Source organism: Silene latifolia, chromosome 3 (assembly GCF_048544455.1).
Source record: "Silene latifolia isolate original U9 population chromosome 3, ASM4854445v1, whole genome shotgun sequence".
Classification (NCBI taxonomy): domain Eukaryota; kingdom Viridiplantae; phylum Streptophyta; class Magnoliopsida; order Caryophyllales; family Caryophyllaceae; genus Silene; species Silene latifolia.
The window spans coordinates 32,853,141-32,925,229 of NC_133528.1; the positions used below are offsets into that span (position 1 = coordinate 32,853,141).

Genomic DNA, 72,089 nt, shown 5'->3' on the forward strand with positions numbered 1-72,089 from the left:
TTCTCGTCTTTCCTCTTTATTTCATTTCTTATTTGTAACCGGTTTTTACCGTTTCAAATGTTTTTTTGGTGAAATATGTAATTATATTAAAACCAAACAATCAGTACATATTAGCCATCCAAGAACACAGTTAGGACATGAAACCCCTAACTAGTTCAGGATACTTGCTTTTCAGTTTCATACTCACATTATATTCAATTCTAGCACTTAGTACATACTTAAGCTGCTCTAAAATCCTCTTGGGTGCTCTCAGGAGCCTATCATGAAGACAAGAATTACGTTCACGCCAAATCAAGTACATAAGAATTCCAATTGCTGCACCAATAATCTTTTTTTTCAGGAGGGGATGAATTCTGCACCTGAGCCACCATTGAACTGGAGTCTGCCATGGAATGGACACACCAGTCCAATCAGAAAGCAACTGCAAGCACAACCTGCAATAAGGACACCTAAAAAATAGGTGCTCATGGCTCTCAGCAGCCTGTTCACAAAGCAAGCAGCCACTGTCCACACTCATGCCTCTTCTCAATAATCTATCACGGGTCATTAATCTCTGTTGCACAATCAACCAATTCACAACACAATGCTTACTCATCACCAACCTGTTCCAGACAAATGCATGCCACACAGCTCTGACCTGTGTATCCAGTAGCCATTGGTAACCTGCCTGAATAGAGTACTCCTTACCATCAAGTCCCCAATTATGAATATGAAAACCAGCCTGCATACGATCCTTAACCCAGCAGATCCTCCGCCAAGCCCAACTAGATCCTGCAGGAGGATGATAAGATCACCAATCCTGGCCTTTAATGTAAACCCCATTGACCCATCTCACCCAAAGGTGATCTTTTTTGCTAGCAAGCCGCCATACATATTTACTGACAGCAGCAATATTCCATAAAGCAGAATTAATAAGGCCTAATCCCCCTGCTTTCTTAGGACAACACACCTTTGCCCAAGATACGGGGGGAGCTTTTTCATAATGAATATCTCCCTGCAAAAGGAAATTTCTACACACCTCATCAATTTTCTTAATAACACTCTTAGGTAAAAGGAAAATTCTGGCCCAATAGTTGTGTAGACAACTCAAGACAGATTGAACAAGAGTAAGTCTAACCCCATAAGACAACTTCCTTGCCCCAAGAGCCCTAATCCTTAGAACCACCTTCTCAACCAAGACAGCACAATCCAAAACACTCAACTTTTTCACTGCTATGGGGACACCTAAGTATTTAAAAGGTAAACCAGCAAGCTTCATACCAGTACACCTAATGATAGCCTCTTTCACCTCAGGCGCCACCCCATTCATGTAGACATTAGACTTCCCCTGATTCATTTTTAGACCAAATGCAGCAGAAAAGAGACCAAAAGAGCTCAACAAAATATTAACAGATTGAACATTTACATAACAGAAGAGCAAGAGATCATCCGCAAAGCAAAGGTGAGAGAGTTCAGCTCTTTTGCACAAAGAATGGTATTTAAAGCCAGGAATTTTCTGAGCCACTTGCAAAATTCTACTCAAATATTCCATGGACAGAGTGAATAACAAGGGAGAAATAGGGTCCCCTTGTCTTAAACCCCTCTGTCCATGAAAAAAACCAAATTTATCTCCATTTAAAGCAATTGAGTAAGCAGGCGTAGTAATACACTCCATAACCTTCTCAATAAAAGGAGTAGGGAACCTAAGAGCCTGCATCATACTTCTTACAAAAGGCCACTCTATTGAATCATAAGCCTTTTGTAAGTCAATTTTCATCATCACACGAGGAGAACAGGACTTCCTATGGTATAACTTAACCAAATCCTGACACACAAGTATATTTTCAACAATGTCCCTCTCTTTAACAAAAGCACTTTGATTATCACTTATCAAATCAGGCAACACACATCCCAATCTATTGCAAAGCACCTTAGTAATGCATTTATAGAGTACATTACAACAGGCAATATGACGAAATTGACTCACCAAAGTAGGAAGTTCAACCTTAGGAATCAAAGTCAGAATGGTGTGGTTTAACTGTTTAAGCAACCTGCCATTCTCAAAGAAGTCCATTACAGCTGCCACAACAGAGTCTCCAACAATCCCCCATGCATCTTTGAAGAACTGGCTAGAATAACCATCCAGTCCAGCAGCTTTAGATCCAGGCATAGAGAAAATAACATCTTTTATTTCCTTAGCTGAGACAGACTGCAGGAGAATTTCAACATGTTTGGGGGTAACCATTCTCCCTTGCTGCACCAAAGGAAAATGAACCTGCTGCACACTAGTAGCAGACCCCAAAAGATCTTTATAAAATTCTTCAAAAGCAGAATTAACAGCTCCAGGTTCCTCTACCAACTCACCACGCATATTGGTAATTTGAAACACTTTATTTACAACTCTTCTTTTTTTAATCACAGCATGAAAATAAGCTTTATTATCATCCCCCTCCATAGCCCATTGCAGATTAGCTTTCTGACTTAGAAACAGTTGCTTAGCTTTAATCAGTCTTCCCACCTCCTGGGCAGTAATGGATTCACTCTCCTGAAGCATCTGATCCATAGGATTCTTATGCAACTCCTCCTGGATACATCTGAGAGCCTTCTCAGCAATATTACAGGTGGTCTCAATATTCTGGAAGTTCTCCTTATTAATGCCTTTCAAAGGTTTTTTCAGCATTTTCAATTTAACCACCAGCTGATACATCAGGTTACCATGAATTCGGGCATCCCAAACTTCCTGAACAAGTTGGCTAAAATGCTCATCTAAGGACCACATATTAAAATACATAAAAGATTTACTCCTCAACACAGGCTGCACTTTCATACTCAGAATACAAGGGGAATGATCATAAAGTCCTTCAGGCAGAAAAGAGGCAACACTATCAGGATGTTCCAGTAGCCACTCCTCATTAATGAGCACTCTGTCAATCCTACTAAACACTCTAGACCCCACCTCATGCTTATTATTCCAAGTAAAGAAAGCCCCAAACCGTTTTAAATGTTTCAAATCATTTTTATGACAAACTCTTTTAACCATAAATCATAATCACCCTTGGTTCCATATACCATGACGGTTAAATCCGTGACTCGGTGATATTAATTGGTTAATTACATTTTAAAGGAAATTCTTTTCTTTTATTAACCATTTTAATTCATTTTTATGATAAACATATTTTGGCCATTATAAAGATCATCCTTGGTTCCTTATACCATGACGGTTTATTCCGTGACTCGATGATATTATTGGTTAATTATATTTTAATGGGTATTTTAACACCCTTTTCTTTTATTTACCATTTTTATCATTTGTTTACATTTGTAAATAGATTAGTCATAATTCATAATCATCCTTGGTTATTTATACCATGTCGGTTTAATCCGAGTACGATGACAAACATGACTAATTACAAATAATTGAACTTAACATAATTAGTTCAAATCAAACATTTTACATTTTTATTTGTAAACTATGCTTTTCAAACATGCAAATCCGACAACGAGTATTACTAACATAATAGTAATTATTCCGAGTCATGCAAATCATACTTGCAAATCATTAATCACAAAAAACGGTTTTAAATAACCTTTTCAAGAACCAGGAGACACCCCTTGGGTCGGCTTATAGCTCGCGCCCCAAGTGGCCAAACCTGGGCAGAACCCTTTCTCTCGCCAATAGGCTCGCGCCCCAATGGGGCTGCCTGGCACTGTTCTGTCTCATTTTTAGCATTTGTCTAGGACGATCCCGATTACGGTTAATCTGAATACATGACGGATCAGATTGACAAGCTTACGTTTTTACACTTTGTCATTTGACATCCTTTTTCAAATAAATGGATCGTGTTAAGCATCATAACCCGAATTTGATAAATGGATGTTTCATTTCTTTTTTCACATGCAAAACAATTTAAATCCAACTTGACATCTTATGCTTGATATTTGGATTAACAAATCGACTTAGAAAGCTCACATGTTAGGTTAAACTTTTGGATGCGCATACATGCATTTTAACCATTCTATCAACTTTTGCACTTAAACAACCACGATCGATCAGTAGAGGCCGCTAACGCGGGCGGGATTGGGTGTTCGATTAAAGAGATTCCCAATACGTACCCTCACCCCTTACTCAGAACCTTTGGATAGTGGATGGCCTTATCCAGGGCGTACGAGAGTCATTTTAGGCATAGAATTCTAAAAGGGGGACGAGCCCTTATCTTTAGTACCTATGTCAAACACTGATTTTTGCTTCGTTTGACCGAGGTATAAAGTGGATTCGAACGGGTTCCAAGCATCCCACAAATGCTTGGTGGCGACTCCGAACATCTCTGCATCGTTTCAAGACCTTTACCGAGACGAAACCGACCGATCTAAAACGATCCGGTCGAAAGCATTTTACGCCGCCGAACGTGGCTTTCAAAAAGACCTCTACATGTCTATAGATTGGCTTGGCGTCCAGGTGGCCCGTGACTACGGACCGGTAGGCGGCCTAAATCCGCAGACCGAGACGTGGCCCATGTCCACACTGAGGCGCAACTAAAAGTTGAGGAGTTGGTCTATGTGAAATTACAACCATACAGAAAATATTTAGTAATGCATAGGTCCTGTAATAAATTGGCACCCAGATACTTTGGACCCTTTGAGATTACTGCCAAGATAGAAGATGTGGCTTATAAATTGAACCTTCTTGACCAAGAAAGAGTGAACCATGTGTTTCATATATCACAGTTGAAGAAACATTATGGACCAGCTCCTATGGTGTCATCTCTGTGTGTTGTAATGAAAACTTACAACTAATCCGAGGGTTGAATCAGTAGCAATACTTGAGAGGAAGATGTCCAAGAAAGGGATGGGTTATGAAGTATACTTGCTGGTGCATTGGTTTAATGGTACAAAAGAGGATGCTAAATGGGACCTGTTTGATGACTTTGTTAAGCGGTTTCCTGATTTTAATGTGAACTCATTAACTTGAGGATAAGTTTTCTGTTAAGGGGGTTGGACTTCAACAAACATAATAACAAACTTGCCACGTCAGAAAAGCTAGCTATTAATGAGGTGTTTCTAAGTTAGTTAGACAGCTGTGCAGTTAGTTATGAGTGATAGGATTGTCGCAACCTAATCAAAGATATACCCTAGACACAAATAAATGTAGTAATTGGAGTCGAACACAAGGAGACGGGAGTTTTTAATTAATTGTTATGGGGTGAATTCTATCAAGGTCGGTTATCGTATGATTGCTTGGTTTGGTTTGTAAACTTGTGATAAAACAATAATAAAGGAATAATCTAGGAGGGGTCGGGTCACACTTGCAAATTATGTAAATGCTCAAGTTAAACATAGGAATTGATAAAATTGTTAATTGTTTAAGCTTAAAGCTAGACAAGCACCTTTCTACCTTATTGTCAACCATAGGTCGGGTCCTAGAGAACTCTCGTTATGACTAGGTCGTCCTACTAACACATGTTTAGTCTAATTTAATATTGTGCCTCTCGACTTATAAAAGTGAATTAACAAATTTAATCTAAGATAGTAATCATTTATCAAAGATTAACGATACAATGCAAACATGTGAAAGAAACAATGAAACGATATTATAACATCCTAATTCAACAATTGCAAAAACTATTTATGCATGGCTTCCCTTATCCCCTAGACAAATTAAACTACTCTTGCATAATGTAAACTAAACTAATGACAAATGATAAAGTAAACATGATAATTAGTAAATGGAAATGATAAAGGAATAACAAAGTAGTACTAGAAATGAGATTATCTTTATAATGGAAATAGAAATTGAATATAGAAGAACAAATAGTTGAAATGGAAATTGCAAATGAACTTGAAATGTTTAAAGAAATTACAATAAGGAAATGCTTTAAGGGAAATCTAATCTAACCTAAACTAAAAACTGAAATGGGAGTATAAAATTGGTGTAGAAGGTGTGTATGAAGTGTGTTTTAGGTCCCGGATCAACACCCTTTATATAGAACCCAAGGGAGTGATGGAAACGAGCTAGAAGAGGCTAACCCGACCGGGGTCATGTGTTTTTTGGTTATTTCTCTTAATTCCTCATTAATCAACTCCAAGTATCCTACGCTCTGTCATTAAGCTCCTTTAATCACCCGAGTTAAGAGCATCATTTGGTATCCTAAGAGCATCTCCAAGCTTGACTCTTGGTCTTGCTTGACTTGGACTTTTCTTTTGGGCCAATTCCATTTCTTCACTTGTTCATCAACCTAAGCTCCATACTTCTTACTCGGGTTTGGAAATTACCAAAACACCCTTCCGCGGTCATGCTTAGTCTTTTAGCCTCGTGAACTTGTGTGCTTGCTACTTCGGCGAGAAGAAGCTACTAAAAGCTTAATTTCCTACAAAACACAATGAAAACAAGCAAACACAACTAGAACACGGTTTTAGCTCACAAACACATTAATTGAAATGCAATAATCAACTAAACCGACCTAAAATAAGGGGTTAAAGTATATATAATATGGACTTATCAATGAGCTATAAATAGCCTAGATGTCATTGTGTATAATTCATTCAGAATTTTATTTACATTTCTCTTAGTAAAAATCTCTATACACTCTCTGTGACATTTAGCTATTTGGAATCTTTACATTTGTAATCATTATTCAAGATAATAAAAATGCTTCGATCTCCATTTGAACTATTTTCTTAAATTCGTGGAGTTCCTTTGATTGATCTTGCCTTGTGTTGCCTTCTTTCCGAATTTATTCCCTGAAGATCGTTACACCTATGTGCAATAGCTACTCGAATTATGCCGATTTTATATAAGTTTAATGTTGAAAACTCACAAAAAGGTGTAGAATCCCCAACTAGCTCGAGCGTACAAAAGCGATCTTGATCGAGTCGAGCAGCCACTTATATCGGTCAAGCCTGTAATACTACGCATTTCTGGACCTGGTGTACTCGGTCGAGTGGGCTGTACTCGACCGAGTGAATGACTTGTACGTTTTGGCAGGCTATTACCTAGTGGTCACTCGACCGAGTTAGCGAGACACTCGGTCGAGTAGTGCGTACTCGGTTGAGTGCCTCTGGTACTCAACCGAGTGGCCGGTTATTTTCCGCGGTTTGATTAATAAGGTGATTAGAATAAATTTATAATTCAATTCATCAGTTTATAAACATCATTTTAGCCCTAAATGTAACACCCCCTCAAACCTAGGGTCGGGAGCGGTCACTCATGGTAGCTTGCCAGGCTATGTACATGGCACACATATCAACATGGGTCCTTTCCAGCGCATTTGCCCTCACTCGTGCGCATCCCAAGAACCTTCCCATGAGGTCACCCATCCTAAGACTACTCCCAGCTAAGCACACTTAACTGTGGAATTCTTTCGGAAGGATAACCAGAAAAGAAAGTGCACTTTGTTGATATGAGTAGTACTTTCAATCCCTTTAAGCACTAGTCAGATTTTAAGCCTATCAATGAACCTCTTTAAGGGGATACCCCACCTAAATAACGTCTTCGGTTCAGTAGAATATTACACTAAACACATTGTCAAACACATCAACACTTTTTCTCATCCCTCTTTAATCATCCTTGTGAGAGATTCGTGGCGATTGTCGGATTAGGGTTTCGATTTTCATCTTCATTTACACATCTTTACGTAAGTTTTTAAATCGAAGATGTTTAATCAGTTTTCTTTTGAGACTAACCCTAGATCTTGGGTTTGGGGGAAATTGTTATGATACGGGTATTAAATGGAGTTTATAATGATTATATGCGATTACTGTATGTAGGTAACAGTTTCATAGAAGATTGATATTGAATTACTATCGATTGCTTGTGACTGGAGAATCGCTAAAAGGTAGGGTTTCCTTACTCAATTCTTTTATATGGTTAATCGTGAGCTGGTGTGGTGTTCCTATGATTATCGTTGATATAGTATCGTTGTGGTATTTTGGTATTTGTTGGTATTGCTAGTATTGTTTGTGAAGCCATTGTCGGGAGATGGTTTTCAGCCCCATGTTCGCCCCTTGTGGCTCCTGTTACAAGGGGGATGTGCACATTAATGATCGGGATTCGCTCGTTGCGATGAGCGGGGCTTTAGGGGGCGTGGCTGTGGTCTACCACTGGCGGACTGGGTTACCTGTTGTGATGGGTAACCTGGAAGGGCTACTCATTGCGGGGTGTAGTCGTGCCCGAGCTGCGGTTCTGGCACTTGTTCTTGGAATTGGAGATTAATAATTGTTACAGAATTTGCTTGTTTTGGATTGGTTGTTTACTGTAGGCTTGTTATTTGTTGTAAGTCGAATGACCATGTGTGTGTCTTGCGTTTCTTTTTGTTGTGTGTCTACGGTGATCCATTTGATATTGCCGGCAAATGGTGAGTAGATAGTCTTATCATGTGTGTTGATAGCTAGGAGCTTAGATGGTATCCATAGAGGGAGTGTCGGCGTTGAGATCGCTTAGTCCAGGTAGTCTCACTTTAGTTTTTTTGTACTTTCCGATGTAGCTAGTGTATGGTTTGGACTTTGTATGAGTTTAACGAGTTTACATTAATAAGGCTTTAATTGTTCTTTTATTACCAATTTGATATACTTTACCTCGGGTAACCGAGATGGTGATGCCCTTACTTACTAGGGAAAGTCTTGTTAACCTCCTTGGTAAGTGAGTGTGTTACAAAGCCACTCCCTTCTCGGTCGAGATCTGAACAGCAGAACCACCTTTCACCATTTCTACTCCAAATTCGGCTGAGCCCTTTGTAATTCCGTCAAGCCAGCCCAACTCGACTAAGCTTAGTCAAGTTAGGTTGATGTTGTTTTCTTTGCTTCGTTCTTGTTAAGCTTTGCCTATAATACTTCATGTTCATCTTAAATATGATTCCTCTTGTTGTATACTTCAATTATATCACATGTTCAATGTCATGCTCATGTTTAGAATCAATCATTCATCCGCTGCAATGTTATACATGTTATATGTCGGCGTCATCACATTCGAGCTTTATTGCTTGAGTCAGCGTGAGTATGACGATGTTGTTGGGAGTTGGGCGTTTGCGTCTTCCGACCCTGCTGTCAAATCTTGTACTTATGCATTGGGTATCCATTTGCTTATGCTATGCTTACCAAGACTTGTATACCCGTCTCATTTTGGACCTTTGGTTTGGTTGTGTGGACCATGTTTCTAATTTGAGGTTACTCGGCCTTTGGTGAGGTTCTCTGTCACAAATGAGAATTTGTGTATTGATTATATCCTATAAAATGGGTCCACACTCATCTCTTAGTCATACATTTGTATGCATATACTCCATATAATTCATGATACATTCTAAAAATCTGGATGACTCATGAATGACACGAAACCACAAATTCGTTTATCTAAAATGTATGGCGTTTGATGATAACATGAATTTCATGAACAATTAGTGCAAGAGACTTTACATAAGTTGTGGTCCTTAGAAGACCTTGATAATACAATCATGGCAAAATTAATGTGCTCCAGGAATAACAATGTCACCAATGTTGTTGTGCCATGGATCAGCCAAGTGAGTTGCCAAGTTTTCTAGTGGACCGGTTCCCGGATATGCTGATTGTTGAACGCAGAAACCCACAAAAGCCAATAGAGCAAGACGACCTATCAACAAACATTTATGACATATTAGAATTGGTATTATGAATTGCCATACACTCTGTATTAGCCGAGTATGGATTCTCTCTATTTACTGATACAAGAAATGGAGACTCATTTTATGATCGAAGGATCGTGTTTGATTTTAATCGTTGTCCACAGGATACATGTAACCTAACAAAATATTACAGACCCCTTTTACAAGGTCTTAGGCACGACATCCGATGACTTTCCCTAGCAATTTCGGTGTTCAATTTGTTTATAGTTGTAGGAAAGAAACAATAAGAAAAATGAAGGAGTTATGTCCAATGTTCTACACGAATTAACCCGCTTATAAGGTGATATATACAAGTTTAGACGTATGCAGTCGAGGTTCCATTTTTCCAAAGTGATACGAATATTAGTGTTAAAAGTGAAGACGAAGGAGAAGAGGTAATTACCATTCTTGATCTCCTTGACCTTCAATTCCTGGAGTTTCTTAGGGTCTTTAGAGTAACCCAAGGGGTCAAAAGCACCACCAGGGTACTTCTTCTTTTCAGGGTCTTTCTCCATGCTACGTTGGTGCTCGACAAAGGCGATGGCCAGGAATTCAATAGCCAAAATGGTAGGCAGATTTCCCCATGGAACAGGGTTGCCTAGGTAAGTAGCTTGACCTCCCGGTAATGCTGCCCATTCTTGTGCTTTCACCCAGTTTCCTAACCCTAAGGCTTCCGGTACTAGAATTCCGGGCTGCATTTTCGTATGGTATACAATCAGGCCTTGTATTATCAAACTTACTTTGATTATCTTACACTTATTTTTCATGAAACTTAAGAGTGAATAATAAAAAACAAGTTTTGGTAGTCATTTGATTTTGAACTTACAACAGCAAGCATTGCCCATCTGCAGTGGATGAGCTCTGATTCCTTAAACCTTTCTAGATTTTCCGGCACAGACCCAAGTCCAAGAGGGTCAAATCCAAAGTCACTGTACAAGGCTATTTTAGGTTAAAAATGAACAAAAAAAATTACTGTCTCAGTCATTTGTTTACCTTTTATATATTCAAGTGAGAAGTTTTCTAATCAAAGGTAAACAGAGGGATAATTGGGACAGAGGGAATACTTGAGTAAAGTCGTCTTACATTAGCATCAAGGTAAAACCATACAAAATTCCATTTTTTAGTCAATATCAACGAATAATTGGGACAGAGGGAGTACTATTAGTTTGAATGGTGAGAGTAGTATTAGTTTGAATGGTGAGAGTAATGTATAGAGTGGATATAACAGAAATTTTCCACCAGGGTCTTTCTCCATGCTACGAGAGAGATTTTGAATTACGTAGTCAATTAGTTTGAATGGTGAGAGTAGTATTAGCTACCAGCCTACGATGAAGAATCTTTTATTCTTATGAATGAGTAGTCCTATACTAGTAACATAAAACTGTCCTAAGAAATAAGGAAATATAAGAATTTTTTGGTTAATGAGGGTTAATTAGCAAAATAATTAGATAATAAGGGTTCACTTGAAACTATTTGGGTCTATAGTGTCCACGTCATCACTTTTTATTTTTTTTCAATTTTTATATGAAACCGCTAAGAAACTTAGCGGCTTTACAAAATGTCATCGTCCGAACATTTGTATCTGTTTTATTTAAAAAAAAAAAAAAAAATTGAAGATCAAGGCCGCTGAGAATTTCAGCGGCTTACTATAAGTTTCCAACAAATTTCAACAACTTCCATCAACTACCCTATAAAATGACCGTACTGATATGATAAGCCGCTAAGATTCCTAGCGGTTTTGCCTTTTATATATAAAAAAAAAACTAAGTGAAGCCGCTAGGTTTCTTAGCGGTTTCATATAAAAATTGGAAAAAAATAAAAAGTGATGACGTGGACACTATGGACCCAAATAGTTTCAAATGAACACTTGTTATCTAATTATTTTACTCATTAACGCTAATTAACCAAAAAATTCGAAATATAACTTCAGTAAATCTATTATGTTTTTCAAAATTCTCCTAACAATACGAGGACATAAGTGCATGGAAGAAAATTACCCGGGAGCAGAGCCGTCGAGGTATGGTGGGCGAGGCTCACCAGGCATCCACTCGGCGGACATAGTGAACCGCGAAGTAGCTTTACATGAAACATTAGCCAACGGAACTGAGGCCGCAAACTTAGACTTGGAAGATGAAAGTGACGAGGGAAACACAGCCGCTATACCGCAGCTCATTAAAGCGTTAGAGGCCATTTTGGAAAGTATAACTCGATGCTTGAGCTCAAGGCAAAGAGCAAGAAGCAAGGAAGTTGTGGTGAATTGTGAGATGTTAGAATTAGCAAGGGAGGTAGTGTTCAAGTAATGTATAGAGTGGATATAACAGAAATCTAATTGTTGATACTCATTGGCTAGTATTGTTTCTCTCTTATCGGTAATTGGGCCACGTGGTCCACGTCATTTATGTTTTTATCTATTTTTGAAATAAATTGATGGGAAAATACAAGAGAATCGAAGTGGATGGGTTTGATATCTTCTTGCATGGTTGAGGTTCATCCTATAAATCACATAACCATGATAACAGATTGTTTTTCGTCAAACACGAATCTACTCAACTAGCAAATCTGGTTATTCTGTTCTTCCGGTAGGTCTTCTTTGAAACGAATTCAAGACTCTCTTGTATTTTCCCATCAATTTATTGTTATTTACATTTTATTGTTAATTGGTAGTAATATTTTAGCCTATTTTATTTCAGACGGAAAAGGTTCGTCTAATACAAGAATTTGAGTATTTGACTTCTTCTTGTACGTAGTTTGTATTTCATTTAGCAATAAGTCTTGCTTGTGACGGAGCGCTCCGTCACAAGCTTGTGACGGAGCGCTCCGTCACAAGCTTGTGACGGGTCGAATAATAGCATTTATAGCAAAACGGGCAGGGACTTGACATGGCACTGGTACTGTTGGCGAGATTAAATAAATGAGATTTGGATTAAAAAACAATAAAAATGTTTGTTTTTCCCATGCGGGCTTTTTACCACATATTTCAAAAGCATCTTTTAACCTACTTCTCTAAAGCTTACCGTCACATTTTCATCTCCCCTCCTTCTCTCGAAAATCTCCTCTCTCTCAATCTCTCCTTTTCTCTCGTCTCCAAAATCTTCATACAAACAAACGAAATCGAAAGACAATATCAGAAAATAGTGGGAACATGGTAGGGAAAAAAACTATAAGAAGGCAACCGGTTAAGAAGAATACTAGATCGACAAAGGCAGTAGATGACCTCGGGAATGGAGGAGGTTATCTCATTTTCATAGATTTTTTTTCCAGTTTATTTGTTTATGGATTTGTTTGTGGTTTTTTAATGCTGACTTGCAAGTGATCCATGTGGACATATAATGAATCAGTTGTTGTTTTTCAGTCTTTTTGTATATGGTTTAAAACTGGATAATGAAACTGATAATGTTGGTTTTTTCGACTTTATTGTTTATTGTTTATTGTTTATTGTTTTGATTTTTAGTTTATTAATTGTATATTTAACAGTTTATTCTTTGGATTTTGAATGGTTTTTCGACACAAAATGGTTTATGACCATTTGATTGTTTATTTTTTTTTTGGTTTCAGTATAATGGTACGTGCAATTGATAATGATTTTCTTTTCGATTTTATTGTATTTTTTTTATTATTGGTTTAATAATTGTATATTTATTCTTGTATAATTGAAATGGTCACAAGTTTTGTTAAAATAAGTACTACTTATGTATTAGACAAATGTGTTATTTGTAACCAGTTTAGGATTCAAAGTTGTTCACAGATTAGTCGGTAATGTTTATGACTTAAGTAAATATGTGAGCATCTGATTTAACATACTGCTATTTTGTATAGATCCGGGTCCGAAATTGGATAACAACAAGAAGGAACCTTTCGGTGGTTGCCCATATGCACAGGAGCCTGACACTGGAGTTAGAAGGCCAGCAAGAGGGTTCTATTGAGCCTCTGTCTTGTGAGATGACAAGTGTTGTGGATTAATTAATTGGGCTTATTGGGAATTTACTTTTGGATAATTGTTCCCAATATTTGCCATTATGTATCCTTTTATGGAATGGTGACATTTTGTTGAAGAATGTGAACTAATATGGCATTCATATTAGTATTCGAATTTTTATGAATGATGACGTATTGAAAACCGATTGTATATGGTAACATATTTTTCAAGAATGGCAACATGACTTATAAATATCAATGTCATAAGAAATGGAAAGAATGTAAGTTGTTTTGGGAATGTCACAAGAAATGGAAAGAATGACTTATAAAGTTCAACATGACTGATTTGCTTACATAAAATGGAAACATGTCAGTTGTTTACATATTGATCTATTATGTTACCTGTTTTGAAATTAACACATATTAAGCAAAAATGAAGACATTAGAATTAGATATGAAAACATGTTAACCAAATTGTATATGCTATCATATTGTGCAAGAATGAACATTACTTAAACTTATATAATGCAACATGTAATTCCCCTTTGTGTAATAGAAAACTGCAATACGAGTTGACATGTTTATCCATTATGTTACCATTTAAGATATGCTAACAAATTGTACACTAATGGTTGTTTACATTTCTAAATATGGTAACATATTATTCAAAAATGTGAACATAGTGGACATTTATATTGGTAATTACAAATATAGTGTTACCATGTTTGAAAAAAATTACATATTCATTTAATATGTTAGTAGAAATGTTGTTCACATTTTTATCAATAATGTTTACGCGTTTGAAAAGACTTTACATGTTTGAAAAAAGTTGTTCACATTTTTATTAATAATAATGTTACCAAATTGTAAATGCTAACATATTATTCAAGAACGACAACTATGATGTTTTTCAATCCCACATGGAACAGGCTTTCCTAATACAAAAGGCTACTGCCCGTGAGTGTTTTTTATACATCTTCGATATGAGTTTCCACTTCTTCGTGGTCGATCCAACAAGGGATCCTAAGTAGTTTGTACCTGTGGAGGTTGACATGACGACAAAAGAATAAAAAAAAGTAGACATTCAGAAGACAATTAAATTCAAAATAGGAACATATAAATAAAAAAGATCAGAAACACAATAAAAAATCATAAGAGATGAACTAGACAACAAAGGCAATGAAGGCAAGTTGACAGGGCAACAAAAAGTTCAAAACTACGTACATATTGATTCATCACAAAACACTGACTAAGCAATACCTGTCACGGTTGTCAGAGTAACAAAAGAATAAATATACACACATTATCATGATATATAGTTACATATTAACCGGTTACAATAAACATCTTCAGAACTTTCAATATGTCACCATTTTTGCTTTACATGCTACCATTTCATTTAAGCATAACAAAGTAATATGTAAATTAATATGTAGTCACTTCAATCTAATATGTTTACTTCTGAGTACTACATTTTACCACATGAATACATTTTTGACAAAAGAAACATATTTAATATCATTTAATTTGTGAGTATATCAGTGTATGATGTTACCACATAAATACAATATTGTAGAAATCAACATTTTTCATACTTTGTTATATCTAAACTATTTCAATTCACTATGTTATCATTTTAGTATATGATGTCGCTATTATAGAGGTATATACTATCATATTTCAATCACTAATCATCAACGTAAAATAATGTTATAAATATATTACCATTCAACCAAAACAGTGTTACCTACCATTCATAAAACAAATAAGAAATCAAACTTAATGAAACGAAGACAACCACAAAAACAAATGTTTTCATACCTTCAACAAGAGTTTTTCAATTTTTTTTCATACTTTCAACAAATGTAATACTTTTATGTATGGATCTGAATAATAATGAATGAATCTCTATCAAATTTGATGGACCAAATAAATTAAGATTTTTTTTGTATTCATTTTTTCTTACCTTCAACAAATGTAAAATAAATTATGGTTCTTCTTTTGTATTGATTTTTTCATACATTCAATAAATGTAATATTTTGATGTACAAATTTTAATAATAATGTTAACAATAAAAATAAGAATACCTTTTGGATGGGAGTAAACTATCCATCGTCTTTCTTGCCATCGAAATGTCAATTTTTGACTGAAAAATAGATGAAGATGAAAAGGAAGTTATTTGTGTTTTTAGAAAAAAAAAGTTAAAACGAGGAATTAGGGAGAATGATGAACTTTGATTGAGGAAGAGTAGCAAATAATGGATATGAAAATTAGCCGATGAACAAAGGTTTAGAAATTATGGAGAGAAATTGACGGAAATGAAAAATTGATAAAATAATGAACGAGTGGGTGTCAATCAACGAAATCAGCCGCCTAGAATCTACTCATCATACCCCACTTGCCTATTTTATATTATAACAAGTACATGCTACTCGGTACTTGTTTCATACAATATGGTATGTATTTGACCCATTCGCAAGCTTGCGGTGGGTATTGCCGTCACAAATAAGAACTTGTGTTCATTTAGAGCAATTTCTTGTTACAATCCAATATATCACATTATTGTACATTTGAACTAATGAGATAAATGAAATTGAATTATTTTCTTCATTAATTCATTAATAATAAAGCAAGATTAAACCCTAACATGTAAAAGCAACGACCTCTACTAATGTCAAACAATGGCCAATATTAATCGAACTAGTATTTGTCGTATGCATCCATTCGGGTTTTTTTCCGGTGCGGGGCCCGGGCCGAATTTTTAAGCACAAATGAGGTGCGGGTGCGGGTCAATAAAACCAAACTGGAGACCACTTTTAAAACCGGATTGGCATTTTTTCTGAAAAACATAATTTTATCTATGAATTAAACACACCGAAGCCAACATTTAGGCCCAAAACATCAAAACCCTATTTCTCTCGTTCATCTCCTGCCCTTCAATCTCTCACCCCCTCTCTATCATCTCTAAAAAAAAAAAAAAAATTCTTTATGAGGTAATTTTAGATATATGCGACTCTTTAATTGTAGTTTTGAACATCATTTACATGTCTATGACTCTTTGAACTTTAATATGTATGAATTTTTTATGAAGTAGTTTTAACATTTGACAACCAAGGTCTTCAAATATTCAAAATGGCAGAATGGTTATTGTGTCAATCAGGAGCATTCAACAAAAAAATCGGGTTCGAAAACCGGTTCAGGTAACCGATTTTCAGATCCGGTTTGAAAATTCCTGAAAACCGGTTACCCTGATTAAAAGAGGTGCGGGTGAGGTTTAAGAAATTTAAGGTTTTTTAAACCGGGGACCGGACCGATTTACAAAATCGGGTCGGGTACCCGGTTTTGCTCAACCTTAGTTTAAATGCACATAACTTCGTCAAGTGATTTAAACATATGAGTCCATTAAGCTATTCTAGCATTAATAAACACACAAAGAGGAGAGAAAGAAACATCTTACTTAAGCGGCAGTGCAAACAACATGGGTTAGATTACAATAACAATTGCAATAAAAACCAATAAGCAAGCACGAATAAACATGTGATTTAATACAAACGTAAACAATTCAATGTAACTACATAAGAATTGAACTTAAAATAAATTACACATTTAGAAATTAATTGCATAATTTTTAGAATCGAAATTGCAATTAAAACAATTGAATTACAACAAATAAGAAACAATAAATACTAAACAAACAGACCCATGCAATGCACGGACCAGTTGTCCTATTCTGACCAGAACGGACCCGTGCACTGTACGGGTTTTGCGTATATTTCACAATTTAATTCCAATTGTCATTCAAACGATTCAAATTAATTGCAAAAAATACCAAATAAAATCCACGAATTCAAAAACATGAAAATATAGCATTCAACCAATTTTTCAAGTTAAGAATTAATTACACACAAATTGAATCAAATTATTTCATAATTAATCCAACTAAAAAAACATGCAATTCTAATTAATTAAACCTAATTAATTAAACTAACATGTGAATAAGCAACAAAATTAAATCATACAAACATGCATAATATAATTTAAGCAAGTAAGTCTCATGTTCATGCATACATCTCATAAATCATGCTAAAATACGAATTAAAATTAAACAATTTCATTATTTAATTCAATTAATCATAAATTAACCAAACAAAAGAAAGATGCAAACTTTATTTATAAACATACTAATTAAACATAAAAAGCATGTTATAATTTCCGATTTAAGACATGGACATTAAATTAAATATAGGTTTAAACATACGAGAATAAATCTAGCATACTTAACCATAATCATGTGAAAACAATTCATATAACAATATAAATCGTCTAATTCCTAACAGAAATTAATCCACACAATTAAAAAGCCATCCTTCGGTATTCAACAACAATAATAATCCTGTTCTCCTCCATAATTATCAACAATATAATAAATATCGCATAAATAACTTAATAAATACGATAAATAATACGGTAATTGATAAAGCAATACAAGGAAAATTAAAAAGGAAAAAGAGAGAGGATTTGGCACCCTTGGCTTACATGTATCTCGGATGCAAGCTTCTTGGTACGTCTACGATGGTTTTTAAATCAATAATCGAAATCAAACTTTGAACCACACAAACACGTTTCACGCGTTTGGCACATTTTGCTCAGCGATTTTCAAACGATCACCACGGCTTCAATACTCAACGGTTTTTCAAACCGAAAGATGTTTTGTAATCCTTGAAGGACAAAGCTTTCAACTTTAGCAAGAAACTAGACTAAAAACGCTTTTAAAATGATTAAAAATGAAGCAAAAAGAGCTGGTCAGAAACTTCTAGAAACTGCGCAAAGTAAAGTATCGAGCTATTTAACGCTCAAAACGTTACCAAGGGCGTTTCTTTAAGGCCCGGATCAATCAAGGGCACTACCTAAATTGTGTATGTAAAATTTGGTGAATTATAATAGAGTTTTGAATGGGTTGAAGATGATGATTTCTACGGTTCTCTCGAGTTGTGAGGCTATGGCATGATACGTGAGCACTAGGTTTCAGTTGAGGAACGTAATTTGAGATTATATAGGTGAAGGAAATAGGTTTTTTAGTTGTTTGGAGAATAGGAAAGTAGTTTGACTCAGGTTTGAAAAACGATCTTTCTCTATCTTTTGGAACGATTTTATCTATCTTTTTTGCTGACAATGGAAGTATGGAAGGTATAGGAGATAGGTTTCTTAATGGGAAAGGTAAGGAAAGGCGGTGGAGGAGCTTGGAGCTCAAAAAAGAGCTCCAAAAGATCACGCAAAACAGTGTATGCATGTTGAACACGGGTTTGTTTTGCGGTGCTTGTGGGATTCGAACCGTGGCTTAGTTGGCTAGGTTATGGTTTAGGGTTAACGGGCTATGATTGGGACACGTCTAGGATTGGCTAGGTGGTTAAATATGGGTGTTGGTGTTGGGTTTTGGTGCTGCAAAATAGAGCACGCGGGTTGAGGAGGGCTGCATTGGACTCGGTTTTTGGGCGAGATTAAAGAGGAGATTTGGACTGTTTTTGGTAGGGCTCGACCTTGGATTATAGGGGAAGGGAATGGGTCGTTGGTTGCCTTGAAAATCGTGCCAAAACTTGGCTCAAATCGCGTCAAAAATTGCTTCACAAAACGCCTTGAAAACGGGTTTAAAATATCGCTTTAAAATTCGAAACTTTGAATTAAATAAAACGATAAATAAAAACCGTCACAAAAACTCATCCTTTGATTTTTTAAACCAAAAATCAAAAATCCAAATTAAAAACTTTTAAAAACAATTTATAACGATAAATCGTAAATAAAATCTCGTAACTCGAATTAAATTCCAATCGAACGAAATAAATTACATTTATTTCAAAAATCATCAAATCTTAAATAAATGAAATAAAAATTTTTATTTCATAAATTTTCAAATCCAAAATGTAAAGAAACAAAAAACCATTTATTTCAAAACATTAAAAGGCCAATTTAAATAACAATTTAAATTAACAGAAACCGTCGACGTAAACTTGCTTGACATCCATGTGACGTATCCGTATCATGAGCATGTCATTTTGAGAATACATGTGTCCTATCGTCATTGGGTGGCTGACGGGTTCTCTATAAATTCCAATATCTACAGATACGGGTATCTACAGAGCCCCACTTTGATTGAGGCTTGGACAGAGCGAAAGTCAAAGTATACCCCAAGTTCCTCTCGACCTGAGGATTCCGCGGGTCGTTTATAGTCCATTAGACTTGCGTAAATAAGCTCGCCAGCCATAAGAAGAGATCATACCTGAAACATGGTTCTGGACGCCTCAAGTTCTGCAAAACTCTTTTCATTTTTAATCAAAGTTGGGTAGAGTCTCGTTCAAGGCGGCCTACGTATCCGTTTGTGACGGAATCAAACCCGCATCGTAGTTCGGCAAATATTTGTTTTTTTTCCAAACCTTCAGCTTGCGAAGATGCGATGTATGAACCATCAACACCCTCGGTTTTCAAAGGAATAAACGAACCAACCAGAATAAAACCTTCGGCCTGCGATGAGTCACAAACAAGTACACCCTTGGCTTGCAAAGGAGTAGCAGAATGAACCAATATACCGTTCTTCGGCTTGCGAGGAAATAACGAACGAAATTACATCTCCGGCCTGCAAAGAAATAACGAACCAAACTACACCACCGGCCTGCGAAGGAGTAATCAACTGAACCGAAATGAAACCCTTGGCCTGCAAAGGATTAAAGAACCGGAATACACAGGATTAAAGAACCGGAATACACCCACGACTTGCAATGGCGTAACCAACTAAACTGGATAAAAATCTTGAGCTTGCAAAGGGGCGACAACAAAATTACACCAACGGCATGCAGAGGAGTAATCAAATGATCTCTAGCTTGCGGATAAATAACCAATTAAATTTCCGTCTTGCTGATTAGTAACCCTAAATGATCCTCCGGCCTACGGAGAAGTAGACAAAATGATCCTCCGGCCTGCGGAGAAGTAACCAAAAAATTCCCCCGGCCTGTGGAGACAGACAGTTTTTTTCGGCTTGCGGAAATGATTCTAATGGGCCCCTAACTTGTGAGGAAATGAATAACTCAATCTTCGGCTTGCGAAGAAAGCCCCCAACTTGTGAGAAAACAAACAAATCAATCTTCGGCTTCCGAAGAAAGCCCCCAGCTTGCGAGAAAATAAACAAATTAATCTTCGGCTTGCGAAGAAAGCCCCAGCTTGTGAGGAGATAAACAAATCAATCCTCGGCTTGCGAAGACAGCCCCCAGATTTTGAGGAGATAAACAAATCAAGCTTCGGTTTGTGAAGAAAGCTCCCAACGTGTGGAGATGGAACATCATCAATTGGCGCTTGGCCCAAAGTTCAACATTTGGTGGCGCTTGGCCGCAAATTCAACATCTCTTGGCGCTTGGACCGATATTTATCATCTATTGGCGCTTGGCCCGAAATTTTTCTTTTGAAATTTCTGTCCGGAATTGGTTCATTCATATGATGATTCTCATTTGTTTGATCTTGATAACGATCTCTGAAGCTAACAGATTCAGAGCCCTCAGTTGAAGCATACTTGTTGTACTTTAAACACATATCATGATAATTCACATGGAAATCATTTTGAATTTTCGAAAACATAGATGAGTGGTCGACCCGGAACAAAAACATTTGAATTGAAAATGGGCCATTGACCCGCAAAAGACTTCATTTGACACTGAGCTTCTTCGAAGTGGAAGATTTTCGAAAACAAGAGAAGTTTTTGAACTTTCAAAATTTCATTAATAAGGAGTTTGTGACATGATGGGTAGAGACGGTTTGAGTTTCTAACTCAAACATTCTGACCCGTAAACAAACACGGGTGGGCATGGCCTCTATCTTTAATGAAAACAAAAAACCGTAAGTGTGTAGGGGTTTTAATCCAAACATCGACTTGTTGGGGTAGAAATCTAGATGGACCACTCGGGCGCGAAGAATGACAACACAGACCATGAGACATTTGAATCTGAGACGGGAAACCTCGTAATCTACGAATGAACTGACTAAATCGATCTCTTAGGCCAACACGATAGTTGAATGCTAACCATGATTGACTTGAGCGGAGACATACCCCTAAGTGTGCAAGATCTTTCAGAAAGACAGACACATGGTTTGAATTGGACATTGGTAAAAAATATCATAATCTACCTAATCAAAGTCTTTGTCGAAATTTAGACCAACTATCAATTTGAACATCTTTGCCAATATCGTTATATAGAGCCCAATGCAAAACTTGACAACTACTCACCTGAATCTAGATTCTTATCCTAGCCTAAACCGATACTAAGACTAACTCATTAAAGGTGGCTTCATTTGGACTTGGCTAAGACCCGTAAGAAACCGACAAGAATACAACTTAGATGATGGGTGGATTGAATCCCTTATTGTGAAGGACTGCCTACGTATTCGCGTGGAACGAAATCAAATCCGACGTAGTGTTATCAAGGGGCATAAAATAGTCATTTTGATTTGTGTGTAACACTTGAAGGTTTTACCTAAGACATCATACTCTATCCCGTCCTATCCTATAAGGTACTGTCAAATCCCACGTATAGGGTTGGTGCAGGTGGCTATGGTTTTCTGGGATGTGGAGCTTGATAACAAATGGCTTGAATAGTGGACTGTCATTCTGAAGGTTCATTTTCTGGTGCTAAGGCCAATGGGTTATGGCTTACATCGTGGTTGGAAATGGTGTCTTGGGTTTGACAAAACTCGGGTGCAAATGGGTTGGTAAAACAATGTGGGTTCAAATTTCCATGTCTGGACCCTGAAGGTTCGGTGTAGCAACACAAGCGGAATGATTCTCAAAATTTCTGACTATTACCTATAACTGTCTCGAGAAGGGCTTAGGGGCTAGAGAGGTTACTACTAAAGGTTTTGGGCTTTGCCCATTGAACTTCAACTATGGGTACTTGGTTTAACGTTTGGCTTCTGTAACTTCGACATTCAACCAAAAGCGTTCTGCAATTTCATCAGCTTTTCGTTTTCATTTTTCTTTTCCTCTTCTTTTTTTTTCGTTTTTTTTTTTTCATTTTTTCTTTCTCTTTTCCTTTTCTTTCTTTTTTTTCGAAACAACGCTTCCGGTTGTATTGTGATTCTTCTTAAAACATTTGAGCTTTGCCAATCGATTTGGGTTAGTGCTAACATTCCTTGTTATAATAGGTCGATCTTTTCTCTCTTTGAGAGGAGATGTTCTTGTCGGGAAAGGGCTTGCCTTCCTTCATTAACACGGGAACAAAGAGCTAGTCTAGGTTCTTAATAAAATCATCTACTGGGCTTGTCTCGAGCACATGTTTTGATGGAGGTTTTCTACTGCCAGACATGGAGTAGGTAAAGGAAACAAACACGAGATCCTAAAGTACCCTACCATTTACAACGGAATACATATTTCTATCCAAGGGGCACCCTTCAAGTGCGCTGTGCATTTTCATTGATTTGATAATGGAAACAGGATTAGAAAACGGGATCAATTTTATTGATATTGAAACGGAGTTTGAAATAATTGATGGAAAAACATATCTTAGACTCGACTCAGACTAAGACTCGAATGTAAATTCCGGCTCATAATCATCAACCTCAGTTTTGAACTTTTCTCTTTTCAAGAGTCGACTCAGATGCTCGGTTTGAAAAAATTTGGCCCACTTTTGCAACTCAGTTTTGACTTCGGGAAAAAAACTGTGTGACTTGGGTTCAGAAATCGACTGATTTTTGACGCTATTTATAAATCGACATAGGTTTCACTCTAATTATTGGCTCGAGATTCAAATGGACTGGACCGGATTGGACATGAAAATGAACATTGTGGTTCATTGGTGAAGGGTTTAACTGACTTGGGTTCGGGTCTTCGACTCAAATTGGCTTGACGTGAAATGGATGAACTTAAGTTAGGCTTGACCATTGACTCAAACTTGACTCAAAGACAGACTTACACTCGGGAAAGGAGCTAGGTGGCTCATTTGTGAAGGGTCTCACGTGGGAAGAGGGGGTCTTAGATCTAACAAGGACTATGACTCGACTCCAACTGAACTCATAGACTTAAACCTGACACCGACTCGGTGTGACCAACCCGTGATTGAACCAAACATGGTCCATAGGTTAGTGAAAACGTCTACTGTGGCTTGATGGACGTTTTTGGTGCTTTGACTCTGACCAACTTGTCGACATGCATGACTCGGACCCAAGAGTGAGCTTGGGTGACCCACCTGGGCTGGTTTCTAGACCAAACATGGTTCACACGAACCCTAGACAAGGCTAGGCATGACTAACCTAGACAAACCACAAGCCTAACTAGGCTAAACTTGACCCGACTAACTCAAACTCTATTCTAGGTTTGGGTTAGGTTCAGAACATGGTTCATTTGAATTTAAAAATCGAAAAGGATTGAATTAAAAATGAGCTTTTAAATGGGCAACATGCCGGCTATAAAAGGCTTATTTTGGTTAAAAATTCTAATCCTAATTCGGCAGCATTCTAACTTAAAACGTACTTTTTCCAAAGAGGTAAGTTCAAAAGTTCGGGTTTGAAAAAACGGACCAAGGATTATCAAAAAATTGGGTTGAACACGACTCAAATTTCGAAAAAGTAAACGAATTTCTTTTTTATTTTAAAGAAACGTGTTTTTTTTTTAAAAAAAAAAAAGACTCGACGCGGGAATCGCGTAGCAAGTTGTCATTCGCATACAAGCTGAATGCATGAATCCTAGACTCAACTAAGTCTCGATCGATCTTCTAAATTGGGTCTATGCCAATTATCCCACTTCAGCTAAGAAGTCAAGCCCCCCATAAGCCTGTCGCTTATGGTAGAACAAGTACTTGAAGATTCAGTAGAGACCATCTTGGTATTTAAACCAGGCATAGTGGACGTCATCTCTTTACCTTGAAATCGACCCAAGGGGGAGATGGCCCGAACCTTAAAGTCTCAATTGGGTTTATGCATAAAATATGTTGACAAATAATACCAATTCAATCGATTGGCCATTATTTAACTTTTCAAGTTACACTATCCCCAGCAGAGTCGCCAAAATGTGGACATGGGAATTTCATAATCCACGGGGGTTTTTTAAACACAAAGAATCGCCACCGAATGTTAAAGAAAACTCAGAAACCGTTTTAGAGGAAAATGATTCGTGTGAAATTACATGTTGGGAAGCTCGCTCAAACACCTAACCCCGCTCGTTGTAATCAACGGCCTCTACTAATGTCAAACAATAGCCAATATTAATCGAACTAGTATTTGTCGTATGCATCCATTCATTTTAAACCCTAGCATGTGAAAGCAATTCTAGTGGTTTAAATGCACAAAACTTCGTCAAGTGCTTTAAAACTGTGAGTCCATTAAGCTATTCTAGCATAAAAAAACACACAAAGAGGAGAGAAAGAAACATCTTACTTAAGCGGCATTGCAAATAACATGGGTTAGATTACAATAACAATTGCAATAAAAACCAATAAGCAAGCACGAATAAACATGTGATTTAATCCAAATGTAAACAATTCATTGTAACTACATAAGAATTGAACTTAAAATGAATTACACATTTAGAAATTAATTGCATAATTTTTAGAATCGAAATTGCAATTAAAACAATTGAATTACAACAAATAAGAAGCAATAAACACAAAACAAACAGAGCCGTGCAATGCACGAACCAAACGCCCTATTCTGACCAGAACAGACCCGTGCACTGTACGGGTTTTGCATATATTTCACAATTTAATTCCAATTGTCATTCAAACGATTCAAGTTAATTGAAAAAAAATACCAAATAAAATCCACGAATTCTGAAACATGAAAATATAGCATTCAACCAATTAAACAATTTCATTATTTAATTCAATTAATCATAAATTAACAAAACAAAACAAAATAAAGATGCAAACTTTAATTATAAACATACTAATTAAACATAAAAAGCATGTTATAATTTCAGTTTTAAGACATGGACATTAAATTAAACATAGGTTTAAACATACGAAAATAAATCTAGCATACTTAACTATAATCATGTGAAAACAATCCATATAACAATATAAATCATTTAATTCCTAACATAAATAAATCCACACAAATAAAAAGGCATCCTTCAGCATTCAACAACAATAATAATCCCGTTCTCGTCCATAATTATCAGCAATATAATAAATAACGCATAAATAACTTAATAAATACGATAAATAATACGATAATTGATAAAGCAATAAAAGCAAAATTAAAAAGGAAAAGGGGAGAGTATTTTGCACCCCCCGACTTACATGTATCTCGGATACAAGCTTCTTGGTATGTCTACGATGGTTTTCAAATCAATAATCGAAATCAAAATTTGAACCACACAAACACGTTTCACGCGTTTGACACACTTTGCGCAGCGATTTTCAAACGATCACCAGGGCTTCAATACTCAATGATTTTTTAAACCGGAAGATATTTTGGAATCCTAGAAGGACAAATTTTCAACTTTAGCAAGAAACCGGACTAAAAATGCCTTTAAAAAGATTAAAACCGAAGCAAAATAGAGTTGGTTAGAAACTTCTGAAAACTGCGCAAGGTAAAGTATCGAGTAATTTAACGCTCAAAGCATTACCAAGGGCATTTCTTTAAAGTATTAATTCATCAAGGTCACTACCTAGATTGTGTATATAAAATTTGGTGAATTGTAATAGAGTTTTGAATGGGTTTTTGGTCGGACTCATTTGAAGCTTAATTTTCGGTTACTTGTCGTTAGGAGCACCTAGACCAAAACAATATTTATAACTTCACAAACAACTCTACTATTATTAAAGAGGCAAGTAAAGGTCGGATCCCAAGGGACGGGTATTGATGTAGGATTTTCGATTGCAAGTAGCGGTGTCTAGGGGTGTCACGGTTTGGGTTGAGATAAGAAGATCACTAAACTAAATAGCGATAAAAGAAAACAAGCAAGATGATTAAAATGAGATTTAAACAATTGATTAAAAGTACTAGGATGTCATGAGGTCATAGGGGATTCATGGGAATTGATCATACAAACAAATTCTCAAATTATAAGCAAGCAATTATTATTGTGATGGATCGAGTTGGTTTATATCTGATGTGACCATTATTTGAGCATATTTAGTCCCCGAATTAGCCTCGTTCCTATGCTTTTTAGCACACATTTGGGTCATTTAAAATCTTTAGTCCTTTGTTTTGCATATTCTTTGAGGTTTTGTTTCCTTGGTAGGAGAGGAGTGCAAACCTTGCATTTTCATGGCAAAATCGAGCTAAATTGATCGAATGTAATGACCAAGCATCAAAGAGAAGACAAGACTAGAAGGCCTTTGTACATATTATAGTAGATGGGCAATGATGAAGAAATCCTTGCATCCCCGACTAAATCCCGGAGGATTATTGGAAGAAGAGAAGAAGAAAAGAAGGAAGGAAAATCTGTGACGAGATCCGCTCGTCCAGCCATGAAGACGCACGTCCAACACAGGAATTCGAGCGTCTTCGCCACAATCTGCCCGTCCAACTTCGCCACAATCCGCTCGTTCAGCATACCAATCCGCCCGTCCAGCCACCACGAAATCCGCCCGTCCCGACACCTTGGACGCTCGGATTCTCTTACAGGCCCACACGTCCTTTTCTTCCCTCCATGAAAGATGCGCATATTTATGAAAGACCGGCAAAAAGGAGGCTCGCATCTTTTCTGAGAGGAGCGATTCTCAAGGACTTAATCGTCATTTAAGCCCTTAGTAAACCCTAATTTGTGTACCTAATCCCCACTATAAATACCCCATTAGTCTAATTAGATAAGCATGTTCTTCTTATCAATCTTTAGTGTAGTTTATATCATTCTAATCTCTTCTTAATCTTGTAATCAACTTCTAATCAAGTATTAATACAAATCTCATTTCCTTAATTTCCCTTTTGTTCATCTTTTATTTTGGGTAATTGAAGATTATTTGGATTATTATTGGGAGATTGACAACCTTGCAATCATTCATCAAGTACTTCTATTATTCTTAGCTTTATTTTGGAATCATTAGTAGGTATAATTCTCTTAATCCGTTTTTAGTTATTGTTAATGATCTTCATTTATTCATCATGTTTTGCTTTTTTAATGTGATTGACAACCTTGTTAACATGTCAAACTTGATAATGAGTGAGTAGTTTCCTTAACTAAGGTTAATAGGTAATTAGGGGAAACCAACATGGGGGATGATTCATGCTTAAATTAATATGTTTTCATAACTTATTTGCGTGCTTGTTGTGATCTCAACTTATGCACATGTTATGTTTGATGAAATGCGAGCCTATGAATCCTTGCACTTTTTACCCATTACTTACCTTTTCAATGAGACTTGTTAGACATAAACCAACTCGAGTCTCATTAGACCATGCATATAGTTGAGTAGGGAGGATTAAGTCGACTTGTAGGTGTTGTACAATCTAATCTATTCGGCTCCGGGACCCAAACCTTCCTAGGATCGTAAGATATAAACCAACTCGATCTCACAACAATAATTGCTTGCTTATAATTTGAGAATATGTTTGTATGATCAATTCCCATGAATCCCCTATGACCCCATGACACCGTAGTGCTTTTAATCAATTGTTTAGATCTCATTTTAATCATCTTGCTTGTTTGCTTTTATTGCTATTTAGTTTAGTGATCTTCTTATCTCAACCCAAATCGCGACAGCCCTAGACACCGCTACTTGCAATCGAAAATCCTACATCAATACCCGTCCCTTGGAATCCGACCTTTACTTGCCTCTTTACTAATAGTAGAGTTGTTTGTGAAATTATAAATATTATTTTGGTCTAGGTGCTCCTAACGACAAGTAACCGAAAATTAAGCTCCAAGTGAGTCCGACCAAAAATGGCGCCGTTGCCGGGGACGGTGTTAACTTGATTTGATTTTCTTAGATTGTTATTAGTTGTGTCTTTCTTTGCCTTGGGGAAGTAAAACTCCTCAAGATTTGTTCTAATTGTTTTCAAGTTGTTTGATATTTTGCATGTCTAGAAGATCACAAGGTAACTTGTTACCATTTGATCACGAAATTGAAAGAACTTTGACAAACAATAGAAGACTTGCTAGAGGTACTTTGAGAGGTATAGGTGAGGTTGTAGATATTCAGCCAAATACTATTGAGTTCATCAACCCTTTTGCAAGAGAAGGTGAGGAGAACCCAACACCAAATCCAACACAAAATCAACCCACAATGCCTAAATTTTCATCACATTCCGTACCAACCGAGGAGAACCTACCCAATGGTACTCCCACACCAGAACACTTAACCGGAAATTTAATTGCTCAATCCGCATTTATCCAATTAGTCGAAAGAAGCCAATTTGGGGGGATGCCTAGTGAAGACCCTCACTCTCACATGGATAATTTTTGTGACTATTGTGATGCGATTTCACAAACCGGTGTGACTCAAGACCAAATTCGATGGGTCTTATTTCCTTTTTCTCTAATCGGCACCGCAAAACAATGGTTGAAAGGCCTTGATAAGGCTACTCTTGGAATTGACTCTTGGAAGAAGTTGGCTCTAGCTTTCTACAAAAAATTCTACCCTCCGGAAAAGACTAACATGCTAAGAGCTCAAAGTATGGGTTTTAAGCAAAGGGATGAAGAATCTTTGTATGAAGCTTGGGAGAGGTTCAAAGGAATTTGTCGCTCATGTCCTCATCATGGACTTAGCGAGTGGTTCTTGGTACAACAATTTTGGAATGGTCTTTATGAAGACTCAAGAAACATTCTCAACATGGGATCAAATGGTATGTTCACCGAAGTTGACGATAATCAAACTAGGAACAAGATTGAGGAAATGGCGGTCCATAATTCACAATAGTAGACTTCGCACGGCTACTAGAGGAGGAAAGTATGAAGTGGACTCTATTACTCAATTGGGTGCTCAACTTAGTGCTCATATTGATACCATTAACTTGAAATTTGAAAAGGCTATGGCTAAACTTGAAGAAGCCTCAAAATCACCAAAGCATCATGTTAATGCCATGGTAGCATCTTCATCAATCCCAAGTGGCATATGTGAGAATTGTGGAACTTTGGGACATGACCAAAGTGAATGTAGGGGAACAAATGAACAAGTGAACGCTTTTCAAGCATACAAGAGTTGTACCCGTTATTCCAATTATTACAATGAAAATACCAAATTCCACCCAAATCTCTCATACAAAAGCCAAAATGTTCAAAATCCTCAACCAACATACACCTCACCTCCCATGAGAAACCAAAATCAAAGACCCTTTTTCAACCAAAGCCAAGGTTACCAAAATCAAACTCCATACAATCAACAAAATGACCAACGTTTCGGTGTTAAAAAAACGGTCCTCCAAATGCAAAAGAATCAACAAGAATTTTTCACTCAAATGCAAAAGGATAGCCAAGCAAAGGACATCACCATCAACAACATCCTAGCCCACACAAAAATGTTGGAAACCCAATTGACTCAACTAGCATCTTCAAACTCTCAAAGGCAAAAGGGGCAATTACCACCTCAAGGTAATCCCCCAAGACATGAAACGGTTAGTGTCATTCACTTGAGGAGTGGTACGAGGTATGAAGGACCAAAGAAGCAAGTTGAGAATGAAGTTGTGGAAGCTAGTGACAAAGAAGAAGTTGTGCAAAACTCTAAGGAAGGAGAACCAACAAAAGAAGAAGTTTCAAAGAAAAGTAAAGAGAAGGCCAAGGAGAAAGAGCCCATTGTGATTAGACTTCCATTCCCGAGTCGTCAAGCTAAACCTAAGTTTGATGACCAACTTGGGAAATTCATGGAAATTGTGAAGAATTTGGAAGTCTTGATTCCTTTCACGGAATTAATCAATCACGTGCCGGCCTATGCAAAGTACATGAAGGACATCCTTACGAAAAAGAAGTCGATCCGGAAGCTTGAAACTATAGCCTTCACTAAGGTGAGTAGTGCAATCCTTCAAGGGAGTTCACCTCCGAAACTTAAAGACCCAGGAAGCTTCTTAATACCGTGTACCATTGGCGACGCCACGATCAACAAGGCTTTGTGTGATCTAGGAGCAAGCGTGAGTGTTATGCTGTATTCAGTCAGTAAAAGGCTAGGGATGGGATAGCTTAAATGTACCAACATCACACTCTAAATGGCCGATAGATCGACGAAGACACCGTTAGGGATATGGGAAGATGTTCTCGTGAGAATCGGCAAATTCTTCATCCCGGTGGACTTTGTCATTGTTGACATGGAATAAGACTCCAATATTCCGATCATCCTCGGTAGACCTTTCTTGCGCACCGCGGGTGCGGTGATAGATGTGAAGCACGGAGAGCTTACTCTAGAAGTGGGAGACGAGACCATAACTTTCAATCTTGACAAGACCATGAGAGCTCCCCGTTTGCATGAACCATGCTTTATGGTTGATCACTATAGCCGGAAGGATGATAGGAAGAAGTTGGAATTCCAGTGGAAAAAGAAAGTTGATGATGCTCCATTCATAGAGCAATAGAATAGCAACAAGGAGAGCTTGAAAAGCTCACCCATGACAAGTGAAGAAGATGGCCTCATTGGCCAAGAAAAGAAAGAAGGAGAGTTGTCTCAATCAACTCAAGAAATTTTTTATGATAAAGTAGACGAAATTTGCGGTCTTTGGGATGATGAGTTCGAAGGGATATTCAATCCCTACATTGGTAATGCTATGAACCAAGACCATCACGGAGAACAACAAGTGCAAAGATCTACTAAGGATCTCTATCATGACAATGAACAAACTTTCGACTACTTCTTCAAGGTGTTGAGTAACATCAACAACACCTTGAACATGCCCCCTTAACATCTCACATTGGATGAGAGTTTGGTGGAGTCCTCCCTAAACCACCAATTGTAAATATTCTAACTCCCTAACTTGCATTTCAATTTTTACATTGCATTTTTGTCATTTTTGGATTTATATTTTTGTGCCTTGATCAAGATATTTATCATTTTTGAGAGAAGTGAGGGAGGGACTTATGATTTTATTGATGTGTAGTGCTTAGACTTAGTGTGGGGATAGCAATTGCCTAGGCTATTCATGCCTTTGTAGTACCCCTACAATGAAGAACACGAGAATTGAAGAATGAAAATGTTACGGGTTGTGCAGTACCCACGGATGGACCTGGATCCGTGTAGACAAGGAGGAATCCGAGCGGCCAAGAAGAGAATCCGCTCGTCCTGAGGAATCCGAGCGTCCTATGTCACCAGACACCCGTCTGGTAGAGCTGTGGAATTCAAGAAAATGGTCTGTCACTGAATCCGAGCGTCTCAATTGAGAATCCGCTCGTCTGATTCAGGATGCTCGTCTTAAAGAGAAGACGCTCGTCTTTCTGCTGTTGAATTTTAAAGAATCATCCTCTAACAAAATCCGAGCATCTTCCAAAGAATCCGCTCGTCTCACATTGAAGAATCCGCTCGTCTTTCTTCAAAGACGCTCGTCCTGTGGCGTCATTTCCTGAGGTAAAGACGAAGAATCCGAGCGTCCCAGAATGCAATCCGCTCGTCCCCTGCTGCTATTTCAAAATTAACGGGTCTTTTAAAATCCCTTTCCCTCATTCATTTTCATTTCTTCTACATTCAAACACTTCCCAAAACCCAAAAACCCTCATCCTCTACATCAACAAAACAAGAGTTCCTCAACCAAATTCAACAAAATCAAATCTAAACTTCCTCACAACAAAAATTAATCACTCCTTTTGCAACAAAAATTGGTTCAAACACCAAAATCTTCAACCTTTGAGTCGATTTTTAAGATATAAAGCAGCATTCTTTCATCTTAAATCGATTTGGGCATAACTAAAAATTGAAGATTTCAATCTTTCTTTGGTGTAATCAACAATGGCCAGAACTAAAGGAGGTAGCAAGGCACCCCCAAAGAAGACACTTTCAAAAAGGCAACAAACTCTTCAAGCAAAACAATTGTCAAAGGCATTGGGAGTTCATGAGGCAAGATTGGAGGTTCAACAAGGTCCCTCTATGGAAGCTACAACATCAACAACCCCGGTCATTGAGCAATTATCCGGAGGTAATTTTCACTTCCGACTCTCATAGGGATAAATTTGTTCTCTTTGCTAAGCAGAACATTATGCCTACAAAATTTATTTGTGAAGATGCTTTGAGAAAGTTGGGTGTTCTTGAACAAACCAAAACCTTCTTTGAGGCTATGGGATTGGATAAATTGTTTACCATGAATGAATTGACATACCCTTCCCTCACCTTGGAATTTTTGAGTTCCTTGAAAGTCATAAGGGTGGAGACTAGAACCCACATCGAGTTTCGTCTTTCAAATGTTAATACACGCATCACTTTTGGTGAAATGAGTAAGATTTTAGGCCTTAGTGATACCCCGTACTATGAAAAGATCCCCGACAAGTATGACCCCGCTCCTCTTTGAGAGGCAATTTCCGGAAAGAAGTTTGTGCCCTTTCATGATTGTCGTGCTCTATTAGTCCACCATCCGGGCATTAGAGTATGATATAAGGTCATTGGGAATACTTTAATAGCAAAAAATGGCACTAATCATCTTACCAAGCTCGATTTCATTCTTCTTGAGTCGGCCTTGAACATAGGAAGGGAATATACTAAGCCATATAATGCTCTAAGGCTTTTGGTTGAACGATGGCTTAATGTCGATTGTGGTAAAGAGGGCACCGCTTTCATTGTGAATGGAGGACTAGTTACCTATTTGGCCAAGCACTTTAACCCAAATTTCAACAAAGACAAAACTTATGTGGCGGTTAAAGGAGGTCATCTCATTGATATGGACACCATGATTCACAAGTTTAAGTGGGTCAAGCATGCTCCTCTTGACACCAAATATGGGTGGTTAACCAATGAAGCTAGATCCTTCACCCTGCCTTCAAAGATTTGTCGATTGAGTGTTCATCGACCGAACTACCTTCTTCCACTCTCCGAGGAGATCGAGTATATTATTCGACAACAAAGAGGCGAGATTGATGGGCCCTCCTCCTCCATTGTCACAACACCCTACCCATTTGAGTATCACGAGTTGAAACCCAAGGATGTCGAGGTAGGAAATAATTACATGACTCTACTCATGAGGGAAATGCACAAGCAAGCTTACAATGATAGAGTGGATGCCTAAAAGGCCCAATATCCGCCCCTCCTACATCTAGCTAGGCAAGGACTTCTTGATCCATTATGTCCTTTGCCTAGTTGGGCGAATAGGGAAGTTTTCTTTCCTAGCACCTCTAGTGGTGGAAGACCGGGTGGAGAGGAGAATGTTGATGAGGGTGTTGATGAAGAAGGTGAAGAAGAAGAGGTTCAAGAGAATGTTCAAGAAGGAGAAGCTCAAGAAGAGGAAGAAGAAAGTGAGGAAGAGCAAGGAAGTGAAAGTGGGAGTGGAGGTGATTCCACATCTATGAAGGAAGATGATGATAATGATGATATGATGGAGGATTAGCAAACCTTGGAGGCTCGTACATTCTTTCACCCCGCTTATGGTTTGTCTACTTCTTTTATTTTCTTTATTTTATTTTGATCATTTGTTTGTGGAGTCCTAGCATCATGGAGGACTAACACCTTGGCTTCTTTAAGGTGTTCTTTTTATTGTTCCCATATGTAAAACCCAAAATGAAAATTTATAGTTTCATTTATTGCATTCCATGTGCATGAACTACCCCGAAATTCAAGACGTTAGAAATAATGTCTATTTTGGTTTGGGGAAGTCCATGCATATGCATCGGGTTTAAATTACGCTCTCCGCCATAACAAAAACCCATGCATCATGTAGTGCAGCTTAGTATAGTTTGCATTTAGCTAAAAAATCATGCATCATGCTTGCATAATTTCCTATAGTATTGGCCATTGAGGACAATGCCCATACTAGTGTGGGGATGGGAAATTCTAACTTGTCTTTTATTCAAAAATCCAAAAAAATCAAAAAATTCGAAAAACCATAAAAATTGAAAAATTGAAAAAAAATCAAAAATATGTTCATTTCCTTTGTAGTGTAGTCTTGTATATATTTCTTTGTATATATTGTGTTTGTTCATCCTTGTTCACATTGATTGACTACGCCACATCCGAGACATGAGGATATTGAAGACCGCATGGTATGATCTTTTCAATCTCCTTTTTCCACTTTATGTTAATGACTATGTTGCTTTATTTTGATTGATGCGGTAAAAAAAAATGTGAATTTAGGATTGCATTTAGGTTATTTGGCATACTAGTTGGTAGAATCATATGCATTAGGATGTATAAATGTTAGTTGCATCATGACATGTAGTTTGCATGTTAGAAAAATTTTGTGAAACCGTCTATTTGGGAAGCTTGACAAGTGTATATAGGCCCTAGTAGATGGTTTTTCTTCTTAAGACTTTTCTTGTTAGAATACTTGTAAAACACCCTAGGATGTGTCATATATGCTAGTATCCTTTGACCCATGGATTAAGGTCTAGTCAAGAGTACCTTGTGGTGTGATAACTCCTTGGCTACCGTTTATTCCAAGGTGACCCTTGAAACCATGCAACCATCATACATCCATGTTCTACCATATTTTTGTCATCAAAGGGAATGGGAACAAAAAGAAATTGTTCAAAAATTTGAGTTTAAGAAAAGAAAAGAGAAAGTTTGCAAACTGCATCAAAAAAAAAGAGGAGTAACAAAAATATAACTCCTATGCTTCAAATATAAGGCACCCTCGTTACTAATTGGGGTGACTTTGAAAATGTTCAAAAGAAAATGAAAAACTTGTCAAGTATTGAAATGCCAAAAATCATAAGAAATGGCAAAAAAAAAGTGTTCTCAAATGTTATATGCCACAAGAAATTGGGGGGAAAAACAACAACAAAGCAAACTCCCAAATGAAACTCAAATACTATCGATCCCTTTATCCATCGTATCCACTTTTGTGCATGGTAGAGAGGGGACGACCCTTCTTCTTGTCTAGGCAAGAGGGGGAATTCCGCGATCCTCCAGTGTTTCTAACACCATAGGAAGTCTATTCTTGACCAAAGCATTTAACGATTGAGGAAAACTGTACCCTAGCTTGACACAACTTGGAGGTGATTTATTGGTATTCTTCTAGGCTTAGTAGTTTGAAGAAATTGCATCTATGAAGGAGTGTGTACCCTTGAATTGCTTCCCTTGTAGATAATTTCTGCCACTTAGATGAGGAAAGTGGCTATTCTTTTGTAGATGCATCCATTACTTGATTTTGTGTGCTTTAATGTTTTGATGTGTCGCCATTTTGGCAAGACCTGCCTTGCCTTGCAAGAAGGCATCCTACCTCATAGCGGTCTTATTGTGAGTTGAAAGGGCGGAGTGAGACCCGCTAATTGTCTCATCTCAGCTATATTAGTAGGATAGTTTAAATAAGGGTCCTAGTTTTGTCACCTCTTTACTCGGGACGAGCAAAGGTTCGGTTTGAGGATATTTGATGTGACCATTATTTGAGCATATTTAGTCCCCGAATTAGCCTCGTTCCTATGCTTTTTAGCACATATTTGGGTCATTTACTATATTTAGTCCTTTGTTTTGCATATTCTTTGAGGTTTTGTTTCCTTGGTAGGAGAGGAGTGCAAACCTTGCATTTCCATGGGAAAATAGAGCTAAATTGATCGAATCTAATGACCAAGCATCAAAGAGAAGACAAGACTAGAAGGCCTTTGTACATATTATAGTAGATGGGCAATGATGAAGAAATCCTTGCATCCCCGACTAAATCCCGGAGGATTATTGGAATAAGAGAAGAAGAAAAGAAGGAAGGAAAAGCTGTGACGAGATCCGCTCGTCCAGCCATGAAGACGCCCGTCCAACACAGGAATCCGAGCGTCTTCGCCACAATCCGCCCGTCCAACTTCGCCACAATCCGCTCGTCCAGCATACCAATCCGCCCCTCCAGCCACCACGAAATCCGCCCGTCCTGACACCTAGGACGCTCGGATTCTCTTACAGGCCCACACGTCCATTTCTTCCCTCCATGAAAGATGCGCATATTTTTGAAAGACCGGCAAATAGGAGACTCGCATCTTTTCTGAGAGAAGTGATTCCTCAAGGACTTAATCGTCATTTAAGCCCTTAGTAAACCTTAATTTGTGTACCTAATCCCCACTATAAATACCCCATTAGTCTAATTAGATAAGCGTGTTTTTCTTATCAATCTTTAGTGTAGTTTATATCATTCTAATCTCTTCTTAATCTTGTAATCAACTTCTAATCAAGTATTAATACAAATCTCATTTCCTTAATTTCCCTTTTGTTCATCTTTTATTTTGGGTAATTGAAGATTATTTGGGTTATTATTGGGAGATTGACAACCTTCCAATCATTCATCAAGTACTTCTATTATTCTTAGCTTTATTTTGGAATCATTAGTAGGTATAATTCTCTTAATCCCTTTTTAATTATTGTTAATCATCTTCATTTATTCATCATATTTTGCTTTGTTAATGTGATTGACAACCTTGTTAACATGTCAAACTTGATAATGAGTGAGTAGTTTCCTTAAATAGGGTTAATGGGTAATTAAGGGAAACCAACATGGGGGATGATTCATGCTTAAATTAATATGTTTTCATAATTTATTTGCTTGCTTGTTGTGATTTCAACTTATGCACATGTTATATTTGATAAAATGCGAGCCTATGAACCCTTGCATTTTTTACTCACCACTTACCTTTTCAATGAGACTTGTAAGACATAAACCAACTCGAGTCTCATTAGACCATGCATATAGTTGAGTAGGGAGGATTAAGTCGACTTGTAGGTGTTGTACAATCTAATCGATTCGGCTCCGGGACCCAAACCTTCCTAGGATCGTAAAATATAAACCAACTCGATCCATCACAATAATAATTGATTGCTTATAATTTGAGAATATGTTTGTATGATCAATTCCCATGAATCCCCATGACCCCATGACACTCTAGTGCTTTTAATCAATTGTTTACATCTCATTTTAATCATCTTGCTTGTTTGTTTTTATTGCTATTTAGTTTAGTGATCTTCTTATCTCAACCCAAATCGTGACACCCCTAGACACCGCTACTTGCAATCGAAAATCCTACATCAATACCCGTCCCTTGGGATCCGACCTTTACTTGCCTCTTTACTAATAGTAGAGTTGTTTGTGAAGATATAAATATTGTTTTAGTCTAGGTGCTCCTAACGACAAGTAACCGAAAATTACGCTCCAAGTGAGTCCGACCAATATCTTACAATCATAGGAAGGTTTTGGTCCCAGAGCCGAATCGCTTAGATTGTACAACACCTATAAGTCGACTTAATCTTCCCTACTCAACTATATGCATGGTCTAATGAGACTCGAGTTGGTTTATGTCTTACAAGCCTCATTGAAAAGGTAAGTGATGGGTAAAAAATGCAAGGATTCATAGGCTCGCATTTCATCAAACATAACTTGTGCATAAGTTGAGATCGCAACAAGCAAGTAAATAAACTATGAAAACATATTAAATTAAGCATGAATCATCTCCCATGTTGGTTTCCCCTAATTACCCATTAACCCTAGTTAAAGAAACTACTCACTCATTATCAAGTTTAACATGTTAACAAGGTTGTCAATCACATTAACAAAGCAAAACATGATGAACAAGTAAGAAAGATTAACAATAATTAAAAATGGATTAAGAGAATTATACCTACTAATGATTCCAAAATAAAGCAAAGAATAATAGAAGTACTTGATGAATGATTGGAAGGTTGTCAATCTCCCAATAATAACCCAAATAATCTTCAATTACCCAAAATAAAAGATAAACAAAAGAGAAATTAAGGAATTGAGATTTGTATTAAGACTTGATTAGAAGTTGATTACAAGATTAAGAAGAGATTAGAATGATATAAACTACACTAAAGATTGATAAGAAGAACATGCTTAATCTAATTAGACTAATGGAGTATTTCTAGTGGGGATTAGGTACACAAATTAGGGTTTACTAAGGGCTTAAATGACGATTAAGTCCTTGAGGAATCGCTCCTCTCAGAAAAGATGCGAGTCTCCTTTTTGTTGGTCTTTCATAAATATGCACATCTTTCATTGAGGGAAGGAGAGGATGTGTGGGCCTGTAAGAGAATCTGAGCGTCCAAGGGGTCGGGACGAGCGGATTTCGTGGTGGCTGGACGGGCGGAATGGGGCGTGGTTGGACGGGCGGATTGGTACGCTGGACGAGCAGATTGGGGCGTGGTTGGACGGGCGTCCCTCTGGCAAAGACGTTCGTATTTTTGGAGTGTTGGACGGGCGTCTTCTTGGTTGGACGGGCGGATTATGTTCCAGCCTTCTTTTCTTCTTTTCTTCCTCTCTTCTTCAAATAATCCTCCGGGATTTAGTCGAGGATGCAAGGATTTATTCATCATTTCCCATCTACTATAATATGTACAAAGGCCTTCTAGTCTTGTCTTCTCTTTGATGCTTGGTCATTAGATTCGATCAATTTAGCTCTATTTTGCCATGAAAATGCAAGGTTTGCACTCCTCTCCTACCAAGGAAACAAAACCTCAAAGAATATGCAAAACAAAGGACTTAAGATAGTAAATGACCCAAATATGCACTAAAAAGCATAGGAACGAGGTCCTAATTCGGGGACAAAATATGCTCAAATAATGGTCACATCAAATATCTCCAAACCGAATCTTTGCTCGTCCCGAGTAAAGAGGTGACAAAACTAGGACCCTTATTTAAACTATCCTACTAATATAGCCGACATGAGACAACTAGCGGGTCTCACTCCGCCCCCTTCAACTCACAACAAGACAACCATGAGGTAGGATGCCTTTTTGCAAGGCAGGGTGGGTCTTGCCAAGATGGCGACACATCCAAACATTAAAGCACACAAAATCAAGTAATGGAATCATCTACAAAAGAATAGCCACTTTCCTCATCTAAGTGGCGGAAATTATATACAAGGGAAGCAATTCAAGGATACACACTCCTTCATAGATGCAATTTCTTCAAACTACTAAACCTAGAAGGATACCAATAAATCACCTCCAAATTGTGTCAAGCTAGAGTACCTTTGTCCTCAATCGTTAAATGCTTTTGTCAAGAATAGACTCCCTATGGTGTTAGAAACACTGGAGGATCGCGGAATTCCCCTTCTTGCCTAGACAAGAAGAAGGGTCGTCCCCTCTCTACCACGCACAAAAATGGATACGGTGGATAAAGGGATCGATAATATTTGAGTTTCATTTGGGAGTTTGATTTATTGTTGTTTTTCCCCCAATTTCTTGTGGCATATAACATTTGAGAACACTTTCTTTTTGCCATTTATTTTGATTTTTGGCATTTCAATACTTGACAACTTTCAACTTTTTGCATTTTCTTTTGAACATTTTCAAAGTCACCCCATATGTAGTGAGGGTGCCTTATATTTGAAGCATAGGAGTTCTATTTTTGCTCCCCTTTTCTTTTGTTGCATTTTGCAAACCTTTTTTCTTTTCTTTCCTTTTCATTTCTTGAACTCAAATTTGAACATTTTCTTTTTGTGCCCATTCCCTTTGATGACAAAATGTGGTAGAACATGGATGATAGTTGGTTGTATGGTTTCAAGGGTCACCTTGGAATAAACGGTAGCCAAGGAGTTATCACACCACAAGGTACTCTTGACTAGGCCTTAATCCATGGGTCAAAGGATACTAGCATGACACATACTAGGGTGTTTTACAAGTATTCTAACAAGCAAAGTCCTAAGAACAAAAAGCATCTACTAGGGCCTATATACACTTGTCAAGCTTCCCAAGTAGACGGTTTCACAAAATTTTTCTAACATGCAACTACATGCCATGATGCAACTAACATTTATACATCCTAATGCATATGATTCTACCAACTAGTATGCCAAACAATCTAAATACAATCCTAGATTCACGTTGTTTATACCGCATCAATCAAAATAAAGCCACATAGTCATTAACATAAAAAGGAAAAAGGAGATTGGAAAGATCATACCATGCGGTCTTCAATATCCTCATGTCTCGGATGTGGCGTAGTCAATTAATGTGAAAAAGTATGAACAAACACAATATATACAAGACTACACTATAAAGGAAATGAACATGTTTTTCATTTTTTTTTTCAATTTTTCATTTTTTTTGGGTTTTGAAATTTTCGATTTTTTTTTTTTGGATTTTTGAATAAAAGTCAAGTTAGAATTTCCCATCCCCACACTAGTATGGGCATTTTCCTCAATGGCCAATACGATAGGAAATTATGCAAGCATGATGCATGATTTCTAAACTAAATGCAAACTATACTAAGCTACACTACATGATGCATGGTTTTTTTGTTATGGCGGATAGCGTAATTTAAATTACCTCCCGATGCATATGCATGGACTTCCCCAAACCAAAATAGACATTATTTCTAACGTCTTGAATTTCGGGGTAGTTCATGCACATGGAATGCAATGCATGAAACTACAAATTGTTGTTTTGGATTTTACAAGTGGGAACAATAAAAAGAACACCTTAATGAAGCCAAGGTGTTAGTCCTCCATGTTGCTAGGACTCCACAATCAAATGATCAAAATAAAATAAAGAAAACGAAAGAAGTAGACAAACCATAAGAGGGGTGAAGGAATATAGGAGCCTCCAAGGTTTGCTAATCATCCTTCATATCATCATTATCATCATCTTCCTCCATAGATGTGAAATCATCTCCACTCCCACTTTCACTTCCTTGTTCTTCTTCACTTTCTTCTTCCTGTTCTTGAGCTTCTCCTTCTTGAACATTCTCTTGAACCTCTTCTTCTTCACCTTCTTCATCAACACCCTCATCAACAATCTCCTCTCCACCCGGTCTTCCACCACTAGAGGTGCTAGGAAAGAAAACTTCCCTATCCGCCCAACTAGGCAAAGGACATGATGGATCAAGAAGTCCTTGCCTAGCTAGATGTAGGAGGGGCGGATATTGGGCCTTGTAAGCATCCACTCTATCATTGTAAGCTTGCTTGTGCATTTCCCTCATGAGTAGAGTCATGTAATCATTTCCTACCTCGACATCTTTGGGTTTGAACTCGTGATACTCAAATGGGTAGGGTGGTGTGACAATGGAGGAGGAGGGCTCGTCAATCTCGCCTCTTTGTTGTTGAATAATGTACTCGGTCTCCTCGGAGAGTGGAAGAAGGTAGTTTGGTCGGTGAACACTCAATCGGCAAATCTTTGAAGGCAAGGTGAAGGATCTAGCTTCATTGGTTAACCACCCATATTTGGTGTCAAGAGGATCATGCTTGACCCACTTAAACTTGTTAATCATGGTGTCCATGTCAATGAGATGACCTCATTTAACCGCCACATAAGTGTTGTCTTTGTTGAAATTTGGGTTAAAGTGCTTGGCCAAATAGGTAACTAGTCCTCCATTCACAATGAAAGCGGTGCCTTCTTTACTACAATCGACATTAAGCCATCGTTCAACCAAAAGCCTTAGAGCATTATATGGCTTATTATATTCCCTTCCTATGTTCAAGGCCGACTCAAGAAGAACACAATCGAGCTTGGTAAGATGATTAGTGCCATTTCTTGCTATCAAAGTATTCCCAATGACCTTATGCCACACTCTAATGCCCGGATGGTGGACTAATAGAGCACGACAATCATGAAAGCGCACAAATTTCTTTTCGGAAATTGCCTCTCAAAGAGGAGCGGGGTCATACTTGTCGGGGATCTTTTCATAGTACGGGGTATCACTAAGGGCTAAAATATTACTCAATTCACCAAAAGTGATACGTCTATTAACATTTGCAAGACGAAACTCGATGTGGGTTCTAATTTCCACCCTTGTGACTTTCAAGGAACTCAAAAATTCCAAGGTGAGGGAGGGGTATGTCAATTCTTTCATGGTAAACAATTTACCCAATCCCATAGCCTCAAAGAAAGTTTTGGTTTGTTCAAGAACACCCAACTTTGTCAAAGCATCTTCACAAATAAATTTTGTAGGCATAATGGTTTTCTTACCAAAGAGATCAAATTTATCCCTATGAGAGTCGGAAGTGAAAATTACCTCTGGATAATTGGATAATTGCTCAATGACCGGAGTTGTTGATGTTGTAGCTTCCATAGGGGGACCTTGTTGAACCTCCAACCTTGCCTCATGGACTACCAATGCTTTTGACAATTGTTTTGCTTGAAGAGTTTGTTGCCTTTTTGAAAGTGTCTTCTTTGGGGGTGCCTTGTTAGCTCCTTTAGTTCTTGCCATTCTTGATTACACCAAAGAAAGATTGAAATCTTCAATTTTTAGTTATGCCTAAATCGATTTAAGATGAAAGAATGTTGCTTTGTATCTTAAAAATCGACTCAAAAGTTGAAGATTTTGGTGTTTGAATCAATTGTTGTTGCAAAAGAAGTGACTAATTTTTGTTGTGAGGAAGTTTGGTTGATTTTGTTGAATTTGGTTGAGGAAATCTTGTTTTTGGTGATGGAGAGGATGAGGGTTTTGGGGTTTTTGTGTTGTGGGTAGTGTTTGAATGTAGAAGAAATGAAAATGAATGAGGGAAAGAGGGATTAAAAGACCCGTTGTATTTGAAATAGTAGCAGGGGACGAGCGGATTGCATTCTGGGACGCTCGGATTCTTCGTTTTTACCTCAGGAAATGACGCCACAGGACGAGCGTCTTTCAGGAAAGACGAGCGGATTCTTCAGAAGACGCTTGGATTCTGTTACAGGGTGATTCTTTAAAATTCAATAGCAGAAAGACGAGCGTCTTCTCAATAAGACGAGCGTCTTGTATCAGACGAGCGGATTCTCTATTGTGACGCTCGGATTCTGTGACAGACCATTTTTTTTTAATTCTACAGCTCTTCCAGACGGCGTCTGGTGACATTGGACGCTCAAATTCCTCAGGACGAGCGGATTCTCCTTTGAGACGCTCGGATTCCTCCTTGTCCACACGGATTTAGGTCCATCCGCGGGTATTGCATAACCCGTAACATTTTCATTCTTCAATTCTCGTGTTCTTCATTGTGGGGGCACTATAAAGTCATGAATAGGCTAGGCAATTGCTATCTCCACACTAAGTCAAAGCACTACACATTAATGAAATCGTAAGTCCCTCCCTCACTTCTCTAAAAAATGATGAATATCTTGATCAAGGCACAAAAATATAAATCCAAAAATGACTAAGATGCAATGTAAAAATTTAAATGGAAGTTAGGGAGTTAGAATATTAACAAATGGTGGTTTAGGGAGGACTCCACCAAACTCTCATCCAATGTGAGATGTCAAGGGGGCATGTTCAAGGTGTTGTTGATGTTACTCAACACCTTAAAGAAGTAGTCAAAAGCTTGTTCATTATCATGATAAAGATCCTCAATAGATCTTTGCACTTGTTGTTCTCCTTGATGGTCTTGGTTTATAGCATTACCAATGTAGGGATTGAATATCCCTTCGAACTCATCATCCCAAAGACGGCAAACTTCGTCTACTTGATCATTAAAAATTTCTTGAGTTGATAGAGACAACTCTCCTTCTTTCTTTTCTTGGCCAATGAGGCCATCTTCTTCACTTGTCATGGGTGAGCTTTTCAAGCTCTCCTTGTTGCTATTCTCTTGCTCTTTGAATGGAACATCATCAACTTTCTTTTTCCATTGGAATTCTGACTTCTTCCTATCATCCTTCCGGCTATAGTGATCAACCATGAAGCATGGTTCACGCAAACGGGAAGCTCTCATGGTCTTGTCAAGATTGAAAGTTATGGTCTCGTCTCCTACTTCTAGAGTAAGCTCTCCGTGCTTCACATCTATCACCGCACCCGCGGTGTGCAAGAAAGGTCTACCGAGGATGATCGGAATATTGGATTCTTCTTCCATGTCAACAATGACAAAGTCCACCGGGATGAAGAATTTCCCAACTCTCACGGGAACATCTTCCCATATCCCTAACGGTGTCTTCATCGATCTATCGGCCATTTGAAGTGTGATGTTGGTACATTTAAGCTCTCCCATCCCTAGCCTTTTACTAACCGAATACGGCATAACACTCACGCTTGCTCCTAGATCACACAAAGCCTTGTTGATCGTGGTGTCGCCAATGGTACACGGTATTGAGAAGCTTCCCGGATCTTTTTGTTTCGAAGGTGAACTCCCTTGAAGGATTGCACTACTCACCTTAGTGAAGGCGATAGTTTCAAGCTTCCGGATCGACTTCTTTTTCGTAAGGATGTCCTTGATGTACTTTGCTCAGGCCGACACGTGATTGATTAATTCCGTAAAAGGAATCAAGACTTCCAAATTCTTCACAATTTCCATGAATTTCCCAAGTTAGTCATCAAACTTAGGCTTAGCTTGACGACTTGGGAATTGAAGTCTAATCACAATGGGCTCCTTCTCCTTGGCCGTTTCTTGACTTTTCTTTGAAACTTCTTCTTTTGTTGGTTCATCTTCCTTAGAGTTTTGCACAACTTCTTCTTTGTCACTAGCTTCCACAACTTCATCCTCAACATACTTCTTTGGTCCTTCATATCTCGTACCACTCCTCAAGTGAATGGCACTAACCGTTTCATGTCTTGGGGGATTACCTTGAGGTGGTAATTGCCCCTTTTGCCTTTGAGAGTTTGAAGATGCTAGTTGGGTCAATTGGGTTTCCAACATTTTTGTGTAGGCTAGGATGTTGTTGATGCTGATGTCCTTTGCTTGGCTATCCTTTTGCATTTGAGTGAAAAACTCTTGTTGATTCTTTTGCATTTGGAGGACCGCTTTTTGAACATCAAAACCTTGGTCATTTTGTTGATTGTATGGAGTATGATTTTGGTAACCTTGGTTTTGGTTGAAAAAGAGTCTTTGATTTTGGTTTCTCATGGGAGGTGGGGTGTGTGTTTGTTGAGGGTTTTGAACATTTTGGCTTTTTTATGAGAGATTTGGGTGGAATTTAGTGTTTTCATTGTAATAATTGGAATAAGGGGTACCACTCTTATATGCTTGAAAAGCATTTACTTGTTCATTTGTTCCCCTACATTCACTTTGGTCATGTCCCAAAGTTCCACAATTCTCACATATCCCACTTGGGATTGATGAAGATGCTACCATGGCATTAACATGATGCTTTGGTGATTTTGAGGCTTCTTCAAGTTTAGCCATAGCCCTTTGCTTAAAACCCGTAATTTGAGCTCTTAGCATGTTAGTCTTTTCCGGAGGGTAGAATTTTTTGTAGAAAGCTAGAGCCAACTTCTTCCAAGAGTCAATTCCAAGAATAGCATTATCAAGGCCTTTCAACCATTGTTTTGCGGTGCTGATTAGAGAAAAAGGAAATAAGACCCATCGAATTTGGTCTTGAGTCACACCGGTTTGTGAAATCGCATCACAATAGTCACAAAAAGTTTCCATGTGAGAGTGAGGGTCTTCACTAGGCATCCCCCCAAATTGGCTTCTTTCGACTAATTGGATAAATGCGGATTTGGCAATGAAATTCCCGGTCAAGTGTTGTTGCGTGGGAGTACCATTGGGTAGGTTCTCCTCGGTTGGTACGGAATGTGATGAAAATAGTATTTGGTTGAATATCTACAACCTCACCAATACCTCTCAAAGTACCTCTAGCAAGTCTTATGTTGTTTGTCAAAGTCCTTTCAATTTCGTGATCAATGGCTAACAAGTTACCTTGTGATCTTCTAGACATGCAAAATATCAAACAACTCGAAAACAATTAGAACAAACCTTGAGGAGTTTAACTTCCCCAAGGTAAAGAAAGACACAACTAATAACAACTTAAGAAAATCAAATCAAGTTAACACCGTCCCCGGCAACGGCGCCATTTTTGGTCGGACTCACTTGGAGCTTAATTTTCGGTTACTTGTCGTTAGGAGCACCTAGACCAAAACAATATTTATAACTTCACAAACAACTCTACTATTAGTAAAGAGGCAAGTAAAGGTCGGATCCCAAGGGACGGATATTGATGTAGGATTTTCGATTGCAAGTAGCGGTGTCTAGGGGTGTCCCGATTTGGGTTGAGATAAGAAGATCACTAAACTAAATAGCGATAAAAGTAAACAAGCAAGATGATTAAAATGAGATATAAATAATTGATTAAAAGTACTAGGGTGTCATGGGGTCATAGGGGATTCATGGGAATTGATCATACAAACATATTCTCAAATTATAAGCCAGCAATTATTGTTGTGATGGATCGAGTTGGTTTATATCTTACAATCCTATGAAGGTTTGGGACCCGGAGCCGAATCGATTAGATTGTACAACACCTACAAGTCGACTTAATCCTCCCTACTCAACTATATGCATGGTATAATGAGACTGGAGTTGGTTTATATCTTACAAGCCTCATTGAAAAGGTAAGTGATGGGTAAAAAATGCAAGGATTCATAGGCTCGCATTTCATCAAACATAACATGTGCATAAGTTGAGATTGCAACAAGCAAGCAAATAAACTATGAAAAAATATTAAATTAAGCATGAATCATCTCCCATGTTGGTTTCCCCTAATTACCCATTAACCCTAGTTAAAGAAATTACTCACTCATTATCAAGTTTAACATGTTAACAAGGTTGTTAATCACATTAACAAAGCAAAACATGATGAACAAGTAAGAAAGATTAACAATAATTAAAAAGGGATTAAGAGAATTATACCTACTAATGATTCCAAAATAAAGCAAAGAATAATAGAAGTACTTGATGAATGATTGGAAGGTTGTCAATCTCCCAATAATAACCCAAATAATCTTCAATTACCCAAAATAAAAGATGAACAAAAGAGAAATTAAGGAAATGAGATTTGTATTAAGACTTGATTAGAAGTTGATTACAAGATTAAGAAGAGATTAGAATGATATAAACTACACTAAAGATTGATAAGAAGAACATACTTAATCTAATTAGACTAATGAGGTATTTCTAGTGGGGATTAGGTACACAAATTAGGGTTTACTAAGGGCTTAAATGACGATTAACTCCTTGAGGAATCGCTCCTCTCAGAATAGATGCGAGTCTCCTTTTTGCCGGTCTTTCATAAATATGCGCATCTTTCATGGAGGGAAGGAGAGGACGTGTGGGCCTGTATGAGAATCTGAGCGTCCAAGGGGTCGGGACAAGCGGATTTCGCGGTGGCTGGACGGGCGGATTCCTACGCTGGACGAGCGGATTGGGGCGTGGTTGGACGGGTGTCCCTCTGGCAAAGACGTTCGGATTTTTGGAGTGTTGGACGGGCGTCTTCTTGGTTGGACAGGCGGATTGTGTTTCATCCTTCTTTTCTTCCTCTCTTCTTCCAATAATCCTCCGGGATTTAGTCGGGGATGCTAGGATTTCTTCATCATTGCCCATCTACTATAATATGTACAAAGGCCTTCTAGTCTTGTCTTCTCTTTGATGCTTGGTCATTAGATTCGATCAATTTAGCTCTATTTTGCCATGAAAATGCAAGGTTTGCACTCCTCTCCTACCAAGGAAACAAAACCTCAAAGAATATGCAAAACAAAGGACTAAAGATAGTAAATGACCCAAATATGCACTAAAAAGCATAGGAACGAAGCTAATTCGGGGACTAAATGTGCTCAAATAATGGTCACATCAGTTTTGAAGGTGATTTGCGAGAGGCAGGCTGGGTGCTCTGTTTTCTGCGAGTTGATACTCGAGAGGTTGAAGATGATGATTTCGGTTCTCTCGAGTTGTGAGGCTATAGCATGATACGTGGGCACTAGGTTTCTATTGTGAAAGGTAATGTGAGATTATATAGGTGAAGGAAATAGGGTTTCGAGTTGTTTAGAGAATAAGAAAGTAGTTTGAGTCGGTTTTGGAAAGCGATCTTTCTCTATCTTTTGGAACGATTTTATCTATCTTTTTGGCTATAAACGAAAGTATGGAAGGTATATGAGATATGTTTCTTAATGGGAAAGGTAAGGAAAGGCGCTGGAAGAGCTTGGAGCTCAAGAAAGAGCTCCAAAAGATCACGGAAAACAGGGGTATGCGGGTTGAACACGGGTTTGGGGCTTGTGGGGTTCGAACCGTGGCTTGGGTTGGCAAGGTTATCATCTAGGGTTATCGGGCTATTGTTGGTACAAGTCTAGGACGTGGCTAGGCGGTTAAATATGGGTGTTGGTGTCGGGTTTTGGTGCTGCAAAACAGAGCACGCGGGTTGAGGTGGGCTTCATTGGACTCGGTTTTTGGGCGAGATTAACGAGGGGATTTGGGCTGTCTTAGGTAGGGCTCAAACTTGTATTATAGGAGAAGGGAATGGGTCATTGGTCGCCTCAAAAATCTTGCCAAAACTTGGCCCAAATCACGTCAAAAATCGCTTCACAAAACGCTTTAAAAGTAGGTTTAATATATCGCTTTAAAATTCTAAACTTTGAATTAAATAAAATGATAAATAAAAACCGTCACAAAAACCCCAAAATTCCAATCGAATGAAATAAATTACATTTATTTTCAAATTCAAAATGTAAAGAAACAAAAAACCATTTATTTCAAAACATTAAAAAGCCAATTTAAATAACCATTTAAATTAACAGAAACCGTCGACGTAAATTGGTTGACATCCATGTGACGTATCCGTATCACGAGCACGTCATTTTGATAATACATGTGTCCTATCGTCATCGGGTGGCTGGCGGGTTCTCTATAAATTCCAATATTGACAGATACGGGTATCTACACAACAGCTTCAGAGCCCCCAGTTTGCAATGGGTCTAAAGTCTAAGACTTTAGAGCCCCTACTTAAAGCATATGCTGCTGCATTTCAAACGCAAAAAATGTACTAGCAATAATCATCACATAAGCACATTTGGATCATCGATCTTGAAATTGGATCATTTGAAAGACTGGTTTATAGACCCGAAAATTGAATTTGAAAATTTTGAATAATTAGGCCGTCGACCCGAATTTCTATATCACATGGAACATTTGGAATGCTTGGTCATCAACCTAAAATTTGAAATTTGAAATTGAACCTTGACTTGAAATGCACCACTACTTGGATCATCTAATCCATAATTCACAAAAAGTTTTTGAAATTTTAAAATTCTGAAATATTTGGCATTTTGAAATCGAACCTTGATGGGTGAGCAGGAATGCGACTCAGACATTCTATATGACCCGTAACTAATATGGGCGCATCCCACTACCGTAAAACAAAAAAAAACCAAAAAAAACCGTAAGTGTGCACGAGTTTTAATTCAAATATTGACTCGTTGGAGGTAGAAATGTAAATTGGTCATTCTGGCGCCAGAAGATGGCAAATGGGAATCACAAGGTTGTTGGAGTTGGGACGGAGATATCGTATAGAAGAGGCGTGCTCCCGAGGGCACACGGGAATCAAGATCACTTGGCATTGACAAGGTGGATAAAACTCACAGAGCAACAATGTGGCTTCGCCCAAACACTAAACATAGATTGATTTTATGATAACAGTTAGACATCACACATCACTCTTATTGGGAACATTCTGTCACTCATCTACTCGCCTCCTTTCTTTTCAGTGGTTTTCCATATTTATTTCTTCCTCGCCTTCTTTCTTTTCGGCGGGTTTTCATCATTTCTTGCCACCGCCTTCTTTCTCTTCAGAGGGGGTTTTATTCATTTTTCTTCCACGCCTTCTTTCTTTTCAGCGGGTTTTTCTTATTTTCTGTTCCCAACATAAACCCACATCTATCTGATTCAGGATCTTTGCCTACACCGTTAGATAAAGCTCATCTTGAGACTTGACACTGCTCATCCTTATCCTAGCCTATATCGAGTGCTAATACTGACTCAAACAAAGGTGACTTCATTTTGACTTGGTTAAGACCCGTAAGAAATCGACAAGATGATAACTTGGTTGATGAGTGGATTGAATCCCTTATTCTGAAGGAATGCCTACGTATTCGCGTGGAGCGAAATCAAATCCAACGTAGTTCAAAACTGGTGCATAAACTTGGCATTTTGGTTGTGTATACACACTCGAAGGTTTCACCTAAGGTAGCATGTCATATCCCATTTCAGCCTGTGAGGTACCATCAGATCCCGTATCTAGGGTTGGTGCAAAAGGGTGTGGTTCTTTAGGATGTGGAGCTTGGTAAAAACAGGTTCGAAAGGTAAACCATCATTCTGAAAGTTCGTTTTATGGTGCTAAGGCCAAGGGTTATGGCTTATAATGCGGTTGGAAGTGGTGTCTCGAGTTTGATGGAACCCGGGTGCAAATGTGTTGGACGATAATGCGAGTTCAAGCTTCCATGTCTGGACCTTAGAGGCTTGGGTGTACTAACACAAGCTGATTGTTTCTTAGAATTCGTGACTATTCCCTTGTAACTGCCTCAGGAAGGACTTAGGAGTATGGATGACTGTTGATGGCATTACCTAACCATTTTGGCTTCCCCTTTCAGTTTGATCTCCGATCAACTTCATTCCACTTCTTTTCTTTTCTTCTTCTTTTCCTTTTTCTCTCTTTTTTTCCTTTCTTTTTTCGTGTTTTCTTTTTCTTTTTTCTTTTTTTTTTCTTTTTGAAAATAATCTTCCATTCATACTCTTTGTTACCATTGAATTCACACTGAAAACTAGGCTTTGCCAATAAATTTGGGTTAGGACTAACAATTCCTTGTTAGATCGAGTTGGTCTCTTTTCTCTTCGAGATGGGATGATTTTATGAGGAATGGGATTGCCTTCCGTCATCGATAGGTAAAACAAGGAGCTAATCCAGTTTTGTCAATAATCATCTAAAAGCCTGTCTTGAGCATTGGTTTTGATGAAGGTTTTCTCTTGCCAGTCATGGAATAGGTAAAGAAATCAAACACGGGGTCCTAATGTACCTTACATTTTGAAACGGGACATGTTTCTACCCCAAGGATTCCTTTGAGTGTGTTGTGCATTTTATTATGTTTTCGGATTGATTGAGGATTAAAAACAAGACAGATTTGGAAACGAAAATGCAATTTTTTATTAGAATGGCAAATGCTTAACAGACTCGAAGGAACGATTACTAGGACACAACCTAGGTCATCGCGAAACAAACGACTCAACTTTAAGAAAGGAAAGTCCTAGACTCAACTCAACTAAGATTAGAAAACAGAAACCGACTCATAATCTTCAAATCTGGTATTGAGCTTCCCCTTGTTCAGCTTTCAACTTAGATGCTCGGCTCTGGTCCTTGATCCCTTTGATGGTCTTCCTCCATTCCAAGGTAGTCCTTTGAGGATCTACGCCAGTGATGAAGGTTGGTGAATCGAATTGTCTTTTGTTAACTTCGCTAATGGTATGAGTACTCTAGAGCAAGACTCCCATCATGATTTCATTCTACGGGTTTAACAAGAATTTAGAGCAAACCACAAATATTTTCCCAATAAACGCCCTTTTCAAGTGACATGGATGGATAAGATGGGAATACTCGACGATGCCTTCGACAGAAACAGAGTTGGCGTCATCGCCAAATGGCTTGGTGATATTATTGGATTTAACAGTTGGGATCAGGAGTGTTCCATTCTCAATCATGTCTTGGATTTTGTGCTTCAGTCGATAACACCTTTCAGTATCATGGCCTTTCCCTTGATGAAAGGCACAATAGGCATTTGGCTTATACCATTTACCTTGATGATCAGCAAGAGGGTCCGGAGTTGGACCAATAGGATTCAGCTTTCCTTGGGCCATCACCCTTTGGAGAGCGTATGCATGCGTGCACCCAATATCAGTGAACGCCCTAGGTGTTTGGCGTTGCGGCTTCTTCGATTGCCCTTTGAAGATATTGATGGCTTTAGTAAAATGGGTCGTTACTGAGCCATTTGCCTTAGACGATAAGGCTCCTTGGTACTCTTTAGGCTTTTCAGCTTCTATCATTCTAACATCATGTTCTACTTTTACTCCGATTCTTATCCATTCTTTGAAAGAGCCGAAATTATGGTATTTCATAGCATTGCGGTAGACAGGCCGTAAGTTCTTTACGAAACTATCTACCATTTCAATTTCATCAAGCTTTTTAGCTAACTTCACGCATTCAGTGCGCCACCTTGTAAGGAATTCAGTAAAACCTTCTTTGTCTTTTTGTGTCATCACCTCTAATGTTCTTATATTAGTTTGAATCTCGACATTGTCAACATACTGCTTAGAGAACTCCACCGTAATATCTTCAGAAGTGAGGAAGTTCCTAAGGTCAAGATTGTAGAACCACGCCTTCGGGTGTTCATCTAGAGATTGGGCAAAAATCTCAGAGAGCATGTCAGCAGGTACTCCCTCCAATGCCAAGTACCCTTTTATATGCCTTGACATGGTGGACTGGATCCTCTGTGCCCTTAAACTTCGGGATATCAGTGAGTACAAAGTTTTTGGGCAACTTGTCTTGAATTGGGGCATAGGCCCTAGCATTTTCATAATGGATGTTCTTTCCCTGGGAGGGTTTCAGACGGTCCTCGATGAATTTGAACCGTTTCTCCATATCGTTCATGGGTGGGGTGGATAAAGAGGAATCTTCACTAAGCTTTGATTCTATCACTTCCATTCTAGCCCTCATGAGGTTCACGACCTCAATGAGCTTGTTAATAGGATTTTCCATTGCTTGAAGTCGGGTTTTTGGCGGCCTTTCTACAAGAAAACCCCGATCCAAGTCAATATTTGAATGTAAGAGCCTCTGCAAACTTAAGGACACGACCCCAACTTGACTCAGACAAAGACTCGACTTAAAACTGAATAGACCAAAAGTTTCGACTCACGATTGGATTTAGACCGATTCGTTTTAGACTCGACAAAATGACGTTACCCAAGACATCATGACTCGATTCTAAACTTGACTCAATGTGACTAAACCCATGATAGGACCAACATGGCCCTTAGGTTTAAGTGAAACATCCAAAATGGGTTTGGCTTGGACGTTTTTGTGGTCTATCCTGGACCAAATGGCCGACCAATATGACTCGAACCCAAGAGGTGAGCTTGGGTGGCCAAAAAGGGTCCTGTTCTAGACTCTTAGGACAAACCAATACTAGCCATAAATGGCCAGGACTCGGACACGACTTGACGCATTTCATGCTTACTTAAGGCTCAGGAACGAAAACCATTTTGGATTGATTTCGAAAATGAAGAATTGATTTGAAAATGAGATTTGAAATTGGCAGCATGCCTACCAGAAAAGCTTATTTTGGCCGAAAATCTAGTCCTATTTGGGCAGTATTCCGAGTCTTTTAAAAACCATGCTATTTTGAAAGTGGGTTGTTTAAAAGTTCGGTTTTGAAATAGACATGGAAATTTTCGGAAAAAAAAAGACTCAGGAATTCACATTGCACATTGTCATTCGCATGTTATAAAGATGTATACTCCTAGACTCTTATAAGTCTCGGTAAGTCTTCTATAAGAAGGTTTATGCCCTTCATCCTATCAAGTCTAGTAGGGCTAGGACCTTTAGGTAGAGTACCTAGAAGAGTGCCCCAATCCCCCAAGACGCTAATGAGAATGAAGTTGATATAAGCAGAGTGCGTGCACCAGCATAGTGGGATGTCACCCCCCACGCGTCATAATGTCACGCTAGGACGGCCCAGGAAAAATCCTTAAGGGTTTATTCATGAATCGTAGCACTACGAGTAATGTTTTAATTCTCCAATACTTTCTTTTCAATTTTCACCTCGGAGAAAAAGACCTTAGAAACTAAGTGTAACTAGTCCTCTTTTTCCCCAGTGAAGTCATCAAATTGTGGACAACGGCCGCGGGATGCCCGAGATCTACACGGGCATCGACTCGAGGTTCTTTCGAATCGAATTAAGACAAATTAGAGTCGCCACCAAGTTTATTGGGAACTTGGAACCGTTCAAGTCAACTTTACACCTTTCAATGAAAAGCATAAAGCCGATCGACTACGAGTGATTAAAGATAAAGACTTATGCCCTATATCACTCGAATGAATGACTCTCGTAATCCAATGGTATTTAAACAGATCCACAAACCATAGATCTTGAGTAAGGGGTGAAGGTACGTGTCAGGAAGCCCATAAGGACACCTAACCCCGCCCGTTTCAATAACGACCTCTACAAAGTCAAGTATTGGATTTCAAACAAGGTCGTAGCTACTACAATATATGATATGGAAACATCGTTTTACAAACCCCTAACACATGACAACAATTTCTATATTGTTTAATGCATGGATACTAACTTTGTCTATGTTGTTTAGCATGTGAGTCAATTTAAAATAATAAAACTGCATACACGGCTTAGGAGGAGTGGGGGAGCCATTGGGATATATCCTATTACAACCCAGACATTTTATGCCGACACAACGAGAAATTAAAGATACAACTTGATCTAATCACAACAAACTACGACACACAATACTAACTCACGACACATGCTCCGCCTCTCGGCCTTGGAAAACGTGCACAAGGGAAGTGGATCACGGCTTACTTGAATCACGACCTTGGGTCACTCCTCGTAATGCGTGCTTTCGCTTAATCTTATCGAATTAGGCATTAAATCATACACCAAAGCATGCTCTAGCATAAATCGGGCCATATTGCTTTAGGCAATATGCGATTTACTACGCTCTTACATGAATTAGAGCACAACCACCTAATCAAACAAGACTAAGGTTTTCGAAAAAAGGTTTGGACTCAAATGGAAAAGAAAACGACTCTTGACAAGATACGAAAATACAAATTACAACGCGAAATACAAATTGCATAACAAAGGTAAATAAAAGGAATAAACGGAATAAAAACAAAAAAAAAATGGCCAAGCACACGGCCAAACCACACGAGAACCCTATTTCCTAGGTTAAATTCATTAGTTAGTCATTTTTAGTTAATAAACAAGTTGGATTACAATTAAACTAATTAAATTAAAATAAATAAATAAAAAAGGCTTGAAATAAATTAGGTACAACTAATTAACTGGCAGATCCGTACAGTACAGGGATCAGAGGTTAAAAGAAGTCAGAACAGACCCGTGCAGTGCACGATTTTTCTAAAAAAACAAAGTTAATTACGTTTTAAACTCGAAATCAGCGAAATAATTTACGAAAAATTCACCAATTAAAATTTACAGATTTTGGACTTTAAGAAATAATAAAATGATTTTTACGATATTAGAAATAAATAAATACAAATCAGTGGTTAAATAGTTACAACTGAATTAAATAATTACGAACTAGAATGAATGAAATTCTAACTAGTCAACGAGTGTTAATAGAAGGGTTGATGAGTCATAATTATTTGCATATTTATGCCTCCTCTTAGTTACTTTTGATACGGTTTTCGTGCTAAATTATATTATTTACATGCCTTTTATGTTAGAATGTCGATATTTCCGCTATTTGAGTTTAATGCGGGAATGATGCATTTGAGGAGCAAAGGAATGAAATGAGCACCGCGGAGTGAGCATGAAGGAAAACACGAAGCATGGCGCGAGAATCTAGAAGAACAAAGGAAGATAAGTGAAGAAGACAACACGAAGAAAAAAGCTAAGAAAGAAGAATACTCGATCAATTACAAGCGGGCTCGATCGAGGAAGTTGTGTACACGATCAAGTGCACATAGGCTCGATCGAGTACGCAATAGTTTCCAGAATTTTCCGCAATTTCCTTAAGTGGGTTATGTTATACTATAAATACCCAATTCGTACCCTATGTTTATTTACGTCATATGTGACACCCCGCGATAACGCGGAAATATAACTAATAAATTAAAGTGGAAATTTCTGAGATTTTAAAAACTTTTAAATTACTAGAGATTAACACGCGGGTGCCAAAATTGAAATGAAACAAATACACTAATATGCAGACTTAGGTTATTACAACCCTGGTCTAGAAAGGGGGGGAAAGATATTCCACAAATAAACAGATAAGGAGTTTCTAAACTAGCAACAACTAAGGTCCAAGGGATTAGTTCTCGCTAGCCCACACGTCTTCCCCACGTAAGCATCTTCACCACATGTCATTCATGTAAACATGAACGCCACAGTCAGTGGGGAGTAACTCAAGGTTTTCCCAGCCACAATATGTCGAAATGCAAGTAACAAACACTTAATTAAACATATTAATCATGCATCATATATGAACAATAAAGAACATGCAGATATAATGAATAATCATGATGAGACAGGCATAATACTTTCTTAATAGAATAGGCATGATATATTAGAATAAATATGCAATCAATTGCATAGAACAACCAAGTCAACCAACTCATATTGACAAGACTCACAAGTGTAAGACCAACACAAAGTGTAGACGGAGTATCCGACTCAGAGGCTGCCTTTAAAGCATGTCCGAGATACCAAACACAAGACTACATCCTAGACTCCAACCTCCTGGTAGGACGACGATAATAATACGGTCCTAGTCTAAACCTGGATCCAGACTCTCGGGATGGACGTCACCCGATTCGACATGCGGTGACCTATCCGCATCCAAGACTCGAAACATGGCACACAGACCGTAACCAAAGGTCGAGTAACCCCAAATCGGAAACATGACACACAGTCCGTAACCAAAGGTCCGAAGAGGCGGAAGGATAACCCAATCCGGATATATGGCACACATATCCATAACCAAAGGTCCGAAAGGGTAAAATAAGGAATGTCAAGTCGTCACACAATGTAAAACGTCACACTTGAGTCCCAATAAAAGTAGGAATGATCACACAAATATAAACACGATAGAATGTCATATATCACGGAATCACTAATGTAAGTTTCATACTTATGGCTTGCATCTCACCATAAGTACGGATGAGAACATCAATCCCGACGATCATATCGCAACTAGAGGGCTTATAGCTCACCTCTAGTATCCGATAAGAACATGACTCTCACAACAGGACAATACAAGACATTATCAAGAATACGACTCCTACAAGTACTTATTGATAATAAATATCTCATACTTGTATTATATCACTAAATGTCCCACTTTACAATTTAACATGCCGGTTAAATAAATTATAACAGCGATAATGAATAATTTACGTCATGTGAGAATTACGGAATGCAAACAAGCCCAATACCAGTGACAAAATGAGTCCAGTAAACAAATTTTAAGAAACCCAATAATTGAATCATATTAAGCCCAACAAACAAGACATGTTAAACCCAACATATTACTCATGTACAACCCAACCATTAAATCATGTTAAACCCAAACATTTGATCATGTGAACAAGTGTATATATATAATGAACAATATTTAACGGATTGCGTCATATAAAGCTGTAGATACCCGTATCCGTTGATATTGGAATTTATAGAGAACCCGACAAACACCCGATGATGATAGGACACATGTATTCTTTAGTTGCCATTGTCATTATTTGGGCTCGTTTTACGATGTAGAATGAGCGTTGTCGACGAAGTATTTTATTAATTTAAATGATATTTAAATTAAATGTTTTTTTAAAGTGAATTCATTTTATTGTCTTAATTTGAATTTATTTTCTTAAATTTATTTTATTGAAAATAAAATATATTTTTTGATTTGAAGAATCATTCTTTAGTTATTTGATTTGAAAAATCAATTTATATCGTTTATAAACCGTATTTGAAGAACTCGTTTTTTACGATGGTTTTATACGCGATTTTGAGCTCGTTTTCAACTCGATTTGAGCACGATTTTCGAAGCAAACTCAAGCCAACTCTTGACCCATAACCCAGCCCATCACTCATCCTCATAACCAGACCCTAACCCCTTCCACAAACCCGTCCTAAACACTCCCCAAACAGCCCGCACAACCAACCCTTTCCTTTACCCGTTTTCAGCATTGCCAAGCCCCAAACCCGCTCCAAACACCACTTAAACCCGTGCCCATTAACCCTAAACATACCCTAGTATCCTACCCATATTACCCTAGCTTAACCATTAAGAAACACCCCTCCTAAACCCTACACGAGCTCACGAAAGCTGCTGGACAGCAGCAAAAACGAAAGCAGCCCGATTTGCTTGTTGTTGCTCTCTTTTACCCTACTTTAACTCCCTGTAAATACCTCCCTTCTGCCATACTTTCATTCCTCTAAGTTCTCCATACATACTACCGTCACTCACCAGCATTAAACTCCAAAAAAAAACCCTAATTGCCTCTCAAAACTCTCGACAAAACCGAGACATTCAAACTGAGAAACAGTTTGTGTCTCTCTCGAAATACCATTCGTTTCCCCTTCAAATCTCCATTAAAATTCGAGTTTCTTGTTCCTAATTAACCATATAACATCCATCTACATCTTAGACAAAGATTCATGAGCCAAATTAACCTTGAGAGTACACGAATCCCCTCGAAAAACAGAGTGTCATACACTCTGTTTTCGCGGCTTTTCCTGTCTGTCCAGTTCTGTTTGTGCTCATTTTTCGTGCCCAATAACTCAGAACGAGCGTGGTTTGTTTTAAGATCTTTGTTCTCCTCTCTTTATAGTTTTCAAAACATCTTTTAAATCTAATTTTCACCATGAAACGAGTGAGAAATTGCAGTTTGAAAGTTGATGTCCAGATTTACAAAAAACGTGTTTGCTGCTTTGTTCCTTCGTCGACGACGGCCTCTCGAGATAAAATCTACGATCGATTACGACCCAAGACGGTGTCAATGATACATGTAGGTTGAGGTTGCATTAAATCCTCCTCTTCTCCCTTTTATTTCGTTCTTTTTATGTTTGTTTTTTATTGTTCGTTTTTACTTTGTTTATCGTTTTGCGTCGTTTGATATCGTTAACTATGAAACTAGTTTAGTCTGAGTATGAGTTAAAGTACCACCATGAACACCCGCGTTGACTTGAGTTGGGAAAGTAATCCGCCACATCGGTCGGTCGTATCCCTCTTCTCATTTACATATCCTCGTGTTCAAGGTAGGACATTAATAAAACGAATTCTAACTTTGTTCCTCGCTTTTGACCCCTCGCTTGTTTCGTTCAATTCGACCTGCCCTAGGACCCTTCGCATGTTAGTTCGACCTCTGATTGTTAACATATGACTCATTTAGACGGCATTAGATCGTTTTAATAACCTAATTAGACATGATAGGTGGCATCGACATAGCCTTAAAAATCGATTAACAATTCTATAACCTAATTGAATGCATATCTCTTTTCACTTGATTTCTCGTTAGCATAGGAGTGCGTGATTAGCACCTTCCTATTAACACTCGATGAGTAAGCGTTAATCTTATAACTTTGTGACCTAATTGGACCCTTTATTAGGCTGTGTAGAATGCATATTCGCGCGATATCTTCTCAATCGATCAACGTCGTTTCTAACTTGTTTTCTAACTCGTTTTTTTAACTCATTTCGCAATCATTTGATCTAACTAATGAATCTAACCTAGGAACTAGGGTGGCCGTGGCTTGGCCGTGAGGGTGGCCGTATCTTTTGTCTTTCTTGCTTCGTTTTTTTTATACCATTTGTTCTTTGTTGTTTTGTAGCTTGTAATTTATAGTTTGTTCATCGAGTTGTAATTTTCAAGTTTGTTTTACTTTTACCAAGTCAAAACTTCTTCAAAAACCTTAGTCTCATTTGGTTAGATGGTTGTGTTCCAATTCGTGTAAGAGCGTAGTAAATCGCATGTTGTTTAAAGCGACATGGCCCGATTTATGCTAATGCATGCTTTGGTGTGTGACCTAATGTCTAGTTCGATAAGATTAAGCAAAAGCACGCATTACGAGGAGTGACCCAAGGCCGTGAGTTATGTAAACCGTGGGCCACCCCTTTGTGCACGTTTTCCTAGGCCGAATGGCCATGTGTCGTGTATGGTGTCGTATATAGCAATTGTATTTAGATCGAGTTGTATCTCTAATTTCTCGTTGTGTCGGCATGAAATGCCTGGCTTGTAATAGGGTAGATCCCAACGGCTCCCCCATTCCTATCAAGCCTTGTTTGCTTTGTTTTGTATGTTGTTAGATCAATCAACCCGCATGCTAAATTACAACTTTGACAAAGTTAGTTTGGTTGCATCTAAATCGACATAGAAACCTCACATGTTAGGGTTTTAAAACGATGTTTTCATATCATATATCGCAGTAGCTACGACCTTGTTTGAAATCCGATACTTGACTTAGTAGAGGCCGTTATTGACAGGCGGGGTTAGGTGTCCTTATGGGCTTCCTAACACGTACCCTCACCCCTTACTCCAGATCTATGGTTTGTGGATCCGTCTAAATACCATTGGATTACGAGAGTCATTCAAATCGACTGATATAGGGTACAAGTCTTTATCTTTAATCACTCGTAGTCGATTGGCTTTATGCTTTTCGATGAAAAGTGTAAAGTTGACTTGAACGGTTCCAAGTTCCCATAAAACTTGGTGGCGACTCTAATTTGTCTTAATTCGATTCGAAGGAACCTCGAGTCAATTATGCCTAGCTAGTATGGATCCCGCCGACGCAGTTCCCGCGGGCGTTGTCCACAGTTTGGCGACTCCGCTGGGGAAAAGAGGACTAGTTACACTTTGTTTCTAGGGTCTTTTCCTCCGAGGTGAAACTTGAAAAGAAAGTATTGGAAAGTAAAACATTACTTGTAGTGCTACGATTCATGCATAAACCCTTAAGGACTTTCCCGGGCCGTCCCAGCGCTTCTTTGTGACGCGTGGGGGGCGACGTCCCACTATGCCAGGTGCTTGCACATTGCTTGCTTCCGCTCCGCCTCATCGTGGTTCTTGAGGGTGGGGATGATCTTCTAGGTACTCTACCTAAAGGCCCTTGCTCTATTAGACCCAAAAGGACGGAGGGCATAGACCTTCTTGTAGAAGACTTGCCGAGACTTAGAAATGTCTAGGAACATACATCCTTATAACATGAGAATGACAATGTGCAAGGTGAATTTCCCGAATCTTTTCAAGTTTTCCATATCAATTTCAAAACCGAACTTTTGAACAACTTACTTTCAAAATAGCATGGTTTTAAAAACGCGGAATGCTGCCCAAGTAGGACTAGATTTTTCGGCCCAAAATGAGCTTTTATAGCTGGCATGCTGCCCATTTTAAATCTCATTTTCAAATCGATTTTTTCGTTTTTTTCAAATTCAATCGAAAATGTTTCTCAAACCTTAACCAAGCATGAAATGCGTCGAGTCATGTCCGGGTCTTGGCCGTGTTTGGCTAGGCGTGTTTCGTCCTAAGTATCTAGAACACGACCCTGTTGGGTCACCTAAGCTCACCTCTTGGGATTCGAGTCATGTGGGTCGACCAATTAGTCCAGGATAGTACACAGAAACGTCCAAGCTAGGCTATTTTAAGGCGTTTCACTTAAACCTATGGGCTATGTTAGTCCAATCATGGGTTTAGTCACACCGAGTCCAGTTTAGAATCGAGCTATGACAGCTTGAGTCATGTCGTTTTGTCGAGTATAAAATGAATCGAGGTCTAAATCCAACCGTGAGTCGAACCTTTTGGTTAGTCAGTCTTAAGTCGAGTCTTTGCTTGAGTCAAGTTGGTGTCGTGTCCTTAAGTGTGCAGGGGCTCTTGCATTTGAATATTGACTCAGTTCGGGGTTTTCTTGTAGAAAGGCCGCCAAAAACCCGACTTCAAGCAATGGAAGATGCTGTTAACAAACTCACTGAGGCCGTGAACCTCATGATGGCCAGAATGGATGTGATCGAATCTAAGCTGGGTGAAGATTCCTCTTCATCTACCCCACCTATGACAGATCTGGAGAAACAATTCAAGTTCATTGAGGACCGTCTGAAACTCTCCCAGGGGAAGAACATCCATTACGAAAATGCTAGGGCCTATGCCCCAATTCAGGATAAGTTTCCCACGAACATGGTACTCGCTGATATCCCAAAGTTTAAGGGCACAGAAGATCCAGTCCACCATGTTAAGGCCTATAAGGGGTACTTAGCACTGAAGGGAGTGCCTGCTGACATGCTCTCTGAAATTTTCGCTCAATCCCTTGATGAACACCCGAAGGCGTGGTTCTACAATCTGGACCTTAAGAACTTCCCTACTTTTGAAGATATCACGGTGGAGTTTTTTAAGCACTATGCTGACAATGTCGAGATACGAACCAATATAAGAACGCTAGAGGTTATGACAGAGAAAGAAAAAGAAGGCTTTACTGAATTCCTTGCAAGATGGCGCGCTGAAAGCGTGAAACTAGCCAAGAAGCCTGATGAAGTTGAAATGGTAGATAAGTTCGTAAAGAATCTATGACCTGTTTACCGTAATGCTCTGAAATACCAGAATTTTGGCTCTTTCAAAGAATTAATAAGAATCGGGATAAAGGTAGAAGATGATGTCATAAGGGCAGAGGCTGAAAAGCCGAAAAGGTACCAAGGGGCCTCATCGTCTAAGGGCAAGGCCCCAGCAATGACCCATATTGATGAAGCCATCAATCTCTTAGAAGGGCAATCGAAGAAGTCGCAACGCCAAACACCTAGGGCATTCACCGATATCGGATGCACTTATACATACGCTCTCCAAAGACTCATAGCCCAAGGAAAGCTGAAGCCTATTGGTCCAACTCCGGACCCTCCCGCTGATCAACAAGGTAAATGGTATAAACCAAATGCCTATTGTGCCTTTCATCAAGGGAAAGGCCATGATACTGAAAGGTGCTATCGACTGAAGCACGAAATCCAAGACATGATTGATAATGGAACAGTCCCGATCCCAACTGTTAAACCCAATAACATCACCAATCCATTTGGCGATCACGCCAACTTTGTTTCTGTCGAAGACAATGTCGATTATTCCCATCTTATCCGCCCATGTCACTTGAAAGGGGTGTTTATCGGGAAAATATTTGTGGATTGCTTTGAATTCTTGCCAAACCCGAAGAATGAAATTCAAGTCGGGAGTCTTGCTCTAGAATGTACTCCTCTCATTAACGAAGTTAATAAAAGACAATTCGATTCACCAACCTCCATCACTAGCGTAGATCCTCAGAGGACTACCTCGGGATGGAGGCAAACCATCACAGGGATCAAGGACAAGAGCCGAGCATCTAAGTTGACAACTGAACAAGGGAAAGCTCAAAACTAGATTTGAAAATTATGAGTCGGATCTGTTTTCTTATCTTAGTCGAGTCGAGTCTAGGACTTTCTTTTCTTGAAGTTGAGTCGTTTGTTCCGCGATGACCTAGGGTGTGTCCTAGGAATCGTTATTTCGAGTCTGTTAAGCTTTTGCCATTCCAATAAAAGGTTGCAGTTTCGTTTCCCAATATGTCTTGTTTTCAATCCTCAATCATTCCGGAAACATGATAAAATGCACAACACACTCAAAGGCATCCCTGTGGTAGAAATATGTCCCGTTTCAAAATGTAAGGTACACTAGGATCCTGTGTTTGATTCCTTTACCTATTCCATGTCTGGCGGTAGAAAACCTCCATCAAAACCAGGTTTATGACAGGATTTTAGATGATTCTAGGACGAACCCGAACTAGCTCCTTTTTTTCCATATCGATGACGGAAGGCAAGCCTTTTTCCCACAGAATCATCCCCTCTCGAAGAGAGAAGATATCAACCCGTTCTAAGAAGGAATTGTTAATTCTAACCCAATTTAGTTGGCGAAGCCCACTTTTTAAGGTGTATCCATTTGTGATTAAGGGAATGAATAGAAGACCATTTTCAAGAAGAGAAGAAAAAAAAGAAAAAGAATGAAAAGATGAGAAAAAAAGGACGAAAAAAAAGCAAAAGAAAAAATGAAAAATGAAAGAGAAAAGAGATGAAAAAGAAAAAGAAAAAGAAAAAGGCAAAGAAAAAAAGAAAAGAAGAAGAAAAGAAAAGAAAAAGAAAAAGAGATGTAAAAATGTTGATCGAAGTTCAAAGGCGAAGCCAAAATGGCCAGGTAGTACCATCAGCAGTTATCCATACTCCTAAGTCCGTCCCGAGGCATTCACGAGGGAATAGTTAGGGATTCTGAGAATCAATCAGTTTGTGTTAGTACACCCAAGCCTTTAGGATCCAGATATGGAGATTTGAACCCACATTGTTTTCCAACCCATTTGCACTCGGGTTTCATCAAACCCGAGACACCTTTTCCAACCACGATGTAAGACATAACCCATTGGCCTTAGCACCAGAAAATGAACCTTCAGAATGACGGTCCACTATTCAAGCCTTTTGTTGCCAAGCTCCACATCCCAAAGAACCACAACCTTTTGTACCAACCCTAGACACGGGATTTAACGGTACCTTACAGGCTAGAATGGGATACGACATGATACCTTAGGTGAAACCTTCGAGTGTGTACACACAATCAAAATGCCACGTTTATGCACCTTGATCAAACTACGTCGGATTTGATTTCGCTCCACGCGAATACGTAGGCAGTCCTTCAGAATAAGGGATTCAATCCACCCATCATCCAAGTTGTCATCTTGTCGGTTTCTTACGGGTCTTAACCAAGTCCAAATGAAGCCACCTTTGTTTGAGTTGGTCTTAGTACTCGATGTAAGCTAGGATAAGGATATAGGTTCAGATGAATAGTATCAAGTCTCAGAATGAGCTTTATCGAACGGTTTAGGCAAAGATGCCGAGTCATATAGATGTAGGTTTGTGTTGGGAACAGAAAATATGAAAAACCCGCTGAAAAGAAAGAAGGCGTGGAAGAAAAATAGTAAAAGCCCGCTGAAAAGAAAGAAGGCGGTGGCAAGAAATGATGAATACTCGCTGAAAAGAAAGGAGGCGAGGAGAAGAGTGGCAGAATGTTCCCAACAAGAGTGATGTGTGATGTCCAACTGTTCTCATAAAATCAGTCTGTGTTTAGTGTCTAGGCGAAGCTAACGTTGTTGCTCCGTGAGTTTAATCCACCTTGTCAATGCCAAGTGATCTTGATTCCCATGTGCCCTCGGGAGCACGCCCATGCTATACGATATCCTCGTTCCACGTCCGACGACCTTGTGATTCCCATTTGCCCTTTTTTGGGCGCCAGAATGGCCTATTTACATTTCTACCTCCAACAAGTTAATAATTGAATTAAAACCCGTGCATACTTACGGTTTCATTTTGCTTTTTGTTTTACGGTAGCGGGCTACACCCACGTTATTTACGGGTCATACAGAGTGTCTGAGTCATATTTCCTGCTCACCCGTCAAGGTTCGATTTCAAAATGCCAAAGATTTCAGAATTCCGAAATTTCAAAAACTTTTTGCGAATTATGGGAAAACTTTTTGCGAATTATGGGATAGATGATCCAAGTAGTGGTACATTTCAAGTCAAGGTTCAAATCTCAAAGTTCAAAATCAAATTTTGGGTCGACGACCCAACACCCAAATGGTTCGTTTCAAATTCAAATTTCAGGTTGATGGCCCACATCATAAGTGATGTCAAATTCAAAATTTGGGGCGATGGCCCAATTATTCAAAATCTTCAACAGGTTCAAATTTCGGGTCGATGACCCAGTCTTTCAAATTCAATTTCAGGTCGACGACCAAACATTCCAATACTTCAGCTTCAAACCTCGGGTCGATGGCCCAACATACTAAATGATGTCAAAATTCAAAATTCGGGTCGATGACCCAATTATTCAAAATTTTCAAATTCCATTTTCGGGTCGATGACCCAATCTTTCAAATGATCTAATTTTAGGATCGATGATCCAAATGTGCTTATGTGATGATTATTGCTAGTACGTTTTTGTGCTTCAAATGTAGCAGGATATGCTTCAACTGGGGGCTCTAAAGTCTTCGACTTTAGAGCCATTGCAAACAGAGGGTTCTGAAGCCGTTGGCTTCAGAGACCATTATCAAGATGTAAAGGATGACATCCACCAATAATTCAATTCAATACAAGAGTATGAAATGGAAGAATTCTGTAGCTGAAAGCAAGTGATGAAAGCGGCGGCAACCTCCTCGGAAAGTCCCGTCCCATTTGGACACCGCCCACAGATGATAAGCTTTGGGCAAGTGTCAACAGATGATGAATTTTGGACAAGTGCCAGCAGATGATAAACTTTGGGCAAGTGTCAGCAGATACGAATTTCGGACAAATGCCAGCAGATGATAAACTTTGGGCAAGTGTCAGCAGTTGCCGAAGTACGACGCGGGTTTGATTCCGTCAGGAACGGATCCGTAGGCGCCCGAGGATAAGGCTCAACCCACCATATATACAATTTTACGGGTCGACGACCAGCGATGATAATTTGACACAACAGAAGCAAGAGTTAATCCCCGATGAAGTTTCAGGTATGATCACTTCTTATGGCTGGCGAGCTTATATACGCAATTCTAATGGACTATAAACGACCCGCAGAATCCTCAGGTGGAGAGGGACCTGGGGTATACTTTGACTTTCACCTTGTTGCTCGACTGCTTGTTGCTCTCTTTTATACCCCTCCTAAACCCTACACGAGCTCACGAAAGCTCTTTGGACAAAGAAGAATAAACAGAAAAGCGATCCGACTGCTTGTTGCTCTCTTTTACCCTACTTTAACTCCCTATAAATACCTCCCTTATGCCATACTTTCATTCCTCTAAGTTCTCCATACATACTACCATCACTCACCAGCATTAAACTCCAAAAACAAACCCTAATTGCCTCTCAAAACTCTCGACAAAACCGAGACATTCAAACTGAGAAACAGTTTGTGTCTCTCTCGAAATACCATTCGTTTCCCCTTCAAATCTCCATTAAAATTCGAGTTGCTTGTTCCTAATTAACCATATAACATCCATCTCCATCTTAGACAAAGATTCATGAGCCAAATTAACTTTGAGAGTACACGAATCCCCTCGAAAAACAGAGTGTCATATACTCTGTTTTCGCGGCTTTTCCTGTCTGTCCAGTTCTGTTTGTGCTCATTTTTCGTGCCCAATAACTAAGAACGAGCGTGGTTTGTTTTAAGATCTTTGTTCTCCTCTCTTTATAGTTTTCAAAACATCTTTTAAATCTAATTTTCACCATGAAACGAGTGAGAAATTGCAGTTTGAAAGTTGCTGTCCAGATTTACAAAAAACGTGTTTGCTGCTTTGTTCCTTCGCCGACGACGGCCTCTCGAGATAAAATCTACGATCGATTACGACCCAAGACGGTGTCAACGATACATGTAGGTTGAGGGTGCATTAAATCCTCCTCTTCTCCCTTTTATTTCGTTCTTTTTACGTTTGTTTTTTATTGTTCGTTTTTATTTTGTTTATCGTTTTGCGTCGTTTGATATCGTTAACTATGAAACTAGTTTAGTTTGAGTATGAGTTAAAGTACCACCATGAAAACCCGCGTTGACTTGAGTTGGGAAAGAAATCCGCCACATCGGTCGGTCGTATCCCCCTTCTCATTTACATATCCTCGTGTTCAAGGTAGGACATTAATAAAACGAATTCTAACTTTGTTCCTCGCTTTTGACCCCTCGCTTGTTTCGTTCAATTCGACCTGCCCTAGGACCCTTCGCATGTTAGTTTTACCTCTGATTGTTAACATATGACTCATTTAGACGGCATTAGATCGTTTTAATAACCTAATTAGACATGATAGGTGGCATCGACATAGCCTTAAAAATCGATTTACAATTCTATAACCTAATTGAATGCATCTCTCTTTTCACTTGATTTCTCGCTAGCATAGGAGTGCGTGATTAGCACCTTCCTATTAACACTCGATCAGTAAGCGTTAATCTTGTAACTTTGTGACCTAATTGGACCCTTTATTAGGCCGTGTAGAATGCATATTCGCGCGATATCTTCTCAATCGATCAACGTCGTTTCTAACTTGTTTTCTAACTCGTTTTTTAACTCATTTCGCAATCATTTGATCTAACTAATGAATATAACCTAGGAACTAGGGTGGCCGTGGCTTGGCCGTGAGGGTGGCCGTATCTTTTGTCTTTCTTGCTTTGTTTTTTTATACCATTTGTTCTTTGTTGTTTTGTAGCTTGTAATTTATAGTTTGTTCATCGAGTTGTAATTTTCAAGTTTGTTTGACTTTTACCAAGTCAAAACTTCTTCAAAAACCTTAGTATCATTTGGTTAGATGGTTGTGTTCCAATTCGTGTAATAGCGTAGTAAATCGCATGTTGTTTAAAGCGACATGGCCCGATTTATGCTAATGCATGCTTTGGTGTGTGACCTAATGTCTAATTCGATAAGATTAAGCGAAAGCACGCATTACGAGGAGTGACCCAAGGCCGTGAGTTATGTAAACCGTGGGCCACCCCTTTGTGCACGTTTTCCTAGGCCAAATGGCCATGTGTCGTGTATGGTGTCGTTTATAGAAATTGTATTTAGATCGAGTTGTATCTCTAATTTCTCGTTGTGTCGGCATGAAATGTCTGGCTTGTAATAGGGTAGATCCCAACGGCTCCCCCATTCCCATCAAGCCTTGTTTGCTTTGTTTTTTATGTTGTTAGATCAATCAACCCACATGCTAAATTACAACTTTGACAAAGTTAGTTTAGTTGCATCTAAATCGACATAGAAACCTCACATGTTAGGGTTTTAAAACGATGTTTGCATATCATATATCGCAGTAGCTACGACCATGTTTGAAATCCGATACTTGACTTAGTAGAGGCCGTTATTGACGGGCGGGGTTAGGTGTCCTTATGGGCTTCCTAACACGTACCCTCACCCCTTACTCAAGATCTATGGTTTGTGGATCCGTCTAAATACCATTGGATTACGAGAGTCATTCAAATCGAGTGATATAGGGTACAAGTCTTTATCTTTAATCACTCGTAGTCGATTGGCTTTATGCTTTTCGATGAAAGGTGTAAAGTTGACTTGAACGGTTCCAAGTTCCCATAAAACTTGGTGGCGACTCTAATTTGTCTTAATTCGATTCGAAGGAACCTCGAGTCGATTATGCCTAGTGTGGAACCCACGGACGCAGTTCCCGCGGCCGTTGTCCACAAAAGCACGAGACGGAAATTAATAATATTTTACATAAACCAAACTAGCGCCCAACAATTTATGGACACGGCTCAAAAGCGATTATGGCAACCTCAAACTCGGCCTAACAACCAACTACACATGGCCTTAAACCCGTGACTAGCTAGGCCACTGCCTAGGCCACCGCCAGACCACTGCAAGCTATTGCTAGGTTGCTGCCAGGCTACAGCAGGCCACGACCAGGCCACTGCTAGGCCAACGATAGGCCATAGCCAGGCCCACGGTCAGCCTAACAAACATGACCAAAACTCACCCGAATCAACAAGCATGTAAACCATAAGACGGAAATATGAGCATGCTCAAGACGGCTATATATATAAACTCATTCAAATGCTCATTTCCCATAGGAACTAACCAACCTTTACTACTCTATCCCGTCCCCAATCCGACCAAAACTGACCCAAAACAGGCCACCATTACGACCCAAACTCAGCCAACATTTGCGACAAACACCCGCCAATAACCATTCATACACACCCGTTCCAAAAACAGTCTTAAAATGCCACAGAAATCTGTTCTAATAACACTCATTCCTACGCCGCAAATCAATCTCGACACATACACGGTTCATGTCTAGTTTTCACGTCCTCAAAACCCTTCCCAAGCACGCATCTTTACGACTCAACTCAGTCCCAAATAATCACCTAACAGGCCGCCTAGAGCCAGCCTGAAACAGAGTACTACACCGCCTCAAACTAGTCCGTTTCAAACATTAATCTGCGACGGGAACCTAGCACAAATAAAATACGAACACGCACCCTTAACTTTACCCCAGAGATACCCAAGACAACCATGAAAGCAACCATTCTACCCGTCATTGAGAGCTATCAACCGAGCTTAAACAGACGAAGCTCACAATAGAGTTCGGGGCTTAAAACAGTCCCAATCCAACGCCAATACGAGACAAAAATTACCAAACAAATGAAAGAGAAATGTAAAGAATTGAACTTTATCAAATAAGAGCATGAAAACGACATGTAAGACGGAAATATCGACATTTTTGTCGAGTAACCTATCACCGTTACCTTCTAAGCTCACGGATTTCGAGCAAAAACGTCCATAAGTACGAGCTGCTCTCGGGTCTTTGACTAAAAGAAGAAAAATGAGTTGTATGAGTCAAGGAGCCGAGTTGTCATAAGACGACACATTCGAAAACTAAGTCAAAACATAAACTTTATTACCTTAAAAGAATGAGTAAGGAACGAGGAAGCTAATGGTACAAAAATAATGGAGTTTGGTTGAGAAATAAGGGAGGAAACCGGGTTTGAATATCGAATAAAAATGGGTGTACGACTCTCTGTGTCTTGTTGTTGCTGCTGTGTTCGAAAGAAGAAGAAGAAGAAAGAAAGAAAGAGGAAATGCAGAGGGTGGTGGGAGTCACGGTATCAACAAGGGTATTAATAATAATATATAATAATAATAATAATAATAATAATAATAATAATAATAATAATAATAATAATAATAATAATAATAATAATAATAATAATAATAATAATAATAATAATAATAATAATAATAATAATAATAATAATAATAATAATAATAATAATTATTATTATTATTATTATTATTATTATTATTATTATAATAGTAATAAAAGATTAGTTTCACAAGTGGAAATGTGACGGTCTATAGCTAGACGGAAGTTAAGACGAGAATTATTATTATTATTACAGTCATTATTATTGTCACTATTATTGTCCGACCAAAAATATGTATACATAAATTCTTATATAAATTATGCCTCAAAAATTTAATTTAATAATACGTATTTTTATATAAATGAGCTTTTATTTATTACTTTTATAAAAATCGTGTTTGACATAAAATTAATTAAATTGAATAATTAAAAAATATTCAATAAAGTAACTAAACGGTTTAATAAATTTTAAATGTCAAAAATGGGAAATTCGCGGGTGTTACAATCACCCCATCTTTTAAAAAGTTTCGTCCTCGAAACTTGAAAGTAGAAATGAAAGGTTATATAGAATAGAACTGGAATTTTGGAGTCGGTAACCATAACATTTAAAAGGGTTACTTATCGTAAGAATTAAAATTCTTCCAAAAGCTTCAAATAAAATTTTCCGATAGAACCAGGTCGAAATGTAAATCATTGTACAAATCAAAAATTAGAATTTTCAAAAACATTAACAGAGAGTTTTCAAAAGTATAAGTCTCATTCATGGAACGAAATTGCCCTTGTCGTAGACACAAGAACGCTAACTTTCCAAATCAAAGACAAATTTAAAACAAAATCACTCGTCGATAAGCGTAAAATAAGTTATTAAATGTCTCTAATAACGAGTTTTAACATCCGTTCAACATTAAAATCAGAAGAAAAAGGTAATTCACTCAAATTTTCTTTTGCAAAAGCCAAAATAGAAATGAAGGTTTCACCTTTAAACTCAAAAGGGAGCCAAATTCATGAAAAATATAACATTAAACTTTCACCAAGAAATTTTTAAATAGATCAAAGTTAACAGGAATTGTATAAAATTTAAAGGAATGTCGGGTTTAGCAATTAAAATCATATTAAAGAAGTCTATACTCAAGGAACAAATATGGAATTAAATAAAATTTTCATTTTCAAACCTCTAAAATAGGTAAGGTTTTGCAAAAGTAACATCAACTCTTAACAACGAATCAAAACTGGTAGCTTGAAAGTTTAGAAATTGAACAAAAAAAAAGTAACTTAGACATCATAGATACAAGTATGCTAAAAGGATTCAAACTTAACTAATCAAAAGAGCTATGATGAATTTTATAGGGTAAGAATTGAAGTCAGGTCAACAAGGATGTCAAAGATAGAGTTTCACAGATTACGAGTACCAAACTCAAGGGAGGAGCAAGATGAAGCGATAAAGGGAGGTATGAACGGTAACGCTTATGATCAAGGAGAAAGGGAA

At 38.3% G+C, this 72,089-nt stretch overlaps 1 protein-coding gene, 1 long non-coding RNA gene and 1 other non-coding gene across 3 annotated transcripts; all 3 read right to left on the reverse strand.

Moving 5' to 3' along the window:
* Positions 1 to 9,295: 9,295 nt before the first annotated feature.
* Positions 9,296 to 12,155, reverse strand: LOC141647525 (chlorophyll a-b binding protein 6, chloroplastic). The gene is made up of 4 exons (XM_074455738.1): positions 11,606 to 12,155; positions 10,435 to 10,537; positions 10,012 to 10,300; positions 9,296 to 9,577 (listed from the first exon to the last, which is right to left on the reverse strand). The coding sequence occupies exons 1-4, from the start codon at positions 11,797 to 11,799 to the stop codon at positions 9,432 to 9,434; spliced, it is 732 nt and encodes a 243-aa protein (XP_074311839.1). The 5' UTR covers positions 11,800 to 12,155; the 3' UTR covers positions 9,296 to 9,431.
* A 1,919-nt stretch (positions 12,156 to 14,074) lies between these two features.
* LOC141646027 (uncharacterized) lies at positions 14,075 to 15,787 on the reverse strand. Its single transcript, XR_012545291.1, has 2 exons — positions 15,612 to 15,787; positions 14,075 to 14,561 (listed from the first exon to the last, which is right to left on the reverse strand). It is a non-coding gene; the product is annotated as an uncharacterized LOC141646027 (long non-coding RNA).
* Positions 15,788 to 29,096: 13,309 nt separating this feature from the next.
* LOC141650872 (small nucleolar RNA R71) lies at positions 29,097 to 29,203 on the reverse strand. The gene has a single exon (XR_012546883.1). It is a non-coding gene; the product is annotated as a small nucleolar RNA R71 (small nucleolar RNA).
* Positions 29,204 to 72,089: the final 42,886 nt, after the last annotated feature.

Coding starts and splice junctions, on each gene's coding strand:
- LOC141647525 (XM_074455738.1), bottom strand. CDS start 11,799: ATGGCCTCTAACGCTTTAATGAGCTGCGGTATAGCGGCTGTGTTTCCC. Junction 10,538..11,605: donor CTCGACGGCTCTGCTCCCGG/GTAATTTTCTTC, acceptor AGCCTTGTACAG/TGACTTTGGATTTGACCCTC. Junction 9,578..10,011: donor GGTCAAGGAGATCAAGAATG/GTAATTACCTCT, acceptor GTTTGTTGATAG/GTCGTCTTGCTCTATTGGCT.